General features: G+C 41.5%; 3 protein-coding genes across 3 annotated transcripts; 1 reads left to right on the plus strand and 2 right to left on the minus strand.

Annotated features, from left to right (window-relative positions):
- Positions 1–6,470: 6,470 nt before the first annotated feature.
- ADAT2 (adenosine deaminase tRNA specific 2) lies at positions 6,471–16,218 on the minus strand. The gene is made up of 6 exons (XM_066546903.1): positions 16,138–16,218; positions 15,858–15,962; positions 10,308–10,458; positions 9,655–9,761; positions 7,893–7,965; positions 6,471–7,777 (listed from the first exon to the last, which is right to left on the minus strand). The coding sequence occupies exons 1-6, from the start codon at positions 16,192–16,194 to the stop codon at positions 7,737–7,739; spliced, it is 534 nt and encodes a 177-aa protein (XP_066403000.1). The 5' UTR covers positions 16,195–16,218; the 3' UTR covers positions 6,471–7,736.
- A 10-nt stretch (positions 16,219–16,228) lies between these two features.
- On the plus strand, positions 16,229–36,734 carry PEX3 (peroxisomal biogenesis factor 3). The gene is made up of 12 exons (XM_066546902.1): positions 16,229–16,359; positions 24,206–24,337; positions 25,661–25,742; positions 29,198–29,241; positions 30,364–30,488; positions 31,806–31,872; positions 31,971–32,025; positions 32,293–32,449; positions 33,306–33,376; positions 34,187–34,309; positions 35,464–35,560; positions 35,934–36,734. Exons 1-12 carry the CDS (start codon positions 16,287–16,289, stop codon positions 36,015–36,017), a joined length of 1,110 nt encoding a protein of 369 aa, XP_066402999.1. The 5' UTR covers positions 16,229–16,286; the 3' UTR covers positions 36,018–36,734.
- A 1,045-nt stretch (positions 36,735–37,779) lies between these two features.
- Positions 37,780–48,852, minus strand: FUCA2 (alpha-L-fucosidase 2). Its single transcript, XM_066546901.1, has 7 exons — positions 48,287–48,852; positions 45,600–45,787; positions 43,592–43,931; positions 42,770–42,980; positions 40,613–40,803; positions 39,375–39,483; positions 37,780–38,034 (listed from the first exon to the last, which is right to left on the minus strand). Exons 1-7 carry the CDS (start codon positions 48,787–48,789, stop codon positions 37,894–37,896), a joined length of 1,683 nt encoding a protein of 560 aa, XP_066402998.1. The 5' UTR covers positions 48,790–48,852; the 3' UTR covers positions 37,780–37,893.
- Positions 48,853–53,070: the final 4,218 nt, after the last annotated feature.

The raw sequence follows: 53,070 nt of genomic DNA on the forward strand, positions 1-53,070 counted from the left end.
CATTCCTGTGACTCAAACATTCTGCAGGCTCTTGCTCCTCTTGTGGCTCCTGTGTGGCTGTGACTCCTAGGAAATCTGAGCCTCCTGGAAAACCAGAGAGAAGGTTGCTGGCTAGGCTCTCACCTTCTCTTGCCTTAGCTGCTGGAGAAAGCACCTGTCAAGAGACTTTATCTTCTCCCAGCCTTGGGTCAGTCATTGAAGGGATGTGAGGTGAAGCTCTGCTCTCTTCTACACTCTCCTGCCTGGCACACACCCATGGAAGGTGTTTCACTTCCTTCAGCCAATACTAGCCACGTAATTACCAGCTTTTCTGCATATTGGAAGGCTTAATTTTTGCTCTTTTATGCACAAAAATAAGTTGAAGTGGTATTAGTGGAATGACATCCTAGTGTTAAAATGGAATGACATTGAAAAAACATTAAATAAACACATCAGATGACTTCTCTGGGCCTTTATTGATACAACTGATGAAGCAGCATGTGAGGTAACAGCCAAGTTCTTGTCTAAAAGTACAACTTTGATAAAGTTTGGGCACCTATTTCTTCTGAGTATTTCTGGAGCTGGAAATGGAAGTCATCATGAAAGTGTTGACAGCAATTTGAAGGTGTAAAGGAATACTGCATCTTTACCATGATTTCTATGGTTTTGAATTGGATGAGCTGAGCCCTCCACACTCTTAACTGTTCCTAAAATACAATGTCTGAGGTATTTGTCTCTAAGAAAGCTGAGTTTTTGTTGGTTAAGAATAAATTTTGAACTACTGCTGAAGGGGTTTGGAACTTCTCTTTGGCACCTTGTTATTATAGGCACATAAAAATGTAGACGAGTGGGACTAGGTAGCAGATGATGAAATTTAAGTTGATTAAAATCTGTTTGTCAAAACCTTGTTTTTCCTTTGTAGAAGGAATTCTACATGAAAAGGTAGGAAGGGAAAAATAAAGGTAGAGCTTGAGGTAATTTGGGGGATCTTGTTCATGAATTGTCCAGTTCACTACAAAAGAAAATCTTACAGCTGCTAGGAATCTGACCTGGTGCCCAGAACTGTGTAAAAGCACAGCTGGCCCTGTCTGGGCTGCAAATCAGCTTTAACACTAATGGCAACGACTTTATTTCAAGAGAGTATTTAGCTTCAAAAAATGAATAGGGGCTGCATGTTCCAAATGTCATCTGTCAATTTAACAAATGGCAGCTATATACACATCTTAATGCCAGATTGCTGTTTCATTAGGCTCCTTGTGAGTTATTCCTTCTTGGTAGCTGGCATTATTCTAGCTGCAGCAGCAGAAAGGCAGGAGGGAAGAAGCTCCTCTCGACTGTGATGCAGGGCAGCTCCTGGCTGCTTTTCAGGGGGCAGCAGGAGAGAGACGAGGGCACAAAATGAAAATATTCCAGGGGAGAACAACAGGGGGGCGTGTTCCACGGTACAGCCGAGGTAAGCTCGTCACAAGAGCAGACACAGAGATGTCCTGGAGTTCGGTGTGTGGCTGCAGCCCCGGCAGGTGCTGATGGCTGTGAGCAGCACTGCCCGAGGGTGGTCTGAAACCTGCAGGGAGCAGGCAGTGCTTCCAAACGGGAGCACTCTGTAGCGCTGTCGCAGGGTATAAAGGCAGATCAAAGGCTCGCAGGAAGGAGCGGATAAACTCCCAGGACAACGTGCCAAAGTGAGTGAGTGCTGAGGGAACAGCCATGGCACTGGGTGAAGGTAAAGATGGGCAGGAGCCTGAGCTGTCCCCCTTTGCCCAGCTCCAACCCACTGCAGTGCCATTTCAGAACTGTCCTCTGGGGTACAGCAGCACTGCAAGGACTCTCTGCATCTGTAGGTCAATCCATAGGTTGTCTCTCCCTGAGCTGCAGTTGCCCACACCAAAGTTGTCAGATTTTCCATGCAGTGGAAATGCTTCTGAAGTGTCCTACCTTGTAATTTTGTGGCTGCCACGCCTGAAAGCCTTCAGCCCTCCCCCTTATCACAGGTAGTTCAAGCATCCTTATGGAGCACCCTAATAGGATAAACACATTGAAATATTTAAAAGTGCAATAAACAGGTATAGTTTTGAATGACTCATTCAGGCTGCTGCCAGTGCAAGTGCTGCACAGCATGAGTGCAAAGAGGTTGCAGAGGGCAAGAAAGGACATATTCTCTGTCTCCAGGGCCAGGTAGTAACAGGCTGGTGAATACAGGAACAGCAGGCTCCCTTGCCAAGCAGCTCTGAATGCACAGGTGAGGCAGAGCACAGAAGGGCAGCCAGGTAACTTTGTTCACAGGATAAACTGACTTTGTTTGCTTGTACCTCAGCATCCAGGGCAGTTCATGCTGGGATTCATAAACCAGGGGTAATGTGAACCACTCTCCCCCTGTCCCACAGCATTCCCTCTAGGAACCTTCTTCTCCTAGTCTTGCTTGCTCAAGGGTGAGGGGCTCAGCAAATGAAGTGCTGCATTCAGCACCTTGCTGGGAAGCTTTGGAGAAGGGAAAATTGTGTTGGATCCTCACAAAGCACTGGCACAAGTGCTGACACATCTGTGTATAGGCAGTGGAGGGTTCTGCTGGAGAGTTGGAAAGTTTACTGTGAGTCCAGCCTCCAACCAAACCCCTCCTGCTCAAACTAGCTAACAATCAAATTGTTATTTTTTTGTTTCTTTCAAGAAAAGCAGGTTTTGCAGGGAGATGGAACACTTGTTACTGTCTTCGTTTCACTTTAAATGTGTGGAAAAAGTTGGCAAGCTTTTGAACTCAGTGTCCCTATGGTTGGATGTTGAAAATCTTGCCTGTTTTTTTCCGACTGTCATTTGGCTCAATAGAAGATGTTGCCCCTCCCTACAAACCTTGTTTCTCTTTCGCAATGTGACTGCACAGATAATGGCTGTTGTTTATATCCTCCCAAACTAATGTGGCTGTGATGGCTACCCCTAAGCTTGAAAGGAGAGAGTAGGAATTGAGTCATGGGAAGCATTAATTTTTACTGCACTGCCTCCTTGCATGCAGAGAAAGCTCTCAGGATTAAAGGATTTGTGGGGCAAACCTTGCCCCACAGGTAAATGTGAAATGCTGGCACCAGAAAAATCAGCGCCCCTCCAAGAACACTACAATCTCAGTCATAATTTCAGAAGCTGCTCCTGCTTTATCTGGCAAGACAGCACACACAGGCACCACAGCAGCTGAGGACACTGCATCACTCTCAGACAGAAATCAGAGGTGAGCCTAAGTTTCTGCCCCTGGCAGAGCCCTTCATTTTATTTTACTCCCCACCCCTCATCTACCCCCACACCCCCTGTTTCTTTTTTTAAACCACTTAGATTTTTAAAAGACAAAAGGAAGGCACCATGTGAAAACATCACTATGGAAACATCACAGGCTCACTTGCACTTGCCTGCCAAGCAACTACCTAACTGAAGTTTTACATCCTATTGGATCACTGTTGGCCATCTGCTCTCCTTCAAGCTTCTCTGAATTCCTTATTTTCCTGAAAAGTTCATTTTTAGAAAGGAGGGAGGAGGAGGCAAAGGGAGAATCCAGTATTCTTGGCTAGTGCAGAGCTATTGTGAAAAAGGAAGATAAACTCACTTTGGAGCAGCCTCTTAAAAAGACAAAGATCCATGTTTTGTGAAGTAATTTCATAGAAAATACCTTGTTTCTAGATGCACTTAATGATAAGAGTATGTATTGGCAGCCACAAGGCAAAACACACAAACAGCTGCTTCTAGTACTCTTGCACTAATTGTCGTCCTCTCCCTTTCTCTCATTTAGCCTCAAAAGTATTTTCTTCTAAAATGTAACAGTTACTGCCCACACTGGAGTTGTTGGCTGCAGGCTCCACAGCCTTGCTCCAAATAAAACACAGAAACAGATTTCCTGCCAAGCACTGAGGAAGTTTGAAGACTTTAGTTTTTAAAAATATAATCTTTTTATCAGTGCCCTAAGCCTGCCAAAGGTAATTATGGGCCATGGCGCATTTACATTAATGCATAGGACCTACAGACATTTCAAAAGCCTAATGGAGAAACTCCATAAATGTACATATCAGAAAACAAATTAATTAAATTAAACTGTCATGTAAAGATATCACTTAATTTTGCAGAGCGGAAGGCACTCTTAATGGGAATGGAATGGATCAGTGAGCATTTCAAAACCCAAAGCTATAATTTAAATTCAGGCTCTCCTCTAGTGTGCAAGTCACAAGACATATTTATTATAGCCTTGGATTGTCAATTGTAATCGGTTTAGCAGAGACAAAGCTGTATTGTTTTGCTTCCTGCCCTCCTAGCTGGTTCAATATATTTTGATGTCAGACTATTGACAAGCAAACCAAAGGCTGAAATAAAATCATGTTTACCTGTAATGAACTGGCAAAAATGCAGTCCAAGGTAAATGTAACCCTGAAGCACAAACGCTTATTTATCAAGCAGCAAGGGGAAAATGGTGAAGCATTTAAACTTCTTTAAATAAACCAGCTGAATATATTTACTGCTGCTGTTGAATCCTGCTATGTGGCAACCTAGAAACAAATAGATAAAAATAAATAAAAGCACTGTGAAAATGAATAGCACCATTTATATGCTGCTGTTCTTGAGTTTTCCAGGTGTCAGTAACAATTAAAGTTGTTGCTCTCAACACTCCTCTAAAGCTAGAGCCAAAGCCTGACACCAGGTTCCCAGCAAACAGACAGCAATACTTCTTCCAGCATGTGCAACCCAGTTTCCTGCAGGATTTCACCTGGTAGCAGCAGTTCCAAACCCAGCCTATGCTTCTGCAGCCATAAGCAAGCATCTTCTCATTGAATAAGCCTCCAAGAGTGCTTTTCCTAGCATTCTTTCTGTATTCTCTAATTCTCTTGTTATGTTCACTTTCTGATGTAGAGTACTGAAACCAGTCAGCTCATCAGGTTATAATTGCCATGGCTTCCTCTTGCCTTTTTTCCAGCCCCTGCATTGAGCTTAGTCACGGAGAGGTTTCTCTGAGCCTGAACTTAGAACCTTCTACCCAGGATCTCTGTAATTTCTTGTGGATCTCTCAAGTTTGCAAATCTGACTCTAAAACATGCTGATAAGCTCAAAAGTCGTGGTTAGGAAGAGCAGTGGTACAGCAGGCTGGGACACCAGCTTGAGGCACCTCTGAGGGCAGTGGCACAGGACCAGCCTGCCGGGCTCCTGCAGTGTGGTGGCAGGGCCCTTTGCAGGGAGGGAGGAGAGCACTGCCTGGGGAGCAAGGAGGAGCCAGCTGCACTGCCTGGGGAGCAAGGAGGAGCCAGCTGCATGGCTCTGAGGAGGGGCTTGTGTCACGCAGGAACTGGTTTGTTTATTTTATAAAAATACTTGCGTATCTGTATTTGTTCTTACTTAGCTAAGTAGCAGGATTTTCAGGTGAATAGGTTCTATTTTTGCTTCCAGTGTAATCTTTCAGCAGTTTGTTCCTCAAGCTAATTATTATGCTAAAAAAACTCAAACCCAATCAACCAACCAACAAAAAGAGTGAAAACAAATCCCTCCCCCCATCCAAATTTACCTCAATACTAGACCATTTTTCTTTTGATTACACATTACATTAAACAGAATTATCTTTTATAACCTTTCTGAAAAATGACAGTTTTTATTGTGCTACACTATTTTTCTTCCATGTCTCTGTTCCAGGATGGACATTATTAGCCTTTTCTCATCCTCTTCAGCCTCTTCTGGCTTTGCACAAGACTTGAACTCTTTATTAAGTGACAGGTTACCACTGACAAAAAAATTCTGTTCCAACTTAAGGGTTGAAAAATTGGACAAAGCTTTTAAAATGTGTTTTGTCCTACTACCAGTAATTTTTCTACTTATTTACATGGCTCCTACTGTCCCACATGTTCCAATAACAACATCCTTCTGTGAAAGAAAGCAATGGGAAAGGAGAGTGTTCACAGCCCCTCTGAAAAAGAAAAGATGTTGAGAGATTTAGGTCCTGGTTTAAAACTGTATGAAGGCTCTGATTCCTACTGTCACTGATGTCAGTGACGAGCCAGATGTCTGATGTCTTTAATTTGGACTTCAGTGATTTCTTCAAGGTATAAGAAAATCATGGTCCAGCTGAGATGTGAATATATCTATAGTGATAAATTGCCATCTTTTATCACCAGCCAAATGCCATCATCACAGGCATGCCTGTTTCTTTCTAATAAAGCCATCCCAGTCATTAAAAATGGTCCTTTCCTAGATAGCTTTTCCAGCTTAGCTGTCTGGTTCACAAGCCCTTCGAGCTCTGAGGCAGATTAAATCTACACACACAGTCATAACTTTTGTTTATGGAATGGGAAAGACTCAAAGAGAGCTCTAAGTAATGGTCAGGAGAATAGGATAGGCTACTGACATCACAGTTAAAGGGCTTAAGGAAAAGAAATATTATTTCTAAACTCTGAAAATAGCTATTATGGTAAAAACGCTTCTTTCCCATGTCATTTTGTAAACATTAAGTAAAAACATAAAATACAAGTTATTAAGAACAATGGTGACAAAGTAATGCTTTTAATATTCTTCTTAGAAACACTTTGAAAGCACTTATTTGAAATACTGAAAAAATTTAACTGTATTTAGTTTTTATAGTTATAAAATTTCAAACACTCTTCTGCATAAAATACAAAAAGTTACAGCATTTCTCAAATTTCTGAGTAACAGCCAAATAAACTACCAACAATTTCATCCTTCATGTAAGTATCCACTAAGAGGTATACAATCAAGATTGAACCGTACTTGTATTCTTAATTCATTAGTGGAACTTGAAGGCCCTCTTCTGGATTATAAATTACTGCATGACCAGGCAAAGTACACGGAAATGACAAAGCCAACCAACACTATGAAAAGTGTCTTAAATACATTTTATTCATGTTATTACCAGCTTCATTTCTGGGTTTTCCCTTGTATTTGCCCATTTTCATTACTATAATTTAGTATATAATTATATATATATATAAATATATACACTAATATATATATATATAAAATATATATATATATTTAGTATATAATTTAGGAGCTCAGAAAAACTTCTTAGTGGATTCTTAAAAATGAAGTATTTCTTATACTGATATTCACAAGAGGAGTGGACAGCTTAAAGAGAGTTGTGGAGTTTCTCCACAACTCTGTATGAAGGTGTTGTGCAGCAAAGTGATATTTGCTTATCCTTACTAAGCAACAGCAGACAGAAACAGACATGTAATTGTCTGTATGTCCCTGTCTACACAGGTATGTGACTTTCAGAAATTACCTCTGAAAATCTGGCTTGTGCTAAGGTAGAAAAAAATGAGGAAACATTTGCAATGGTCTTAAGTCTTCAAGGACTGTCCAATTCCTTTATATGCCTTTTGAATGAAAATACACATACAGACTGTAAAGGACTTACAAATGTAACCTTCTAAGAGAGTTGCTGGCTTGCCTAAGCAAACATTTGCTATTGAAAAGCAAGATGCTTCTCCACACACAGAAGGAAAAAAATATTCTAGAATCTACTGTACAGAAGCACCATTTTAATGGATTTGTCTGTAAACAAGTGGACTTGAACCACCAATTTTCCTCTTTCTAAAAACAGCCATTTACTCTTTTGATTTGTCACGATAACAAGAAACCATAAATATAAAAACGCAGGAACAGGTACTAAGTATCCTATTAGTAAAAACTCTGTAGAGCAAATGAAACATAGTTTGATTGAAATGCACATTTTCAAAAAGCAGCATGCTGAAGAAACCTTCACATATTATTTTTTGGTAAGTGCAGGGCTACTGACGACGATCCTTTTTCCGTACTTTGGATTTTGGTGCTGCCAAGAAACAGGAAAGGAGAAGAATCATCAGAAGTGAATTACAGTAATTTCAGTGCCAACATTCTTTTAAATTAGGTTGGGATCAAAATGGATGCATTAATGTAAAACCTACCATTGGGATTTTCTTGTCTGTAAAAAGCTTTTAACAATTCCACTGCTTCTTCAGCACGATAGCCAGAAGAGCACTGTTCAAATTAGAATGATGTTAGAGAGCACATCTGAGAATAACGTATTCCATGCTTCACAATAATGCCTTGAGTATAGAATTATTTTAAACAACTGTACTGTCAACTTAGGGGTCAAAAAAAAATCTCCTTTTCAGGTTTAATACTTAATACACTTTAAAAACACTATGTTGAGGCTTAATAGAATAAGTAATTTCCGTAATAACTTAATATTAGGTAAAACAAACTTTCTTAGTAAATTCTGTAATTTTTTTTATGAAATCTACAATTTCTTTCTTATTAATGTGTTTCCAACCTCCCATACTCCTCAAGCACTTGGAAACATAAGAGAAATACACCTAGGTATTTGCAGATAAGATTCCTGACAGAAAACACTCATCCATGTATCTATTCTTTATTCCTAACAGTCACCTTTCAGATCTTTTTGGTCCTTCTAAAATACTTTTCTATGCCATGAACACTAATGACAAAGCATTTAAATGTCACTCACACTAGATAAATCTCCATCCATGCTAGGAAACAAGTATTTACTCCTATACATTCCACTGCAGTTGCCTACAGAAACAAAAGATTCATAGTATCGAGAACCTTCTCCTTTCTGTCTTCTGAATGTATAAAAAAATGAAATACCACATGCCAATGTTAGCAAATGAACACTCTTCCAGTCCCAACTACACCAATTAATTCAGATGTTAGTCTCACTGACACACTGACAGAAAGATGCCTAATATGTTTACACTGGAGTGCCAAACAGTATTGTTTTCCTGACTGAAATTCTTTGAGCCTTGAGCCTTTAGTGCTTATTTGCAATGCTGAAATATGCTATTTGTTTTTTACATTCATTAAAATCATTAATGTGAAACATGGAAAAGAACTCCAGGAATCAGTATCACTGTCTAACGCAAAATCATGTACAACTGTGAATAATGTAATAAATAAAATGCTATAAATAATCTCTACATCTCTGTATGGGTACATAGGTAGTATCATGCTGTAAAGCACCTAGATTTATTTAAACTCTACCTCCACTGAATGCTTGTCCAGCCTTTCTCACATGACAAAGATGCCTAAAGCATCTCAGACACTGTTCAGTCTTTCAGTATCCCTACTATTCAGAAAGTTTCTTGATAGCTAAACTGAATTTCCTCTGCTACTGTTGCAGTTCAGATTTATTTTGGGATTTGAACTACATGAACTAAGTCTAAGCTAATACATTTTACCTCATAAACACACAGACTGAAAACAAATACAATCATTTCCAGTGGCTCAGCTAAAACCCAGCAATTTTATAAGTTGCTGTTACTTGATATTTATTGATTATGTGTTTGTACATTGTGCAGCTTAAAATAATTTTCCCCCATCTCTTCCTGTAGCATATATTTACTGTTCTAAGTATTACACGTATTTTAGATATATTTAATTCTTACCTTGTCCCACAAGCATAATTCTTTCCCTTACCCTTTGACACATCCTTTTGAATAATTTAAGACTGTCATCAGGGTTTCCTCAGTTTTCTTTTAGGACCTATTTTTTTTTTTACATTATTTTCTGATTAGGCCAACTTTACTTGACTTTGATCATCTTCCATCTGTGTCCTCTTGAAGTGATGCATAAGATTCTAAAAGCCTGGTAGCAAAGCCAGGCACAGTACCCTAGCTGGAAAACAAAGGGAAACATTTTACAGCCTACTTCAAATGGGTCTCCTGAGTCCACCATATCATCAGATGAGATGCTCAAAACGGAGCCACAGCCTCCAAATCGCTCATTTCGACAGCCGTACACGACCCGTGGAATTTATGGGAGTGAGTCAAGGTATTAAGTGAAAAACAAGCAGGAAGTACAGAAGCCTGATCTAGGCAGTCATCAAATTTCCTAAAATGTGCTAGTACTCTTCAAACTAAATGAGCTTGAGCTACAATTCCTCCCTCATAAAATCAGAACTTACTTTTGAATGATGTAAGATGTACTGCTGAAGATGCACATCCAGCCTTTCTCAGAAAAGGGGAAACATGAATCTCCAAAGCAGGGTCATACAAAGACATGGTTTACTGATTGATACAACATTCAAAACTGAACCCTGAACTGCATTTGACGCATTTTACATCCTAACAAACATCTCTAAAATGTATTTTTAATCTCTTAACAGTTGTTTGTCATAACTGCACCATATCTCTGTCATTCCTGAGTCCCTCGCTGTTCATCATGGACAGCTGGTGGGTGCAGACCCTCCAACCACCCCTCATGCCTTTCCCTGACACTGTCCAGCCTTTCTTTGTGGGCCCACCATGGAAGGAGTAATGGTTTGAGACAGCTTCCCAGAGTGAGTCAGCAGGAAAGGATACTCATCAAGCGCAGAGCAGCTGCACACATGATACAGGGCTCCACAGTTACGTACAGCACCAGCTGCGGGAACACCTCCCGATAATCCCTCTTGTGCTGCTTGCACCACTCAAGGACCTGGTCGATTGCCACCATTTCTGCATGTCGAGTAGCCTAGAAGATAAAAATAAGTATTTTCTTTAAAGTTTGCATTTATTCATTTTTGTTATAGAAGTAATGTAATGCTCTTTGCTGGTTCAAGTTGCAAAAGAGATTTTATAGCACCCAAACTGCAGAAGAAATACTCAGTCCAAGAAAGAAAATATTCAACTCCAACCTCCTGTGTGTAAAGATCTACAAGTGACAGTTTTTTCTCCTACTTTTCCCAAGGCAGAGGAGCATGCTCAGAAGTTCTCCTCTCTCAGCCATGCCAGCACAGTGAGTCAAGACATGAAAGCTCTACTTGATGCTTCAGGGACACACAAAGCTCACTGGCACAACTGACGTAGCCCATAGCCTGCTCTACTTCCAAAAGCAAGAATACAGGCTGGATTACTTTCTCTGGAAATATTAACAAAATGCTCCCTGCTGGTACCTTTTCCTCCCTCTGACAATATTCCTGTGCTCACAAGGAACGAATACACTATGAACAGTTTGCCTCAGGTTTAATGCTGCCTGGGGATACATGTCCAGTAAGTCCCTCAAGTAATAGGCAGGGATTTCAGCATATGACTGATTACAAAAAGACAAAGGAATAATAATTTCTCTTTTATATAATAATATCTCAAGATAACTGAATGATTAGTATCTCAATATCTATGGCACAAAAACCTGAATGGAAGTGTTGACTTTATTAGCAGAGAGACCAAAATAATCAGTAATGTCCCAGTAGCTCTCTGAAATGTCTGCAGCATTGTGTTACACCAATGAAATATGACAGCAAAAATTTCAGGAAGTACTAGTTTTGAAAGGACTCTTCAGTTAGAGCCTGATGCTTATTTGAATTAAGACTGTTAGTATTTTCCTTCCTTTTCTATCTATTCTGAAAAAAAAGATGTTTTTGACACAAGCATTAGAGTAAGACTTAAATCAATCCAGATTGTATTTGTACTTCTGTTTTGTAAGTCCTTACATGACCTTTGATAGCTTCCTCTCAAAACATGAACTTGGGTTAATGTTTTAGCACTGTGAAGATCTGTGGTGATAACACTGGGATGCTCTGCAATACATGGCAAAGGACTCATAACTCACTGCTATGTTTAATACTGTTCAAAAACATTTTAAAACTCCTAGAAAGGCCATGCAGCTGCTGCAAGTCCTACCAGCTTCTGCAGTAATAGAAGACAGCTACACAAATGAGATTACACTAATATAGAACACTACTACACACCAGTGGGACCATATCTTAAGTAAAACAGACTGTTTTGGTCATGTCATGTCTTGAAGACACAGGAACATCAGGACAAAGTCACCTCAGGGTGAGAAAGGATTATCCAAGTTACAGAACAGTCTCCATTTAGAGACAAATTAGACTGTGGCTCTTAACAGATACAGTCAATAGTTTTCCAAGTTAAGAGGACTACAGTAGAGGTTTCTAAAATAATCAAGAAAAATGTGGAAAAATCACAGTTATAACTGTGATTTATTATTTCTCATAACAAGTGAGTACCCAATGAAATTATCAGGCAGCAGATATAAAATAAACAAAAGGAAGTACCCTTTCACAAATTATATTGTGAAACTCATTGCCACAGGATGCTATGGGAGCCAAAAACATAAATGAGTTCAAAAAAGTTTTAGACAAATTCATGGAGGATATGTGTATGGAGGATAGTTATCAGAAACAATGACCCAGATATAGGCCTTGGACTCTGGAAGTCCCCAAGCTATTCACTTCCAGAAGTGGAAAGGATGTGCAAGGAGAAGGTTTACACTTGTTTCTTGAGCTCCCTCCTTACACAACCTATTAAAGGTCCATCTTAAAGACAAGATAAAAGGGAAAACTGACCTTCTAGGTCTGTCTTAAGATTTTATTTTGTATTAAGATAGCCTTTTTTTGATTTGCTGTGTATAAAGCAACATACAAGAGGGATTATTTTAATTTTGAATCACTGACTCAATTCATAAGCTTAACTTGCCAAATATTACACACTATTTTAAAGCCAAGAAAGCAAAAGCAGGTTAAGAGTAACAAGGGAAAATGAGAATTGTTACAGAGTGGCAAATGGTGTACCAAAGGAAAAAAAGCTGACCCACTGGGGTAAAAGCCTTGACAGTGCCCCAAACTGTGGCAAATGTTTCACAGACAATAAAGGTATCTAAAAAGCTTGCTTTCTAAATTTTAGACCATAATTAACAAGAAAGAGTAAAGGGGTCCAAAGCTCAAATTTCTGTGTTATTTTGTGGCTTCATTACACAAACAATACTTCATTTTCAATTATCCCCTACTGTGCCTGCAGGACACTTGCTAAAATGACCCAAGAGAACAGAACAAAGAGGATATGTCTGTGTGTATCAACAAAGGACCTAGGACAGAGAGCATTTTACTGGGAAGTGAATGATTTGATCACATGTTGGAATAAAAATGCCAAAACCACATTTCTTGATGGGCAGGGTCACACATGCTGTAAGCGAGAAAATTTTCAGGTTGGTCTGAGGCAAGACTGTGAACAAGCAAGCAAGTGTGGGAGCTGCCAGAGGGAACACAGCACTGGCACACGCTTGTGAACGAATCACCAAGCTGTCTAGACCCAATGTCTTACACAGACATTTGCTGCACTGTTGCCCAAGGAAGACAAGTAGTGTCATGTCTATTTTGAAATGCTGATGCCACAGCCATGCTCCTAAAAAATAAAATAAACCAAACACGGCTGCATACAAACTCCCTCCTCCCAAAAGCAACTTCTCCCAGAAGAATGTAATGATCAGAAATTGTACAAATAACTTCCACAGAGTAAGCAGCAGGATTTCTGACATGAATGTGTTCTGCTGTGGACATGGCAGGCAAAAAAAAAAAAAAAGATGCAGGGTGACAAGAGATGGCAAGTTTTTGGCAACTAAATCTTTTTGCCAAAATGAGCAGTTTAGGAACATACTGAAAGAGGGCATAAAGAAGACACTACCTGCTCCTAACTTCAGCCCATTACACCACAGGACGCAGGGACCTGCTTAAGGAGAAGACAGAATTTATTTGACAAAAGGCTCAGAGGCAAGCTGATTCCTGACCAAAGACAGAATTGCAGGGAAGGACTGAAGATCTAGTTGGATAAATGATCACTTCTTCAAAGCAGGAACCAAGTTTTCATGGAGTTCAAAAAGTCAGTGTGCTATAAAGCTGCATTTTTGGGAGCCAGAAAACTGCCAGTCTCATGGCAACACTTTAATGCATCAAGGCAGAGTGTTACATGAGTGAAACCTTCAGAGCAAACAGAGTCACAGTAATAAAAACCAGGAAGGATAGGTGTCAGGATTGTATGACCCAGGAGGGTCTCAATAGTAAAGCAGGCAAGATACCAAACCTTTAAAAGTAGTGTCATAAGGGCTAGTCCTTATAAAAGGTAAATTAAACAAGAAGATAGCTGAGACTAAATTAACTTAGTAACTTTCTTTGACAAATGTTTTTTCTAGGCAAGAGAAACATCAGTCTCTCTGGACATCTCCGGTGCATCTGGCACAGCACAACCTGTGAAATTACTGTGAGTGGGGAAAACAGCCTAATGCAAGGAATGTAAGGTGAGCAAGAAAAGAAGAGACATTGCACTGACAGGGGAAATATTTGTCCAGGGGGAACTCATTACCACAGACACTCAAAGATCATTTGGCTTAAATGTTTTCAGTTGTGTCACTGACATTAACTGGAAAAACCCCTACAGAAAGCAGCTGATGATGTGATGTCTTTTGTATGATGAAAGACATCACGAGAAGTGACAGGGTGAGAGTGTCATTCAGGAGGTGGATGGCCTTCAAGACAGGAGTAAAGAAAATTACAAAAAAATAAAATTAAAAAAAATAACAAATGAAGAATAACAAAACAGCATAAAAGACCAAGGAAGCTCCAGAAAACATGGGTGGACTTTCTTCCAGGGAGAATGTGAAGTACTATTGTTATCAAACAAAGCACAAGTCCATCCGGAATAAAATTCCAGTTAAGTGTTCTTAAGAGTTCTGGTTAAGTGAATTCAAGAAAAAATGAATCAAAGCTGGAATGGCTATGTAAAAGAATTATTCTAATGAACACAGAAAGCCAGCCTGTCTTCTGAGAGGAAATTAAACAGCTGGCTTGAGAAAAACAAAAGCTGAAAAGGAATAAGACTTTAAATACATCCAAGCTATGTAAAGTAATGGATGGTGCTGGCACAAGACCAGGGAGATATAAACAGAACATTAAAAGTTTGAAACTGGAAATCAGACATTTTTTAGCCATCTGAGGAATGATGTTCTGGAGAGGTCCTTCAATATAAGGTAGGACAATAAATTAGTTTTAAAACAGACTTTGACATTTATGATGTCTGCTGGAACTGCCTCAATGGTTCAAGAGGATTGGTTTTTTTCTCCAGGATGGTCCCTAAATAATGCCAGAAATCGTTAGGAGAAAACTGAAAACAATTTCCTTTGTTCACATTTCATAACAAGTACTGCTTTCAAGCTTAGATTTTTTTCAGACTACATGGAGCAATTACGTATCTGATAAAAAATTTAAAAGCACTAAGTACCCAGCATTTCCAATCACTATAATATAAACATTCATGAAAATTGAGCCACAAAAGAAGTGAAATTTGAGCTGAGCAGCAATTCGAAAAAAGCTTGGCTTTCAGAGATATTAACAGATTACTGTTTCCAAAATCCAGCTGATTGTTTTTAAATCAGGCTCCTTGCATTTTAGTATGTACCTTCAGACAGCCCTGACACAAAAAATGCCTGAAAGCTTCCCTGACATTCTTAAGTTGATTTTGATTTTGTTATCAGTCTTGCAAGTTATGTTCTGTCTGTTTATTAACATGTGATTTCTACACAATATTACTATCTCTGGCATGATTTTCCCAAGTGTCTGCTTCCCCACAGTGCTTACAATGGTGTAACATGAGACACTTAACTTCTCTGTCACCTGGCTTTCTTAAAGCTGCATTAGAATCCTCTTAATACATTACAGATTGTCCTGCAGAACAAATTACTATAATAATTCATCTTTACTGTTACATTTTTCAGCTTAGAAGACCAATTTTAACTTTTTATTATGTTTTCAGATTTGAGACGTCTAATATTAATTACAGCCAGATCCTGCAGACAGATTTATACACAACTTCCAGTTGTACAAAATCTCTGTTGGCACTAATGGGTCTCTCAGTGCCAGATCTTACAGTTGATTCGATGGTTAAAGTTGCAACAGGTCTAAAATATACAGGAAATAGTTTTTTGTTCTGGCCTGTGGACAGAACTTCATCAGGAGAGGCTGCACAGTCATTTCTCACTCCTAACCCCCAGGTGACTTTAGGAGAGCACGTTTGAGACCCAGTCCCGGGACAAGCGCAGGGCAGGGCGGCATAGCCACGATGTTCCCGGCCCACGGGACTCACGTTCTTCGTCTCGTTGACTTCGTTCCTGCCCCTGCCTATGACCTCGCCGTTGTAGACCAGCAGGCAGCCCACGGGAACCTCCCCTTTCTCCAGCGCCTCCTTAGCCTGCGGGACGGACAGACAGACAGACAGACTGGCGAGAGGCACAGGACAGCGTTACAGCAGCGGGAGGAGCTTCCGCCGGCCCCATCCCCTGCCCCGCCCTTCCCCGCTGCCGTGAGGGGCCCGGGGCGCCCCGAGGTTTCCCCGCGGCACAGCGGGAGCCCCGGCCCGCACTGACCACGTCGAGCGCCTGGTCCATCCAGGCCAGCACGGCCGCCTCCGCCGCCTCCGCCATCCCGGGCCCGGGCGCTGCTTCCGGGGCACCGCGGGCGGTGCCTCCGCCCCCTTCCGCCGCCGCGGGGACCCGGGGCGGGCCAGGCTCGCAGGATGCTCCGGTCGCTCTGGAGTTTCCTTAAGCGGCACAAGAAGAAATGCCTGGTCCTTGGCACCTTCCTTGGCGGTGAGTGCCCGGTCGGGGGGCGGGGGCGATGATCCGGGGGAAAGGCGGTGCCGGCCCTGGGGCCTCCCCGCGGGGCTCCCGCCGGAGCGGCCCCCCGGAGCTGGCGCTGGGCCCCGCGGCCAGGCGGGCCCCACGCCGGCTGGAGGGGCTCTGGGGACGCCGGAGTGCTCCCGTCCGCCGCCCAGAGAGCCCGCAGGACTTTCTCCCGAGGCTGGGAGGGAACCTACGCGCCGTCACTTAAGCCCTAAGAGACGGGAAGGATCTCGGGTTGCCCAAGCGCTCTTACGGCGGGTGATGGCGTTACTTTGAAACAACATTGAAGCGCGCAAAGCGTGGGTGTCAATGGTGTTGTTTTTGGGATGGAGTGGACAACCTCCGCTTTTCATATGTGACTTGTGTGTTGAGGTGAATTGTCAAATATCACAGAATCAATTAGGTTGGAAAAAAGGTCAAGGAGTCCAGCCTTTGACTGAACACCACCTTGTCAGTTAGACTATGGCACTCAGTGACACATGCAGTTTTCCCTTAAACACCTCCAGGGACGGCGACTCCACCACCTCCCTGGGCAGCCCATTCCAATGTCTAATCCCCAATGGCATACCTGAACCTCCCCTGGCACACTGTGTGCTCTTGTTCTGTCACTTGTTACTTGGGAGAAGAGACCGACCCCACCTGGCTACAATTTCCTTTCAGGTATTTGTAGGCTCCCCCTGAGCCTACTTTTCTCCAGACTAAACACCCCCAACCAGCCACTCTTTACAGGACGTGTGCTGCAGACTCTTCACCAGCTTTGTTGCCCTTCTCTGGACAAATATAGATCAGTTGCAGACACAAAACTTTCACAGAGAGGATTTGTATTAATTATTCAAGCAATTTCTCCCTTAAGGCTCTTGTTGAACCTGTAGGGTGGTTATGGTCTAGTAAGCTCCACCTTCTGTTGAAGTTATTTTTGGTTTAAAAGATTTAAAAGAGCACATTGGATCTGTCTTTCTGTTTAACAGTGAAGTGCATAGCTGTGCAGCTGGAGATTAGATGCTCCTCAAAAGGCACAGCCATGTCTTTGTGCACTCAGTGTTCAGATGTTCTTATATCCAGTGTAAATGACACAGAACTGGAATTTGCCTGAACAGTTGAATGTTCTGAGGGCTACAGGGCTTTTGTAGTATATTTTGTCATATATTCAGGTGAAGTCCCCTGTGAAGGTGAACTGTATTTACTTCTGGCTTGCTGTGGTTCTTGTGTTGTCTGCATTCTTTCATCATTAATTCCTTCTGGGGTTTTCCAAAGAGTGCTAATTAATCCACGATAACAGGCTGGGTGATGGTTACTGCCGTACTGGTAAAACTGCTCCTCCGGTTCACCCTCTCACCTGCAGGTTTGGTGGCTCTGGGAGTGCAGAGCTGTCATGTTTACCACCACACTTGCAGCCCACTACGTTCAGTAAACAGATTTGGTTTCACACACCAGGAAGATGTTCTCCCTCCTTCAACTGTCTGTGTGAGAGTGGTGGAATAGTAAAAAATCACTTCTCCCAGTTTCAACAACTAAACATGGATCAGTTCCCAAGTGGGAAAGCAGGTGTCTGGGAACTTGGGGCTCTCATAGTCTGAAATCTTAAATTCCTCATGCATGAACAGCCTTCTGCCAGCCTGCAAACCGACCTAGCATAACTGAGTTTGCAGTTTTTTCCTTATCATTGGTGTTGTTTATATACAACTCAGTGTCCCTTTCACTAAAATGCTACTGACTGAAGTGTGCTTAAACTAATAATTATGGCCTAAATTAATGTAAACTATGCTATCATTTTCTGCAGCATGGCTCAATTATCTGTTTCTTCAGGCCATGTAGTATTTGAGGACTGTAGAGAATTGCTTTTTATGCATTTGAGACAAGTAAATCTGGGCTTCCACAAGCAGGTGAACATCATTAGCTGCCACCAGCAGCAGCTTTGCACCGTGGTGTTTTAAGGCAGGCAGGGAGATGGAGCGAATTACTGCAGAGTGCTGCTTTATAGCTGTTCAGCAGCTGAATCTTGAGTGCTTTGGTCATCTTCGTAGGTATGGATCAGATCTTAAAAAAAGCCCACAAGCTACAGCAATGCCACCACCAGTGAATCAGAACTCTGAGATCCGTGGTGGACTCTCCAAAAAATACTGCTGAATCTTGAAAGATGGAATGCAACCTCACATACTGCTTTTAAACAAAGACAGAATATTTGGAAGTGGCTGAATGATTTCAGGAAGTATCCAAATCTGCTGACTTAATTGCAGAGCCTGGAATCTACATTGCTGTGGTGTTTTTTTAAGAGCTACAGGTGCATATTCTGGGAAAGAGGGTATAACAAGGAAAATAGGACATCACAAAATTTAGTGATTTTAAGTCCTTAACTGGCACATGGTCAGAGATTAATGTGGATATTTAATGATCCATTAGACGGTACAGAAGAGTTTCTACATTATTACTGATACAGTATTGTATCAGTGTTGTGTTACTGAATTACTGCACCGAAATCAGAGTTGATCGGTAGCTTTTTCTCTCTTTACTGAAGTGTATTCCATGTGTGTTATCAGTGGCTGTCATTCTTCGCGCAATTGCTTTCAATCCCAACACTACAACAGATTTTACTGCTTATGAAGATACAAATCTCATTAAATAAGGGCTCAAATTGAGGGAAAAAGCAACTGAAAAATATGTGTAACTCCCCCTTAACCACAAGTGTGGTTGAGAAGGCCTCACCTTAACAAAGACCCTGTACAAACCCTTTCTTTAGAAGTTTTTTTCTTTGACAATATAAAATACATTGCATACTGAAAAGACTTAAATCTCTTCTAGCAAGCAAAATCTAGTGATCTGTGATCTAACCCACTAGAAATATGGAAAGTAGAGAGAGAGAGAGCATGATGGAGCTGCAAGGACAAATTAGGTTCAGGTCTTTATTGGATAGTTTGATTAAAGTAGTTTTTATCTTGGTGCTCAGCATTCAAGGTAGATTTCAGTAGATATTGCAAAACGATTCACCATTGAAATTCTGTTGCTACAGTGGAAGAACAAGCTCAGGGTGTGTCTGGAATGTATGGTTCTGATTTCAGTGGTGCATTAATTAGTGCTGAATTTAATCTGTTGCAACCTTTGGCCTGCAGAAAAAGCATTTCAATTCAGAAATCTCTCTGCTTAGCAGAGAAAGTTGGCTTGGTTTGTGAGTAAGCACAGGGGCATTAAATATGTTCTGGTGAAACTCAGTCTTACCAAGAGAATAAGGCTTTAGTGCCTGCATGTTTTAAAGATGGTTCCATAACAGGACAATTATATGTCCCTTGATGCATGTCTTGCTTGAACATAAGGATAAACCACAACTTATGGAGCTGTTTATGTCCTGGAAGGATGGAGGCTTCTGTGTGTCAGCACAATTTCTACATAATAAAATTCTTAAAACTGAGATTTTTCCCTTTTTTTTCTTTTTTTTTCTTTTTTTTTCCCTGAGGTAAGTATGGCAGTGAGGGCAAAATTAGGGTTGTAAAAGAGGTTTCCTGAAAAATTGATGCCTCCTTATTACCCATCCCATTCTTCTGCTCAGCCCTCCATTCCACCTGTGAAGAAGGGAAAGGGCTGAGGGAGAGAGAAGCCATAACTTATGTGGTGTGAGAAATCCCCTACCTCTCAGAGGCCGCTAGAGTGAACATGTAAGAGCCTGCAGACTTTGTAAACTTCTTGCATTGCTTACATTTAGGTGGGAAGAGACTCTACAGTGCTACAGCCAAAGAGGGATATGGAGACAAATCAGAGCATATTTGTCTCAAATCAAAGTGTTGCTTCCAGAGGATATAGGTGCTATAGACCCCAGGGTGCTTCCCAGCTGGCAGCTAAAGCACCACAGAGCCACTCACACACACCCCTTCTCCAGTGGAATGAGGGAGAGAATAAGGCCTGACCCATGCTCAGCTGTCCCTGAACATGCTCCCCCCCTTCCCCTGTATTCCCCTAATTTTACTGCTCTGATGACATCCTATGATATGACATGTCCCTTTGACCTTGTGGGATCAGCTGTGCTGGCTGTGTCTCCTCCCAGCTCCTTCTGACCCCCAGCCTCCTTGCTGGTGGGGTGGTGGGATAGGCAGCAAAGGCCTTGGCTTTGTGTAAGCCCTGTTCAGCAACTCCAAAACATCTCTCTACTACCAGCACTGTTCCCAGCTGTTGTGAAGAAAATTAACTCCATCCCAGCCAAATCCAGCACAGACAACCAGTGCACATGTAAATATGTTTCAGTTCCTAGATCAGTTGTAAAACAGTATCAGTTGTAGTTTGAGATCCTTACTGAGGTTCCTGTTCTTGAAGGATCTGACTTCAGGTGATGTGTTTTTTTATCACTCATCTGTTTCTGAACCCTCCAAATCAGATGTGTTGGGACTGTAGTATTTTCTGTAGTTCATATTTTGGTGAAGATAGAAAAAAGTTTCTGTAGGAATTATCTCCTGCACAGCCTCACTATTTCTGAATTTTCTTAATTCCTGGTTTTGTGTGTTACATATGGGAAGATTCAGCGTGAAGTTCCATCTGTACAACAGTTTAGCTCGTTAGACATGAATAAATCTTGCTGCTGCAGCTTTTTGCAGACCTCCTATCCTATACTGAGCGGCAAAACTAAGTTATATTAGTTATTATAAAAAGCTTATATTGGCTTTGCATGTTTATAACAAGGGACTTCCAAAATGTCAGCTTAGTTTTTTACAGATTTGTTAGCTGACTTGACATCATGGCAGTTTTTGGATGTGGCTTTCTCAGGTCCTGCTTCCAACTTCACATGATGATTTTATGCGATGCATTCATTCTGGACTTAGAGTCTGAATTATTGTCAAGTCCTCTGAATTAATGCAACATATTAATATAGATACACATGGTTGTCCTGAAGAAAACTGCAAACACCCCTGCAAGCCAACCCCCCCGGGTGGCAGCTCCTTGAAATGTCTCATAAGCCAGAGACTTGCAGAGGCTCCACTGCTGTTCTCAGAGAATGAGTGCAGTGGGCAGAAGTTCATTGTCACAGCTGAGACTCGAGTTTCTCAAGTGACTGCTGTGTCCTCCAGACCACTTGGAGGTACTTACAAGCCCTGCAGCTGCTAACAGAGAGAGTCTGCTGCTGGCAGCCATACCTCAAGCTTACTGCTGTTTGCTGGGTTTGCTTAAGGTGGGTGAGTGGGAGGGTGGTGCTCAGCAGCTTTTCCTTTGGTTAACTTCTAATGCATCACTCTCCAGAGAAGAGGATAATCCTGGATCAAGCAACATCTGTTAACAGTGGGTCAAAGTTAATACTTTAGTACAGGGAAGGGAGGGAGAAACAATATTGTATTGTTGTGTTGTATTGTGTAAACGATGTGTTGCATTGTTTTGGACAAGTGTTTTTTTTCTGGAGACTCCTTGTTAAACCTGGGTGAGAGCTACTGCAGCTTTGTACCCTCCCAGGCCACAGCAGCTCTGAGTACAGAGTGGGCACACAGCCCTAACAAGCCGGTGTTAAGCAATTCGCTGCTGTCTCAATCTCAAAGCTGCTGCTCCTGTGCATCCCTCCAGGGCACACACATGATTCTTGAACTGATTGCATGTCTGCTATGACATTCATGCCTGTCTACATTCAGGAAGTCTTGTGCTTGTGTGTGTGAGTGGCTCTGTGGTGCTTTAGTTGCCAGCTGGGAAGCACCCTGGGGTCTATAGCACCTATATCCTCTGGAAGCAACACTTGATTTGAGATAAATAGGCTCTACTTATGACTTTTCTGCTACCTGAAGTTAAAAGGATTTCTTTTGGGGTCTAGGGAAAGTAAACAAAAGTAGTAATTTGGACAAATGACTATATGTTAATGTAATGTGAAAAATGTAGTGGGGTAAAATGATTGGGAAAATCTTGTGTTCAAGAATTGATCAGTAATGCTAAAAAATTGTTTCTATTTCAATATGTTAGCTGAAAAAAAATCAGTAACCTGACAGTTGTATTCCAAATAGATATCTTTGGCAGGAATTGGTGACATTTTAGATTAAAATAATCTTGATTGTGAAATCTCATTTTTGATTAACAATTAATTAGTGGAATTGCATTTTTTGTATATGGACCCATAATATTAAAGTTTGCATCTGATGAAGTGAATATTTCATGTGGCACATGGGCAGTCTGCCCAAAGGCTGAAGTGAGGGAGAGACTTACCCATTTCTATTTTATGAGGCTTTTGGGAAATGGAAGTGACTGTGCTTGTTCCAGACTGGTCTGGCTTGTAGTTGCCTGTGAGCAAACATAATGCCAGTGTAAATAGCTGGCTTTTCTTGCAACTATGGAGCACAAAGTTGACAAGGCTTTTCAAACACTGATTATAGTTTTGGGGAATATTTTGGAAGGTTTTAATAACCTAAAAAATGTAGCTGAATTCAAAACCTTGGGAAGTTTGGGTTTGTTTATGGGGCTTGTGTGTTTGGTTTTGGTTGGGTTTTTTTGGTCTGGTTTTTTTTTTTAGGTTTATAAAATTAGTTTTGAAATTTTCAGCTTTCAGCAACTGTTAGATGCCTCATTTGTTCCAATATTGGCTTCAAAATTGCACTTTGAAGAAAACTTTGTGTTTACAACTTTAGAAAGTACTTTGAAGAAAACAAAATTAAAAATACTCGATTTGTTACTTGCATTTCTTCTGTGTGCTGTTACTGACCTGGCAGATTTGGAGCTGGCTCTCTGTAGAGGAGCTTCAGTAATTAAAGTATTAGTCCACACAGACAGCAGATTATTAACCTGTACTATAGTCCTCTTTTGCATGGATTTGTTCCTCCCTTATCTCTGTGCCCCCTCCAAATCTTTCATGAGAGAACACTGGTTACACACTCGAGCAGGAACCTGCTGCTGCCAGTGCATACAGGAGGCAGCAGATGAGCCTGACACATGGTAGGTGCTGTAAGAAGGCCTGGGTGGAGGGGGAGCAATTAATGGAAAGCAGCTTACAGTGGGCAGAGGTGCTGAGGATAAGCCTAGAAGGTGTAGTGGCATCTTGAGGAATGGCTTAGGAAAGGGGGCAGAGATGAGGCAAGGTGGGAAGAGGGCTGTGGGCAGCCTGGCTAGGTATCTGAACCCCTGGTGGTGTGGGACAAGCAGCTGGGGGAATCTTCACAGGGGTGGATGTTGGAAGAGATGAAAATGCAAAACAAAGATTTTTGATGTGTCTTAATGGAAATGACGATTCATAGTGAGAGTGATGAGGGATGGTCAGACTCTCAAGAGAAGAGTGTGGCTGGAAAGTAGGAATGGACTGTGCCTGTGTGAACAGGCACAATCAAGCCCCATTGGAACTAAGGTTCTTCCTACAGAAGTTTCAGGACCAAATGAAGGAAGTGTTGATCTATAACATTTTTCTCATATGTGATCTTTAGTACTTGAATTTTATTTCTAATTTCTACTAATTTTAGAAATACATATTTTTAAAATTTTTAATTTTCATCCATCTCTAGACCTATGCATTTCTGTTTGTTTTCTCTCTTTTTTTTCTTACCCTACATTGCTTCTCTATTTTGTTTCAGTCTCTTCAGTGCTAGTCATTCACATTGCAGTAGTAGCAAAAATGTCTTCTATGAATGGCAAGATACCTCTTCTCAGGAAAGTTTCTTCTCCTGATTCAAGTCATAATCCCTGACATTTTAATTAATTTTGAAAACATTCTTTCTGAGTACTGCTTTGCCAATAATTATTAAAATACTCAAGACACCCATATCGAAAAAAAACCCCAAACCACTATATACCCTTATGCTTTAAAAACAAATAGAGGTTAAAGGATCTTTCTCACTTTTTAAAAGCATCTTCTAATATGGCTATTTCTCTGTAGGAGTCTATTTACTGGGAAAATATGGGCAGAAGAAAATCAGAGAAATCCAAGAGCGAGAGGCGGCTGAGTACATTGCCCAGGCACGAAGGCAGTACCATTTTGAGAGTAATCAGAGGACATGCAATATGACAGGTAAGGAAAAGAAATAGCTACTGATTTAGATAAGGGGAGGTATTTGGGGATTTATGCTACAGATTGTCAGGATGGAAGAGCAGTAAGAAATGTAGGTAAATTCAAAATCTTAATTAAATACTGGTACAAAATAGAGTTGTTTTGCAGATAAAGAGAATCTGAAGAGTAGAGGACTAAAGGGAATTTAAAGGGCATCTTAACCCTTACCATCAATAAATCTACAAGTATACATGCAGGTTACAATTTTTTGGACCAGGACCCTTTTGCTTTAAACTGCATGTAGTAATGAGGTGTGAAACAGCATTTAGATTCAAACAATACTGAATTTACAGCGAGATTATGTTATTCATTATATCACGTCATTAGTAAGTTGCATGGAGAAGTTGGTAGGCAATTTTTAATAAGAAGCACATCAGCCATCAGAGTGTGAAGGTTCCTGACTAGCTGGAGAGCAAAAAGAAAAAGTACTTTTTCTTACAGCGCCAGTCTTAGGATTTTTGGAAAGGTGATGACAGAGAAGAATTTTAACAAATTCCTCATCACTGTAAAGACAGGCCATTCAAAACTATTTTTATTAAACAAATTAGGCAGTATTTTCTTATTCTGTCTAAATTTGTAATGGCTTCTTGGGTGGCTGTAAGTCCGACCTGTTTACCCAAACCAATTGGTATTTTATTTTCATCTTTTGCATTTTGTACTGCTGAGAGTGATCTTACTGCAAGGATTAGGTTTTTCTTTGCCCTTCTTTGTGCAAAATATCTTATGTTTGGCAGCATGCATTCCTGACAAGATTTTTCATACTTTGTTCTTAGTATTTATCATGTTTTCCATCTCCTGTTCCTGTCAAGTAACAGCAGATCAGACATTGTTCTGAAACTGAAAGATTTTTTTCCCACTAGCTTTCTCTCATTCATAACATACCTTTCTCCAGTTCTCTTGCTGGAAAAAACAAACCTCAGATCTTTTTCTTCTCACTGGGAGAAACGCAGCAGTGTAGGTTTTTGCCATATTTTCTTCTGGGGAGTTGGAGGCATGTATATGCAGGATGTGGATACACATCTGTAGCTGAGCCAGTAAAACCACGTGGTCACGTAAGGGCAGCATTGTGCCCCAGCTCCTGAGAGGCACACAGGTTATTGCCCTTCTGCATACTCCCTGGGCTTCCTATTTTGCTTCTCCTCACAGCTTTGCCTGTTGAGCAATGGGATGTGCATCCAAAGCAGCTATTGATTGTGAGCTGATGATGGGTTTATGATGGGGTTTTTTTGTTATTGTTGATGCTAACAGGTTTTGTTGTTTGGTTTTTTTTCCTTTTAATAACAGTACTGTCAATGCTTCCAACACTGAGGGATGCCTTAATGCATCAGTTAAACTCTGAGAGTCTCACATCTCTTCTTAAAAATAGGTAAGACTGTGTTAAATAGGTTGAACTTCACTTGTTTTGATGACAAGTTTTTTTCAATTTATATGATGTAGAGAGTATGCAGAATTTTGGTTTAGTGTCCCATTGAATCATTAGTCTAAAGGTGTTTTGAAATCACTATGTAAATATTTTGTCATGTTACATGTATTTTGATAGGTATGGCATTTTCCAAAAATTACAGGAAATAATACTTCCTTTAAGGTGCCGCAGTGAGAGCCATGTTTCTTCTTGAAATGGGTATAAAATAGGTAGATAAAAGTACTTGGCGGATCTAGTTCTCTCTTAAACAGAACAGAATATTATGATTGAGTATGACTGAGTTGTTGATGTTGTGTTTGTAAAAATGTTTATGTAATCTTACCAAGTTCAGACATGAGTAGTAGTGGAAAGTATCCTAGATGAGATTGCAAATGCATGTAAGTGATGAAAAGTGATTTTTTAAAATTTATTTTTGAAGTTGAACAAATAGGGACATGTCATACATTAAGAGAAATGCTTCCCTGTCAGAAAACACCTTGGAATTCCTTGCAACTGCAGGGACAAATAACCTGTTTTTAAATACATAAAGTACATAATAGCATATCTTAAACCCAAATTGCTTGGCATATGGCACAGAGTAAGAGTGTTATGTAGGCAATTAACCGCAGGATTTCTGACTCACTGTAGACTGTCTTTCTAGTTTACCTCCAGCTAGTTTATTTATACAGCTATAACTTCAGCTGTCCAGCATTTAATAGGTTACCTACTCAGTCACTGCTTTTTTCAGCCCAAAAACTTCCACAACAGAGCAGCCTGATTTAAAGGGGGAATTGCAGCTTGAATGATGTTTTTGTAATAAACTCTGGGTATTTGCAACTGTTACTGAATATTATTTACCCCAAACAGAAAGAAATTGGGAAAAGTTAATTTTAATGGAATAAATGTATTTATCATAATAGAAGTCTTATTCAATGAAAAAAACTAAACTGAGTGAACAAAAGAGCTTGTGGGTCACCAGATACGTCATCTGAACTGTGCAGCAAATAGTCTGCAACACTTTGTAATCCTTTGTTCAGTGGTGAAGACAAATAATACCTTAGTTTGTTCTCTGTAGCAAGCAATCTTATCAAGATACACCTCCTGTCTCTAAATTGTTTGACCAGTTGAAACAGCATAGGGGTACATTACTGCACCTCTGAGTTCCAACAATCCTACTGAAAATAGAGATAGGCTTTTTTGTTGTTATAGGTATGCACTTATGAAAACAAAAAAAAAATTTCATGCTTGCTACATGCAACATTCTGTAAGCATGGATGGCCGTTTAGAGTGGAATTTGTGTCTTAATACTTCTTATTTTACTAACACTGAGGAAGTTTTAACTGTATGCTTGAAAGTTTTGAACTAAAATGTAGGGAAGGGGTTGTGAAAGCACAAATAATGGAATCAGTCATCAAAGCTCACTCCACTTTGAAGTGATTCTTTGAAGAAGCTCTGCTATGCATGGAGGTATCGATTTCTTTGCTTTCCACTTCCATTTGAGATCAACCAAACAGCTCCACATCCTTGAGTGCTGTTGTTGACTATACAAAAGAGCAGACACAGAGATTTACCTTTCTTTCATGTCCCTGAAGATGTATAGTTTTCTCACATTATCTGTGTTGTGGCTTAACATGTTATGGATCTATGTTATCATATGTTACACATCATATTATGCCTTAGGTCATCTCCTTTAACTTAAAATCCACTGACTTCCTTAAGTTTGAGGTGGCCAGTGGTACACTGGGGGTGTAAGGAAGCTGAAGTTTTCAGACCTTCAGAGAAATTTTTGAAGAGGTATCAGCACCCAAGACCACAGATGTTCTTGCTTGATCTGTCCTCCTCTTTTTAAAGCCCAGTGATTGGATGAGATAAGGTGAAGGCCCTCCTTCTGCAGCCTTGCAGATGTTGCATATCTCCAACCTCTTAAACCTCTGGTTTCTGTTTGCATTGCCCTTTCCTTCCATAGTGAGAACGGCCTTCAAATAAATAATTATGAAGTAAAAGTTGAGTTTTGAGTAGCAGCTGAGTGCAAGTGTGGTTGGCTGATGATGTATTGGCTTCTCTATATCTCTTCATTCTGCATGAAGAACTTAGCCCTGATAAGTAGCTTTGAGTCCCATTATATGTTTTATGTATAGAAATACTATAGTATTTTTTACAAAGTTCTTCCTTTGTTTTGTTTCAGCAAAGCTTTAAGAACTTGCATAGAGTAGCTTGCAAAATGTGAATTGGTTATGTTTGCCATGGATCCATGTATCTCTTTCAGCTACTGTTTATTTAATCTGTCTCTTTAGTTTTCAGAGTTGTAGACTTAATAGTTTATTGTATCAGTTTATTTGCATTATTTGATAGTGGTGAACATAAAAATTTTATATATGTGAGTAATAGAATGTTCAAACTAATGCCAAAGTGCACATGTGGTGCCTGTAAAGAGAAATGATTTCTGGTGAGAAGTGCTGGGGTTTGGGTGGTTTTTTTTAATAAAGTGGGTTACTGTAAAGTATAGGTTAATTTGAACTCTTGGCTCTAAATATTTAATTGTTAATTCTGATCCTAAGAAATTACCAAATGTTTCCTTAAGTGACTTTTACAATATCTGTCCTCCACAATAGACATACAGTAGCCATTCTTTACTGACAGTGCTTAGCAGGTGAGAATGGTTGGTGAAAATTTTGGGTGGTTAGCTTGCTCTTATTGCTGCTACAGCTGCTGTGTTGCTAAGATTACCTCTGAAAGTAGTTATAAATAGGCAGTGTACTTCAGGCAGTTCAGGTGTATCTATGCAATCTACAGTCTTGCTTTGTTGACTGCAGAATATAAACTTCTAGGAACTGGTCAGGTCAAAAAAGTGAACACGCCTCTACGAAAGAAAAAAGATCAACATGTGTTGGTGTGGGTGGTGCAAGACTTCTTTTCCATGGATTGTTGTGATCTCTTTGGTTTTGATGATCATATATGAACTTAAAAGACATCAGGCAATGGTAAATCTTTCTTGCAAGAGAGTAGGACAATGAAATTCTGATCCTGCATTTATTACACACAGAAAGTCCTGCTGAACTGAATCAACATTAAATACAGAGAGTCAAGGGCCCAGAAAAGACCACTTTGTACCGTCAGTGGCTTTTTCTGACTGCATACTGTAGTGACTCAAAACTGATCTTGTAAGTGTGTAATTGACATCACTAATGCTACATAATTTATACATTAATGTTTGAATATCTTTTCTATGCCTTTATAGTGTGTTGTTTATACTGCTTTCTTGAACAAGGCCTTTCTTGAATGAGATATAGACCTGGGTATGATTTGAGTAATTATGGTAGCTAAATAAGTTTGCCTTAAAGCACTACTATGTCATTTTCCATACTTGTTAATTTCCAAGTAAATACAATTCTTAATATTTCCATTTATTTTTCCCATAGGCCAGCAAACAAGTTAGAAATCTGGGAGGATTTAAAGATAATAAGTAAGTGGAAATGAAAGATTACATCTGCATAATTATTTAGTGTAGATTTATAATCTCTTTCACACCATTTAAAATAAACTTTACACTGGGATGTTTCAGTAGATTTGAAGACAGTGTAACACACAGAGCAAACCCCTCTCTATCCCTGCACCCCCAAAGGCTTTTCATGAAGGAACTTTTCTTAGCTCCATGGTTAGAAGTTAGAAGTTCAGAGACCAAGATGAAGAATTCTATTGCCCTTCCTGTTACTCTACTCAATAAAATTTTGTGAGACCTTTCTGTGTCATTACAATAAAATGAAACTAGTTTCAGAAATTCTATGCTGAATGTAGTGGAAATTCAATCAGAAATGTAGGTTAGCCTTTACATGGCCAGCAGTTCCCTCTTTTTGAGCCTGTTAGAGAGAACCACTATAGCAGTGGTCATGAAGCCTTTGGATCATCTTATTTATTGGCTGATGGAAGCAGTGGAAGGGAAAAGAAAAGTAAACTCAGATAATTATGCAGTGAAATTCTACCATTGCTTCTTTGCTTCCTTTTGGTTGTCTTTCCTTTTCATAACACCTTCACAGATCCTACTTTTGATCTGACTCCTTTCTTCCCTTCTGTTCTTCCCTGCTTCTTCTACACACCCTCATTGCCTACTGGCTGGTAACTGATAGTCATTTTAATTTTCCTTCTTCAGATCTTAGCTGCTCCTGTCTTAGGTAACTCTTTTGACAAGCTGCAGGTTGTGTCTAAATTGCATGATGAGGGCTAATATATAAACTGTGTATTTCCTGGCCTAATAAAGAAAGATGATTTGACACTAAACATTTTGCTTCTGGAACAACTTGTGATTTTTATTTTCTCAGAAATAACTTTGTTAATGTTTTGTGTAACTTTGTGTAATGTGTAAAGTGATATTAATGTAGGACTTTAAATGGGACACTTTAGCTGTAGATCCAGCACATTAGACTCATGACTATCTTGGGTGTGTGTTGTGAAAACATGTGAAAACGAGTGAGAGAAATGTGAGTGCATATTTAAAAGTAATCAGCACTTCTGAGTCTTGGAGAGCACTCTCTGCCCTTGGCTCACCCGTATTTCCCAGCCCTGGCAGTCCCTCTGTTGTGTTCCCAAGGTTTCACCCGCAGCATTGTGGCTGTGTACAGCACCTGCATGCTGGTGGTTCTCCTGCGAGTGCAGCTGAACATCATCGGCGGTTACATCTACCTGGATAACGCCGCGCTCGGCAAGAACGCCACCGTAAGTGTCTTGCTTGGTTTCACACGTAGGACTTGCACTTCCTTGGAAGGGAAAGGATTATTTGGTGAGATGAGAAGGACGTAGCTTAGGACTACTGGAATGAAAACAAGGTGGGGTACGTGGGAGCATTACTGGCAGTGCAATATATTGATGTCCTTTAATAGCATCTAAATTTGGATGATGTGCTGATACTGTTGCTTACCAGAATACCAGCAATATTGGAGAATGCCTTTTGTCTGCATTTGTCTTGCCTAAAGAAGGCTGCTTTCTATCTAAACGCCAACATGAAATTATCTTTGCTTTTTTTTTGTGAAATGGTAATACTATGTGAAAGATTCAAGATATGTAAGCAAATGCATATAATAATATTAGGTCTTCCTAGTACATACATTAATTTCTCCACTTAAATTTTTCTGAGATTAAAGAAAAATGTTGTCTTTGAAATTTTGAATGTTTGGTTTCACTCCGAAAGATCATCTACATAAATGTCTGTTGGTGGGGTCAAGCAAGGTAGAAGAGCTGGTTTTTGTTGATATAGTGTATCACTGTTCAGTAAAAATGCATCCACTCCCACAGTAAGCAAGTACCCGTTGTAGAGAGTGGGACCTGCAAATTGCTGGGTGGCTCATCTAAAAATAATGGATACAAGCTCATTAGTTCTCATCTGCCCCCCTGTGATAGCTCCTGCTGAGAGTCAAGGAACAGCATGTCAATGCAGGATGGAGAAGAGCTTTCAGTAGGAAGGCCAGAGTTGACTGAGGTAGTGCTTCATTTTGTAAAACCTGAAAAAGCTGTTTTAGAAGGGCAGAATGAATTTGAACTAGAAACATTTCCTCTCTGTTAGTTTCTCATAGAGAAGTGAGTTGACAGGGCCAACTCTGAGGCATTCCATTGGGACTGACTGGAATCCTGTCTTGGTTTCTGAAAGCTTCTTTCTGTCAGATAAGCTTTTAATAGATTTCAGCATAAATAACTTACTCCACTAGATTTAATTTCTGGGGTGGTGGAGAGTCTAGTTTCACCTGCAATGTAGGTTTTTAAGAGAGTTTCCTTTAGGTGAATGAAAAGTGAAAGATTTTTCTGTGCCACTGAAGATGGAAGAGAAATCTGTATAGGTTTGAAGAAAAGAATGCCAGAAGACTTATGACACATACAGGGGTTGATGGGTAGGAAGAGTCAGTACAAAGTTGAAGAAAGTGGGGCAATCTGTTTGCTGAAGAGTATTACAAAGATTAAGGATATTATTTTTGAAATTATTTTTGCATTGTTCTCTACTGTTGGCATGTTACAGAACTGTTGGTTTTTTTTCCCCCACAGACACCACTAGCACCCCCTGAAGTCCAGCAGCAATATTTATCAAGCATTCAGCACCTTTTAGGAGATGGTATGCTGCTTATTAAGAGCTAACTACACTTATAAAATTCTGCTTTTTTTTGGGACTTGAACAAATCATTAGAATAATTTTTACTTTCTTACTTTTAGGACTGACTGAGTTAATAACTATTGTTAAACAAGCTGTGCATAAAGTTTTTGGAAGGTAAGAGCCTGCATTACTTTGTGGTAAGCTGTTAAGTTTTATTGTGATGACTGTTCCCAAAATAAAGAGCTTTATAAGAATTAGGGGGAAACAAAAGCAGGCATATTGACTTTTTCAAAACAATGTTTTTATTATAGCAGGCTGTGTCTGCCAGTGCAAACCCACGTAGCTGATTGGAAATTTGTTACTTGTGAACATGTTATTGGTAGAAAGAGAAAGCAGCATTACTAATTTTTCAATCAAAACCATAGTCTTTTTCCTTTCCAGTATTTCCCTTAAGCAGACCCTGTCTCTTCTGGAACTGGAACAGAAACTTAAAGATATCAGGGAAGTAGTGGAACATAAAGATTCGGATCAGATTGCATCTTATTCTCCCTTATGTCATTATCTGATGCCAGATGAAGAAAACCCTTTGGCTAGCCAGGTACTTGATTCAGTTCCTTTCACCTTTTTTCATTCTGCTTTTTTTTGGGGGAAGGAAGGGTGCATAACAGTCCTCTAGTGCACCATGGCATCTGTGTCTTTAATAAATGGCAAAGCCTCTTCCATCATAAATCAAATGTCCTTATCTCTTTAATCCAGGCACAGTTATATTTTCTTCAGATTTGATAGAAAACAAGTGTCACCCTCAGAATATCAGCTTTGTGCTCAGAAATGCAGCCCAGTTACTGCCTTTAGCCTGTGAAAGAAGCTGTGACACAGCTTAACTCAGGCCTAAGATAAATTGTGCCATCCACACTTGTCTACTGGCAATATTCATGGAGTGTTGGAGCATCTTGGCTGGTGCACAAGAGAATGGTGTGCTGGAGTCCTCTGGGCTGAAAAATGAACAGGAGTCAAGAGAAAAGTGTATCTAATCTCAGTTGCAGCATTAATTTCTTGAATTTTATGAAGGTGTTTGTCTCCATCCACACCACAGGCTGGAGAAAACTCATTCATTCTGCACTTGGTGTTACAGTGGTGTAATAAGGAAACCTGGGCTTCAGCATGTGGCTACATGCACTTATTGCTTTAACTTTATCTGATACGCAGGGATGATTTCAGTACTGAAGATCAGAATTGGAAAAATTACTTCCTCAAACAGTCTGGTATTTACTGCTAGTATTGTTTTTAGTTTAAAATCCTAGAGTGACCATTTTAAAACACAAATTATAAAGAATCTCATTTGCAACAATATTTTCTTTTATATTTGACTTAATTCCTGATACTCAACTTTCCTATTTCTGCTCTTACGGTTGCTGATGGCACTTGCTAATGGTGTCTGTCTTTGGTTTTTCTAGGCCTGTGGACTCACAGAAAGAGACATTGCTACAATTAAATTACTGAATGAAACTAGAGATATGCTAGAAAGGTATAGAGAAATATGCTGTATTCACATTAAACTCCTCCTCAAAACTATTGTTTATGTAAGACAATTACTTCCTTACAAAAAGCTGACAACTTTTCATTTGAGAAATGTGACCATTCTGCATTAAATTTTTCTATTTATCAGTTGTAGGCTGGGATTATTAAAATTTGTGAGCTCTGAAACTTTTAAAGAAATAATGCTGCCTTAATAAGATACCCAGAATGTCCTTGGCAATCAGACCTATTATCTCTTCCTTACCCACTCTGTAGTAATGTAGGAACAGAGGAGTACTTCTGTTCTGCTAAAGCAGGGTAAATTGAGAGTAATTTTATTGGATTTACTTGCTTTGATAAAGTGAACACCGGTTTTGGCTTATTGGAATTTATTTTTAATACACAGTTTTGAGGGTGGTTGTAGGTGTCCTTTTACCAGAGAGCTGGTAAAAGTGAGGCTCCTATAATAAACATAGGACATGAGGGAATTGAGACAAATGTCAAACTATTCTTACAGTTTGGCTGCTAGGGGTGTGGGGCACTTCAAGGTTAAGTCCCTTCTATGTTATTACAATAACAGTAAGAAATAGAAGTGAGGAAGGCTTCAGGTTTATCTGGGTTTTAGTAATCTTAGGGCAGAGTTCAGGTTGCTGAGAGAGCTGGTGTTTCATGAGGTGGCAATGCTAGTGGCATTTGTCTGGCTCACACATCACCTGTGAGGGGAGGCATACCTGTAGCACTGAACACTTGCAGGGCTTTTAGTTTGAAAAAAATTAAACCCAGGAATAATACCTTTTTTTCTGTTATTCTTTCTTTTCAGTCCAGACTTCAGTACAGTTTTGAGCACATGTTTAAATAGAGGATTCAGTCGGCTGCTGGACAATATGGCAGAATTTTTTAGACCTACTGAAAAGGACCTTTCTCAAAATAGCTCTGTAAATAGGTAAATATTTTCTTTTGTTGTGGCTCTCATGTCAGTAATCCTTTGGCTTCATAGCGAATTCCAAAAAGGCTCGTTCTTGATTTTCTTGCCTTCTTGGAGTTCTTGTGCTGGAAATATCATTCTGCTTCTTGCTCTTCAAGGATCACCGGGATCACAGGTAGGCAGGTAGTAGGATTCATGTTTCCTCCTGCCCATGAAATCACTAGAATTAGGTGACATTCTTTCCCACCATTACTTGCAGACCTAGAAGTAGAGATCAGATGACCTGTAGCCACTTCTTGCCCGAGCACGGTACAGGCAGGCTGCCTTTTGGGCTGGTGACTCCTGACAGATGTGCCCAGGGAGGCTGTGAGAAGGAGAGCCCTCCCTCCCTCCACTGCAGCCCATGAGCTCCAAGCACCCCAGCCTCCATCAGTTCCTGTGGCTCCCAAGGAAGGGGGGTGGGCATTGCCCTGATCTTCCAGTGACAGGGAGCCAAGCTGCCATGGAGCTTTAGGTTTTACTGGTATGCAGATAAAATGCAGTAACATGTAGGATTTTCAACATCCTCCTAGAAGAATGTTTAAAAATAGCTTTTAATCTGAAGCTAACTTGGGGTTTAAGCAGTGTGGTGAGAGCATTACAAATCCAAAAGCTGAGTTCCTTGAAATAATCTTTCTCAAATATTATAAATTAAAACCTGGAATGATAATTGGGTTTATGTATGTTTATTATAGTAACTTGGCTTTCAGAGAGTTGAGTTTTAATTTAAATATATACTATTTACATCACTTAAAATACCCCAAAGTCTGTAGTTTGGCTATCTGCCTAAGCCTGGTTTAGTTTGAAATAGCATGAAATTGTAGGCACTTCTATGACCTGTCTACTTACATACACATGCAAAGACTCTGACTAAACCATAATGCTCTTGCATGAGAAGCAAGTGTGAAACTGTAATAGGAACGTGGACTGGAATTGAATTCTTCTCTGTACTTCTCTGTACTTCTCTGTATTAAAGGAAAACCTTGTTATGGAGAAAAATCCTTTCATACGTACATTTTAGTTTGCAGTCTTTCAATTCTTACTTTTTAAGTGTAATTACTTAGAATTATATAATCACAGTCTAGTGGCTTCATCTGTGTCTGAGCAGGTCACTATTTTTTGTTCTTTCCTAGTCTTTCCAGTGTCAGTCTTCCTTTAGCCAAGATAATTCCAATAATAAATGGACAGATCCATTCAGTATGCAGTGAAACACCCAGTCACTTTGTTCAGGTAAGAATCTGTCTTTACAGTATCCCAAGTAAAATCTTGAAATTAATGTTGTTTATTTCTTTTTAATAATTGTTTAATTTCAGTGACTTTAAAAAATAAATTGAAAACAGTTGCCTTAACAAACTTTTTGTCAATTAATATCTTCCAAAAATACACTTTTTCTAAAACTTTCTTCTGCTGAACCATGCAGAAGCACAAACTTCTCGCCTTGGTTCTACTTGCAGGTCAGCTCCTAAACTTTTCTAAAGCAAGGAGTTTTGAGTTGTGCCTGTGGGAGTGCCAGGTGTTTTTCTTAAGAATTCTGTACTCAGTACAGGCAGAACAGTGGGGAATGTGTTTGATTAAGGAAGTTTATTTTATACATTTCTTCCAGGACCTGTTGATGATGGAACAAGTGAAAGATTTTGCTGCTAATGTTTATGAAGCTTTTAGTACCCCTCAGCAACTAGAGAAATGACCTGCACATTTGTACAAATGGATGGTGTATTTATAACAAATCCCTGGTGACTACTGATGGGACTTGGGCTAATTTTATAATGGTGTAGGAGTGGCAGACCAGCAGAAAGAGCACTCTGAGGAAAGTGGGAGTGAGCCCACATTTTCTTCTAACTGAATTATACTTCACCCATTAAAAATATTCTTGTTGAAAGAAACATGGTAAATGAAGACTTTTCTATTTAAAAAGTGGTTAAACTCTTCTGTAATTCATTGGATTATTTTTTATTGCATCTAAAAGGCATCTGGTGGCAGTATTACAGCAAGTTACTAAAAAACCCATTTTTTTGCCTGGGGTGTGTAAGTTTGGGGAAGAACTAATGATAGTGATCTAAGAATAGCACAGAGCAGCAGAATGAAGTAATGCTTTTTTCTTCTTCTTCCCCCAGATTTTTCTTTCTATAAAGTAAATCTTTTTCTCCTTAACTTTACAAATCTTGTTCCAAAGTCTCTCATTCTTCAGAAAGCCTTTGCCAATGGATGCATGTTCCCCTTGAACAAGCTGGGGGTCTGCTCTCTCTGTTACTTAATACTAAAGGAATGTGGTTTTTTAGACATACTCTTGTTTATGCTGTTCAAACAGCTACACTGTACACATTACCTTGTAAATATTTTATCTTAATTTGTATTAATTTTGAGCCCAATTGTCTGTATTGTAATAAAATATTTTAATGTACAATTTGTGTGTGTATTAACATTACTAGGGAAGAGAATAACCTGACTGGCCAATCAACTCAAAATCCTGGCAGAGTTGAAAGAATAAATTTAACTTATACAGTACTTAATTTGCACTCACAAACATTATTCAGGGAAAATAAATCTTCAGTCTCTACATTGAAACAGAAATAATTAATGCTTTTTGTTGTCCTTTATCTCCTCCTCTTTGCAAGTTTCACCTTGTATGTCTATCCCTACAAATCATGACACATGATGAGTTTGGAAATTTTTCAAGTTGGATGCAGTCTAGTCTCTGCTTAAAATGTTGTCTCTTTGCCAGAGTTGAAGATCCTTAGCAACTCCTGATTATTTCTCTTTTTCAAGAGTTAGGCACTGAAGTATATATTTTGTTTAATAGTCCACAGAAGGCACCCTGGTAACTGTGTATAAACAAAGGCTGTAAACAAGAGACAAGTTTTAGCCATGTAAAATCATACAAAATATCAAAAACCCAACCCTCTCCCAGTTCACCTGTGTCCCAATAATGGATGGAGTTACTCAAGAATAGGAACATGTAAAATTAATGACTTCCATGATGAGAAATTATGATGTATATATGCATTGCCTGTATGCATTTATGATTAATTTCTAACCCTTACAGGCCTGTTCTTGCAGACATTACCCTATTCAGCTGAAAGTGCCAGCTACCACTAGCTAAACACACCTGGAAAAAGAATATTTTTTCTCTAAAACTGTCAGATTTTACTGTGAGCTTTTGTGGAAGGTAAATTTCTTGCATTAAAGAGGGTGTACAGCTGACTTATATGCATTTGAACACTGGCTTGAGCTTTATTCCTTCTTTTGTCTCTGAAAGTCTAGTGCCTGTTTCCCCCCACCTCATTCTTCATGTAACTTGGCCAGAAACGGACTAAACCAAGTGTAGAGGTCATGGTAGCTGCTCAATATTTCACAGAAGTTCAGAGAAACAAACTGTGCAGAGGATTAATTATCTAGTGCTAGACTTTGTGAGGTTTGTTCCATTCCATCCTTTAATAACAGCGCACCTCTCATAGAAAAAGTGAATTTATTGGTCTTTCTCAGTCAATCAAGTTTAAAACCAGTGATAAGAAAAAGCAAAGCATCAGCACTCCCTGCTAGCCAGGGCTCCAGCAGAGTATGGCTCAGTCTACATCAGTCAGTTGTAGGGTCCAGCCCCACTGACATGGCATTTGCTGAGGAGTCAATTGAGGTAGAGCAATAACCATTCCCTTTTCTCCCAGAGCAACCCATTTCAGCAGTTCCCTGTATCCAGCCAGCTTCACCTAAAATAGAAACACACACTATAATTAGAACAGTGCCTTTTCAAAGTACATATAAGTGCAATATTGACAAAGTAATTATTGATCCATAGCTACCTTACTCACCAAGTATCCTAAAAATGCCACTTACTAACCAAATGAGTGATAATTATTAAAGGTAATGGGAAAACATTTGCAAGTAGATATGCAAGTAAAAAAGCTACTCTTGTTGGGTCTTGAGAAGGACCTAGGGCTGTAGAAAGTGAATAAACACCTTTTGGAAGCATTTGGAGTAGGATTTAGGTCTAAGCAGAGATCTAGCAGCCACAGTACTGAGCTTTGCATTCCCTGTTTCCAAACTGCCTGCTTCCCATGATGAAACTTGGAGTCTTGAAAGAGCATGACTGTTTCTTACAGAGGGCAGCCAGGTATCTCAGAGAAAGCTGATCTGAAGAACTAAAACCCACAAATAGGTTGATGCTGTCACACCAGCTGGTGACCTGCTGGAGTGGCTGCAGACCAGTCTCCGCTGCTGAGGAATAGTACTTTCTAGTGCACATAGAGTCTACTGCCCCCCTAAAATTCCAGAGGCATCTCCATCACTTCTGAAATTACTCTTTCTCCCCTATCACAGAGCTGTCTTGGCACCAGTCAGACTACTTTCATATGGAACTAGACCAGAAGGGGCAGTCCAGAAACACTCCTAATGCATTTCAGCAGCTAATGGACATGCAGTGCATGAGACCAGAGCAGAGCTAAACCAAAGTGAATCTCTCCTTAAATGCACAGAGTTGATACCAACTTCTGCTTCCATTGGGTTACTTGCTACTTGCCAGTGTAGGTGTGGCATCACTGTCCTCATCTTCTGACCTCCACTTGGTATAAGATCTAGGGTAACACTGATTGCTCTTCAGCCTCCCTGGGCAACAAAAACCTCTGTGTACATTCCCTTCCTGCAAGGCTTTGACTTCAAAAGTTGCACCACTGCAGCAACTCTGGTATCACTAGATGTCCTCAAAGTCATGAGGACAGCTGCTTCTAAAGAAAAGTCATGCTGAATTAGGAGTCTACACAGGAAATAGGAGGGGTGGCACAGTTTTTTCCCCTGCTCCTTGGCCTCTTTGTGATTCTTAGTTTGCAAGCTAAAGCATATCCCAGCGACATCTCAGTCTAAGAAACATCCCACTGAGAGGACTATGACAAGGAGGTCCCAGAAAGAAAACAAACATTTTGCTGGGTCTCTTCCAAAGTACTCTGTCCTAAGAGCTATGCATTCCCAAAGATGCCAGAAACTTCAATAAACAAGATGGAACATGACACATCCTAGAGGGATGGGAGAGGAGTGTGTGTGCACTCTCTTTTACCTGTGTTTCTCCAGGCTTAGCCTGTGGCTCACCAAGTTCCAGAATCCCAGAGACTGGCCAGTTAAGGAAGATAGCATTGACTTTCCCGTCTTTAGGGGTGAAAGTGTACCTGGTTGGAAATGGGGACCAAAAAAGGCATGTCAGCTTTTCCCTGGAAATCTTTAGAAGTGATACATAAGAGTGCTTTCAAGACTGGAGAAATGGATTAGAAAGGTCAGGATTTATTACATTTTCACACACATAACCACCTGGCCCTTTAATAACGTGCTGTTCCTTGAAAATTTGTTTCAACAAACTAGAGGTAATGAAAACTATTAAAGAACTGAATTCAGAGGTGAACATCTGTTGTAACTTTAGTGCACTGTATCAACTCAGCCATATAGGAAGGAGATGCTTGCAGGATGGGGAATCATTAACAGATAACTGTAGGTTATATTCAGAAAGACATGGTAACTCCCATCTATACACTAACATGCAGACTAAAAGAATTTAAAAATAGTATGGGCAACAGAGTTTCCACTTTACATAACTAGTTTTTAAAAATACTATTTTCATCACTATGCCATTGGAAATCTTGTGGCATATCCCTGAAACATTCCTCTCTCCTTCCTATTTAGTTACAGTTTTTTATTGCTCTTGAAAGGGATTTTACTTAACAGTCAACAGTTAGCATCTCCAGGCTAAAGCCAGATGGCCAAATCTTGCTGGGAATGGGAAAACATCCACTGAGACAAGAGGGCCAAGACCAAAACCCTGATGGATCATGAAGATGTTAGAGAACCTACAAGTAACAAGGGCAGAGGGGAGGCCAGAGACTGACTGTATTTATTAATTGCTGTTATCTTCCCACTTTCTAAACACCAAGTGACACTGAGTATTCCTTTGTTCAGATAAGCACTTCATAGCAATCTTGTATTTCCAGATTTTTTTCATTTCTGTTGCCCACTAGAAGCAAACAGAATTACCTAATAGATTAGCCTACACCAAGAAGCAAAAGATGACCATAGAAATGCTTGCAGCTTTCCTTTCAGCCTCAGCATCATCCCAAAACTAGTCTCTACCTACAGCTTTATACACATTTTAGATGCAGTTGCTTACACTAACCAAAGGCATTAATTCCTTCACCACATACATACTAAGATGGTGATTTCTGTAGCATCAAGTCCTTAGGGATTTCAAAGCTTCACATATCATTGGTGCTGCTTTCCAGAGCCTGCATTTTGGCTCAGCAGACTTACCAGACTCCAGGTGTGACAGTGTCGTTCTGTGCTCTCCATGGTTTTGTTCCATAGATGGCCTCTCCATTGACCTCCAGCCAAGAGCCCACCTGCCTCAGGCGCTCCTCAAACACAACAGCGATGCGACCGTCGTGGGTGGGCCCAATATTCATCAGGAGGTTTCCTCCACAAGACACTGTTTCTACAAGTTGCTGAAGTGTTTTTAAACACACAAAGCACATGGTTATGAGTAATGAAATCACATATTTGCAGTACTTTCTAAAGTCTGCTGTACTGCTTCAGAATGATAAACCACATGAATTATGCTACTGCTGCATGCTGAGACTTTGGGGTTCATCCCAAAAGTTAATATAAAATTTTATCTCTCATAAAACAAAGCTCTACTGTCAATTTTTACATCCACAACCAATCCCAAATACCTTCTTGCACCAATATGTCTGCCTGAATCTACATTAGAATCAGATCCTGCAACTCTTTATCATCTCAACTTCTGCAAGAACGTATTGAGGGTTTTACCAATAGGACAGATGACTTCTCTGCACCAGAGTAGAATAAGGTGAATAGTTGCTACTTCATCTTTATTGAATCTTAGAAAAGCAACTTCCTCCTTCCTCCTGTTTGATGCTTTCCTATTTTATAGAAACACCTGTAAAACACAAGGAAGCCTCCTACAAAGCCTACAAAATTTGTGTTCACATCCACACTGCCCTCCAGAGATCATGGACTGAGATGCATAAGTCTGAGAAACAGACGGCTGCAGACATGCTGCTGAATTAATTCAAACCTTCTGCCTCTGAAAAGAGGTTACTTCAATTTCAAATTGTCTTTTGTGAGGACCACACTAGAAACAGCAACAATATTATGCAACAGTAACAATCTTTCCCTTACTAGCTGAATTTTGCAACTGAATGCATTATTCTGGAAGACTGATTAGTCTTCCTTTCATTCAGGTTTCCTAAGCTTCAGATCTTTTTTAATACCTCAACCTAGTAAGAGAATCAATGTTCTAACAACACCAGCTGTCTGCTTCTGGTAGTGTTTATCTGTATGTCTGTAAGGAAATTTTCTCGCTACGAAGTAAAACTACTGCTGAGTCATAAACTGTTTCTATCATGTTGCAGTGTGATGTACTAGCCTGTTTCAGTCATCCTGGTTCTTTCCCCAGGTGTGCAAATACCCTCTCCCTTCCCCTCCCCTTGCCTCCTGCTGAGAGCTGTCCATCAATCTTGGTATTCCAGAAACGGCATCGTGTGATTGGCAAAGTTCAAAAGATGCCTCTCAGCCCTGGGGACATTGGGCATCCAGGTGTCATTTGTCCCCTGAGACTTCCCCCCCTTACCTGGTTGGTGGGATCCCTACCCCTTCCCTCCCCCTCTCCCTGGGGTTAAAAGACACTGCAACCATGCAGTTCTGGTTCTTCGTTCTGTTGGAGCTGTTGCTGCATTCAGAGGCCTGTGTGCCAGGAATAAAGCTCTGGATCGAAACCCTCCAGCAGAACCTGACTCCTTTTTCCTTCACCTCACCTAAAGCCTTTCCGCCAGAGGTAAACCTGAATTCCTGCTTGCCTGGACTGGTCCCAAGCGCCAGCTGCAGCATCCAGCCAGCCAAAGGTGTCTCTGAGGTGAAACCACCTCAGCTGCTGCCTCTGGTCCAGCAGCAAGGGCCAGACGAGCCCAGGCACGTTCCATCCGGCAATATTGGGATCTTATTCCAATACTATCTGTAGAAAGGGGAAAAGATGTAGCCTTCCAGTAGGAGTTCCTAAACAGGAGCTGTGAAACTGAAACTGTTTGCTTCCCATCAGCTTGCCTATGCAGTTACCAGAGAAACTTAGTCGAAAAGGTAATGATGAGACTGTCCAGAGCAGTCCTTGGCCAGTTACTCACAGGGAAAACAGCTTCTAAGAAACTGACTGAATTTCTACTAGAAATTCATTCTATAGAAACAACTAAGAGAAAGGTTAAGAATTACATGGGTTTTCCATCCTGCCAGCGTTAAGGCTGGAAATTAACAAAATTATTTATTATTTCATGGATTCACTATTGAATTAAAATAATCTTATTCATAAAAATAGATACATAATTGATATGTTAAACAGCACAATGTAACAATCAGGAGAGAGAACGGGGAGTGGCAGCAGCTGCTGTGGCCCTGTACCTTGACCAAGTCCTCGATGGGGAGGTAGTCCCGGAGCCGCGCGTCCCGGCGGTAGCCCCAGGAGCCGCGGTCGATGGTCATGCAGTTCTCCCACTTGTGGGGCAGGAGGCGCCCGGGGTTGTAGCGGTCGCTGCACGTGTAGAAGCCACCGTGGGCACAGATGCTGCCCGCTCCCCAGCGGTCATTGGTCACCACTGTGTCCCGGACCGGGCTGGGAACAGAGGAGTTTTATTATTTTTATTCTATGAAACGCGGTCACAGCCAGTGTAATCCCTTCCCACACACATCCCTCCCAGGAACTAACATTTTGGATGACTTCTGTACTATCAATTTTTTACAATAAGATTAAGTGCAATGTCAGGAATTCTCATGCTTTGCTAATAAAAGGTCCAGATCAGAATTTCTTAGGGAAATAAGTTCCAGACTTTAACAGGACCTCTGCCAGAAATCACTCTGCACTTCATATCCACTGCCAGATGTTCAGCCTGTGATGACAACAATGTACCCATATTCTCAAATTGTCCTGCTATCCTGTGTTTCTGTGCAACAGCAAATACTTAGGGAAGACTGTGATTAAGCAGAATAGCCAATACCATCTTAAATGATTAATTTGCAAATGTGTTTAAAAAATACAAAACAGTCTTTTTCTAAAGCCAGCTTTGATAGTTCTAGGAAAGATCTGGATTCTGTATCTCAGGAGAGTTAATATTTTGTAAAGTTCTCTTAAGCAGAAGTAGCAGGTTCCAAAAAACAAATAGAAAATGAAACAAACTAGACACAGCAGAATTTCAGATAAGGAGCTAAACCAGCATTGACATGTACCTGTCATTATACAGCCAAGCCAAGAAACTGGTGCTGTTCCAGTAAGTATCTGGAGCATTTCCATCCCCATCAGACCAAATTATTTCTGGCTGGTACTTGGTCACAATTTCATAGAGTTCTGGTAATGATTTGCTGGTGGGAAACTTGCTTGTGTTAAAGGCATTGGTGGCATCCTCAAGGAAGAGAGGATTGAACCATTCAAACAGGGAATGGTACAACCCAAAATGCAAGTCAGTCCTGTTTCTAACAGATGTTGCTAGTTCAGCAACAAGATCTCGCTTTGGTCCCACATCAACAGCATTCCAGTTCCAAGAATATTTGGACCCCCACAAAGTAAAGCCTAAAAAGAGAAAAATCAGAGGATAAGAAAGAAAAGAAGAAGCGAGGACAATACAGTTCTTTCCAGAAAGTGGTTGGAAGTGTTGCAAAAAAAAAAAAAATTATATCTGTAATAATATTGTTGCCATGGTATAAGGTGTGCCTATAACCTGTTTATGCACAATGGTAGTAGCTTTAATATCAGAACACCATGTATTTTTATATGTATGCATATACATTTATATTTTCCAGTTCTGTACTGCTTAGGACAATTATTCCTTTTCTTTAATTATTCAGCTTATTCATATGTGCCAGTTAAATGAACTAGATGACTTTTAAGGCCCCTTCCAACACAATGCGTTTTCTAACTCTACAACTCTGAAATCAACCAAAAATACAGCAGCTTTTGAGGCATCTACATCAAATGTGAACTGTAAATACACAATCCACAAGTGGAAGATAGAATTGTTTCTCAGCTGCAGAAAGCCCAAGCTATCATTTGCATTCAAAGACTGTTCTCTTTTCTGTTTCCATCTAATGCAAATTTTCACTTTTTGTTTGCCTTGATATTTATAACAGCTCAATCAACTACTCTGTACATGTATGAGGAGAAAGCAAAAACTCCTGAAACAGCTGTTAAAAGATCAAGATTAAATATCAGAAGGGATTTGACCTTTCAGACATCCATCAGTCCAGCACGACCACTTACAAATACTACTGCACTGCAGACTCACACCACTGCCAGAGGAGCTCCACTCTCACCTTCTAACCTCTTTATACTCACTGTCTAATCAATCTTGTGCTATTTCTGTGAACTGGATACATGCAATTGTATGGACTAAACAACCTAAAAATTCATGCACAAGGCTATTTGACAGACTAAATGAATCCTGGTTTTTTTGAAGTCACTGGGAATTTCACCACAAGTGAAATTCAAGATCAAGAATTATGTGTGTCAGAGCTGAGATTAAAATTGACGCTTCACAAGTTGCCAGCCTTAAACCCACATCTCACAAAGACCAACAACATTCATTAGATGTATTGTAGAATATCTTAATATTTTATACTTTCTTTGCTAGTGTAGTTCCTTCCAGAAGCTTTCTTTTTCTTTACTTTTCTCTGCAAAGTACCTTACAATTACAGTGGTAAAAAAAAATGTGCCTGTAAAGCTACAGATCTGGTTCAAGGTCTTGGCTTCTGTCACTACATCAGGAAGAGTTATACCTTTCTAAATCTGAAGTTGACTCCTGGAACACGTTCCTAAATTCCTTGGAGAAACCAAGGGAGTTTGCTAACTGGCTGCTCACAGCAGGTCTCCAAATGTTAAACAGTGCAGAATTCACTTTTATGGTTCCTTCAGCACTAAATTGCACAGAAATAAAAAATAAACTGTGGCCACTGCAGGAGGCTCAGCTGCCACCACCACTTCAGGCTGTCTTACCTACAGCAAGAGAACAGTGGCACAATCTATTGCTCCTCCTATGCAAACTCCATGGCCACAGCTTTTGTGTAAAGGTCAGGAAAACACCTGCACACCTCTTGGGTGTTTTTTGTTTCCTCTTTGGCTGTGGTGGGGCAGGTAAGCCTGGCTGGCTTTCTCTATGTCTCTTAGAAGGTAAAAAAGTCACGCGTTTTTTACATCTGTGACAGAAATGCGGCACTTACTAACATTCACAAAGCTTCCACTTACCCTCATGATGTTTTGAAGTTAAGACAACATATTTTGCACCTGAAGCCTTCAGAATATCTGCCCACTGGTTGGGATCAAAGAATTCTGCTGTAAACAGAGGACCAAAATCTTCATAGCTGAAGCCAGGTGGGTAATTTGCATCCATAAATTTCACATAGGGCTCTCTCTTTTCCTTCTGCCAGTACCACCTACAAAATACAGAACAAAGCGTTGTCTGCTGATGTATTTTTGACAAAGAAAAGAGAATTTAAATGATCAGCTCCTATTCAACACTGAGAGGTAGAGGCATTGGAGGTACACGACACTGGCAATAAGACAAAATTGCTCCAGAAGAGTATTGATTAGCAAAGATTTCATTTTTTCTATCTTATTTGTCCATGTTCTACATCTTTGTACTCCACTTTGGAAAGGTCTCAGGATTTCATTTGAAGCAATGAAAAAAGCAGCTACACTTTGAGAATGGAAAAATTACAGTGTTGATCAACACCCAAATCTCAAAACTGTACTAGAGACCACAGACAGTCTGTGTAAGCAGCTCAGGTGGCAAGAGAAATGCATTTTTCCTGGACTTGCATGTCTCACCTCCTCAAGTCTCACACCTCAGCCATCAGGCATCTCTGCTCTGCCCCCAGCATTGCAATCCCTGCCACCCACAAATATAGGGATCCTCACCTTTACCTCTCTGACAGTCCCAAGCCCTCTACACAGCTGCAGCTGAGTGACCCAGTGTCCACAGCCCCAGGGCCAGAGAGAGCTGTGACCAGGTCACTGCAGACTCTGCACACCTGAGGCCTGCAAGCAAAGCCACCCTGCCAGAAGAAGACACATCCTCCATCCAAAACCTGCCCCTGCAAGGACACCACACACTTACAAATGCACCTCTGTCACCTTTCTATGAATGAAACCAAGCAGCACAAATCCTCTTGTCAAATTTAGACTTATATGAAAATAGATTGTAAAGTGAAGGAATAAAACAGGCCAGAATTTGAATGTATGAAATTAATTTCTCTCTCCTGTCCTGAGCTGGACTCTGACCTCAGTTCTCTGAGATCACAGTGTGAGTATTGTTGTAACCTTCCCAAAACCACTTCAGCATAAACCAACACAATCTCTGGCAGCCAATAGGGGAAAAAAACTTAGAAGAAAGAGGCTGAGACAGCTTTCCTCATTGAAAGAGCCAGGGGCAGAGGAAATAACAACAATAAAGCAAACCAAATTTTTAAAAATAAAAACAAAAAACCCTCTGATTTCAAAGTATGTAATTTCTTAAATTAAAAAGTAACAACCTTGCTTCTCTCCCATAGTCACATGGTTTGCTAACATGAACACTTCCATGCTGACAGGATTAGATTCTAGAAACATCTTTACCAAGGCTGTGGAGCACTAAGGGAAGGCACACAGGATGGGTGATAACACTTTGTGACCTTCCATTTGACACTGCTAATGCAGGACCTCAGTCATCTGACTGCACAAGCTGTCAGAAGGCCCTGAAGCAGCTCTAGACCCACACCTGCCATGGGATAGGAGAATACAGGAATATAAAAAACAATTCGAGTTTTGGGGTCAAAAACCAAATGCTCCATCCTGAGCCTGTACACCACTATCAGAGTACAGCACTGTGAGTGAGGCTTGAACCCAAACCTAGTTCTGTCCCAGCTCTCTAAAAGTAATTTATAAGTAAATGTAGTCTGCATTAAAAACCTGCTGAAACACTTGACCCTAATTCTGAAAAGAACAGGTGTCAGAAAACATTGGTTTGATTAGATACATGTTGGCTTGTTTTGCAAATATAGCAATTAAGGTTCGCCATAGCTCTGCCATAAAGCTACCCTTATCTTCATATTGTAAATAATAATGTGTCTCACTTGCAGTCTCACAGGAAGTACCTGGTAGAGCATGCTAAGGTGACAGCAAAAACATGCTTAGGGGCTTGAACCAGTGAACACTCACAGTACAAAGATTTCATTGAGCCTCTGAACTAAAATCATCTGAAGAATCAGAGTTTTAGGTTGTCTTAGGTGCAAAGCACTCTTAAATAATAGTAATAACGGTAAAAAAAAAAAAAAAAAAAAGAGAAGAAAACCATCAGCAGCACAGAATGTGCACAAGAAAACAGCAAGGCTGCTTGCCAGGTAAGGGTAGCAATGGGCTCTGCGCTCCCCACAGAGCTCCAGCAGGCGCACAAGGCTGCTCCAGAGGCTGGCAGATCCCAAACGCCTGTCCCCACAAGGGAGACCCCCTTCACCCATCCCTTCATGGTGCTCCTGGAGAGGGCCCTTTCGGCTGCTCCACCAACCACCTCTCACCAGCACTGTTGTGCTGCAAGGCCCTTCTCTCAGCTCTACCAGCTCTCTGCTTGATTTAGTCACCTCAGCCTGGGTATTCGGGACTTCTGGGGCTGGGCAGACAGGTGCTCAGACACACCAGAAGCACCTCAAACTCCACCTCCTCTGCAAACTGCGCCATGGAGTCCGTGACTCGGGTGGACAAAGAGCTCTTCCCACACACCTGAGCTCCACGGTCAGCCTGCAGAGGGGCTCCAACCCAAACCTCCGCTGTCCGGAGGGACACCACACCATCCCCGCCTGCCCCGAGCGCTGCTCCGCAAGCAGAGCCCTGGGCCCGCCGGCACGGCCCGTCCGCCGCGGCGGTTCCGGTGCGACCGGAGCGCTCTGGCCGCAGCTCACCAGAACCACTCGCTGCCGAAGCTGGGTACCGAGAACACGCCCCAGTGGATGAAGACGCCGAACTTCGCCTCGTCAAACCAGGCGGGCAGCGGCCGGGCGTCCAGCGAGCCCCAGGTGGGCTCATAGCGGGGCCGGGCCTGCGGCAGCCCGGGCAGCCCCAGCAGCAGCAGCAGCATCAGCAGCGCCAGCGCGGCGCGCCCGCCCGGGCCCGACATGGCGGCGGCGGCGGCGGCGGCGGCGGGGCCGGAGTTCGCGGCGCTGCTCGGCCAGGCCGGGCCGGGCTGGGGTGGGCTGGGCTGGGGAAGAGAAGGGGAAAGAAGCGGGAGACGGGCAGGCGGGCCCCGCGGCCCCTTCTCTCCTCCCCCGGCCCGCCTGTCACCCAGGGGCTCTTCCCCATCGGAGCCGCTCCATCTGGCTGCTCCACCACTCCAGGGGCTGCTCTGCCCCCTGGATTTTAAGGATTTTAAGAAATTGAAGTAACTGGCTGATGCCTCGGCCGACATCCCGCCTTGCTCTCCCCCGCCCCGCCGGCTCCTCCCCCCTGAGCGGCCTGACGGTGTCCGCTGGATCTGCGGCCGGAGCCGGGTCCGAGCCTTGGATCTGCGGCCGCTCCGCTCCGGAGGTGGCCTCGGCACCTGCTGGGTTTGCCCTTCCCTCCTGCTTCCTACCGCAGGCTCAGCTTCCCCCGTCCTCCCAAGAAGGACAGGGTGTAACATCGCTCTGCAGCTCCGTCCAGCCGACTTGTACGTGGAGGCTTCCAGGGCAGAGAGGTGGCCCAAAGCCTGTCAAGGAAACATTTCTTTCTTCCATCATTAGCATGGCCTGTGCGGAAGCTGCCTCAGTTCAGTAGACGACACTTGCCGTTTGTGCTGCGGATCACGGGTGGCAGGCACATACTTTAAAAGATACATCTTCCATCAATTTGTTTCCCACCCTGGTGCTTCTCCGGTCTTTCCTGATGCCCGAATTTTGTGTTTTTACTTCAGCCCCCAGCTGTCATGGGACAGATTTTGTGAAATAATTCAGTTTAATCAGCAAATACTAACTTTTCATAATCAGCACCACAAATAGAAATTTCTTTGGCAATCTCATCAGAACAGTCAAAAATGAATGAAATTAATTCAGGCAACTGAATTAATCTCTCTCCAGCTGGGAAGGACATATACTTTACTGCTGTGCTATGGAAGTAGAGCTTCAGTTTCCAGAGCCATTAACCACAACTGTTACATCTAATTAAAAAAATATTTAAAGGGCTGTGGAAACAAGATGTACATGATTTTGTAATTTTTTCATTTCTATACCTCGAATAATATAATAAGTTACAGGCAGATAAAAAACATTGTGATTTCCAGCACATTATTCTTTCTGACTGTTCACATTACTCTGATTTACTAAAGCACTTTGATATTACAACAGGAGCCTCTTCATATCTCATTGACATTCACCATTGACCTACTTTATGTCTTCTTTTTGCTTCACCCCTTTAGGTGTCGCTTTGCTTCTCAAATGGAATCTTTAGATGCCTTTGACCTCTTGTATGGTATCCTTTCTAGTTTATCTCTCGATTTCTTCATGTTCTCCTTTTTGATTGCACCAAAGGATTGCAGACACTGAGCAGCTCCTTAATGTGGGAATTTTGAAGCATACATTCTGTACAGCATGACAAAGTTACAATTGCTCTGTAGCACAAAATGTTTGGAAGAAAAAATGATGTTAAAAAAAGTCAGAGTCTGACCCAAAGCTCGCTGACCTGCCATAAACTTTGGTGAGGTTTGGAGCAGGGACTGTGTATTTCAATATTGAACCCGAACACACCTCTTAAAGAAAAAAAGGAATGGAAAAGGAAAGTGGCAAACATTTCAGTAAACAGCAGTGATGAGTACACTTCTGATTAAGGCATAAACAGGTCCAGAAAATGTCACCAGCCCACACACGCCCAGGTACAGAAATCCCTGTTGGGTAAAAAGGTCTTTGGTGTACAATCACATTTGTAATGATGCAAGCTGCAAAGGGTAAATAATAAAAATAGCACATTGTCAGATTTTGTAAATAACACGGGGCTGGCGTGCACAGCTGCAAAAAGCTCTCTAGGCATGGGTACAATGTTCGTTCCTGTGTGACCATGGGACCTCTGGACCCGTGAGAGGAGCTGTAAGCGTGGAGCTCACTGCCGTGCCCTGCGAGAAGCCCGTGCCTCTCCCTCTCCCAGCACAGTCCCGCTGGGAGAGCTCTGTGGCTGAGGAAGGAGCAGGCTGGCCTGTCAGCAGAGGGAAGAAGGAGAGGAAATAATGAAGGCAATCCCCTGGGGGAAGCTGAGCAGAAAAGACCTTTTGACCTGACTAATGGCTGACATACGAGACTTCTGTGCCGGATCAATTGCTTCCACAAATGCGGAGGGTGACGGCTGGAAGATCACAAAACCCCTGCGCCTGGGGAGCTGCACGGGCTCGGCATTGAGATGAAGGCACTCGCTTGCCTGGGTGGAAGCAGAAACCAGAAACTGAATTTCACGTGGACAAATTTCACACTTGATAGGTTTTGATTCAGACCTGGAGAGTCGTAGTTGTTAAAATGCAGCCTGAATGCAACTTTCACATTGGATAACTAGATAATGCAACTCTGGATGAATTAAAAATATAGGGTGAAGTCTTTTCTGTGTTTGTCATTGTGGCTGCACAGCAGCGAAGATTTTATTCAAGGTAGAATGTAATATGACTTGCCTGTAAGAAGCAGAGTGAGCATAAAATATCCTTTTAAAGGTGCATCTTATTGTAAAAGGGTTTCTGTAAAACACCAGGAAACGAAACCATGAAGCTTGATTTTGCTTCTGCCTAGGTCTGTGTGGCTGATCTGAAAGGCAGTACCTTCCTGCCGAAGTTAGTTAAGTCTCTGACATGCAACCCAATCCTTAAGAAAGATGGGGAGGGAGGTGATGAGTTGGGGAGGATATTTGACTCGTCTCTCTCGCGGCTCTTTTGCAGGGATGCGGTGCCTTGTGCAACTTTCCGGCTTTGCGGGGGAGAGGGCACCCTGTTACACAAAACAGAAGTGGTGGTGTGGGTTACTCGGCTCTTTTTAACTGATTCTCTTTTCCCTTTTTTCCGGTTTTTTTCCCCCGAGAGATGGCAATGGCGGGAGCATGAAGACACCCTGGGGGATGGGTGCATCCGCGCACCCAACCCCCCACTTTGCTTTGCCCCTGTGCAAACACAAAATTTATGCTCCCAGAGACCCAAAATCGCCGCCGGCGTCCCGGTGGGGCGGTCGGAGGAGAGGGGCGGCTCTTCCTCTGCAAACTTTCCCTGTCCCCTCCCTCGCCGCCTCTCTCCGTCCTCTTCTCTCCTCCCTGCCCTTCTCGGCTGCCCGTCGACGATGGCAGAGAGGCCAGGGAGCAGCGGGACAGCCCCGCTGCCCGTCTGGTCCTTGCCCGGTCCCCGCGGCCGCTCCCAAAGCGACATCTCCTCCTTCTCCTCCTCCCGGAGGACCTGCCTGCTGCGGTCCAACGTGGGCGGCTCAGGTAAGGGGAAGGGAGGGAAGGGTCCTTGTGTCCGAGACCTCGGAGCCGAGCGGAATTTGGGAATTTGGGGAAAGACGTCCTCGCCGATACCCTGTCCTACTCTCCCAGACGTAGGACCTGTCTTTTCTCGGTGGCCGGTGGTGTGGATTTCTGGGGTACGCGGTGCTTCATCTTCTCCTTTGTAAGATGTTTGGAGAGTTCCAGGTTTTTATACCCATGTTCATACAAATGAATGAATGAATCCTAGTAGCATCGTGGCTGCACATCCGTTTGCCAAAGCATCTCTGACTGCAAGGGCAGAAAAGTCCCAGGAAAGCCTCAGGGTGTATTGCCAGGACACCAAAACCCCTCATCTTGCTGCTTCACACATTACACTTCAACTACATGTCAGAATTTTACCTCGTGCCATTGTATCTGCTTTGGGATTGTAATAGGTGAGAAAAGCCACTGTGTAAGTTAGAATCCCATTATCTTCCTTCAGGAGTCAATCCCTGCTAGTGCACACAGGATGATTGGGGGTGGAATCTGACCCTTTGGGACAGAGTAGGCTTCCTGCAGGATTTGGAGAAGATTCACTGTATAAAACGAGAGGAAGTGAGGGTCCTAGTGTACAGTGCAGAGACTTGAAAGTGGCCAGAGTGGCTGGGCTGTGCTTTACTCTGTCTGTTTCCTGAGGTAGGGCACTAAGGAAAATTAAATTCTGGTCTCTGTAGGGCTGAGCACATTTTGAAAATGTGTGCTTGCCCAGTTGCAAATCAGCCCTGCTCTGTTGACTAGAAAAAGTCTGTAGGCACACACAGCCTGGCAATGTTGGTATTTTGGATGCACTCACACACTGCTGCAGAGAGGTACCCATGAAACACCATCAGGGAAGCTCCAGAGTGCACTGAGGGACCTCCTCTCCTGCAGCACAGGGCAGTGCAGTGCCTGGTTGGGCCTGAAATGGACCACAGTGTTCTCTTATGTTTGTTCCTCAGGGAATCTTAAGATGAAGCAGAACATTTGCTTGGGGAAGATCAAGTATACAGCTATGCCTGCCTGATGAGGAGAGAGGGAATGAAAACTTGCTTAGTCACATAGGAGCAAGTAGATTCAGCTTATGGGGCCAGAGGCTGCCATTTTCTGTATAATTTTCTGTTTTGCCTTTTTCTGTGCCTGCTTAAAATTTATGGTGAAGGACTTTTGGGAGAGGGAGGAGGGAGGAGGTTCTAGTTGTTTAAAAAGGACTACTTTTAGGTGTATTTCAGCACCATCTGGGGAGTGCTGC

This window comes from Molothrus aeneus, chromosome 3 (genome assembly GCF_037042795.1).
Source record: "Molothrus aeneus isolate 106 chromosome 3, BPBGC_Maene_1.0, whole genome shotgun sequence".
NCBI lineage: Eukaryota > Metazoa > Chordata > Aves > Passeriformes > Icteridae > Molothrus > Molothrus aeneus.

What these genes read in the sequence shown, in the direction of transcription:
- PEX3 (XM_066546902.1), top strand. Translation starts at nt 16,287, where the DNA reads ATGCTCCGGTCGCTCTGGAGTTTCCTTAAGCGGCACAAGAAGAAATGC. An exon ending in ACTAGAGATATGCTAGAAAG is followed by an intron (nt 33,377 to 34,186) that starts GTATAGAGAAAT and finishes CTTTCTTTTCAG; the next exon opens with TCCAGACTTCAGTACAGTTT. An exon ending in CACCCAGTCACTTTGTTCAG is followed by an intron (nt 35,561 to 35,933) that starts GTAAGAATCTGT and finishes CATTTCTTCCAG; the next exon opens with GACCTGTTGATGATGGAACA.
- FUCA2 (XM_066546901.1), bottom strand. Translation starts at nt 48,789, where the DNA reads ATGTCGGCCGAGGCATCAGCCAGTTACTTCAATTTCTTAAAATCCTTA. An exon ending in CCATCGAGGACTTGGTCAAG is followed by an intron (nt 40,804 to 42,769) that starts GTACAGGGCCAC and finishes AAAACACTTCAG; the next exon opens with CAACTTGTAGAAACAGTGTC. An exon ending in ACTGTCACACCTGGAGTCTG is followed by an intron (nt 39,484 to 40,612) that starts GTAAGTCTGCTG and finishes ATTTCCAACCAG; the next exon opens with GTACACTTTCACCCCTAAAG.
- ADAT2 (XM_066546903.1), bottom strand. Translation starts at nt 16,194, where the DNA reads ATGGCGGAGGCGGCGGAGGCGGCCGTGCTGGCCTGGATGGACCAGGCG. An exon ending in TGGACCAGGCGCTCGACGTG is followed by an intron (nt 15,963 to 16,137) that starts GTCAGTGCGGGC and finishes TCCGTCCCGCAG; the next exon opens with GCTAAGGAGGCGCTGGAGAA. An exon ending in CAGACAAGAAAATCCCAATG is followed by an intron (nt 7,778 to 7,892) that starts GTAGGTTTTACA and finishes GTTTCTTGGCAG; the next exon opens with CACCAAAATCCAAAGTACGG.